General features: G+C 35.7%; 1 long non-coding RNA gene across 1 annotated transcript; it reads left to right on the top strand.

Moving 5' to 3' along the window:
* Nucleotides 1-24,508: 24,508 nt before the first annotated feature.
* LOC148223728 (uncharacterized) lies at nucleotides 24,509-29,631 on the top strand. The gene is made up of 3 exons (XR_015804196.1): nucleotides 24,509-24,645; nucleotides 26,678-26,811; nucleotides 29,000-29,631. It is a non-coding gene; the product is annotated as an uncharacterized LOC148223728 (long non-coding RNA).
* Nucleotides 29,632-72,089: the final 42,458 nt, after the last annotated feature.

Raw genomic sequence — 72,089 nt, 5'->3', positions numbered from 1 at the left:
CCCTGAACTCTCCAGGAAAGCTTACTCTTCCTTTTACTGATGAGGCAAGATTTTGTCAGCATATCAAAATCAAGTGTGACTTTTGTAATGGTGTAAATTTTACATTGGTAAATTGATTTTGCTGCATGCGATTTTGTGATGATTAGAATCTAATGGGTAAAAGAAATAGGATTTAGCAGGCAAAAGAAAATTAGGAAAGGATACAACAAGCTTCTGAGATGTTTTAAATAAATTTGCTCTAGTATACACAGAGAACTTCCCAAGTGCTTCCATGGAGGATTTATGAAATTTCAAAACACTGGGTAAGGACAAATACCTATTTTGAGGTAAAAGAATAAATGGAAAATTATTGACCTTTCAGTTCTATTTCAATTTGTCACGTTCACCAAGCTAATTCTAAGGTTAGGATGTTAGGACATTAAGAAAACATGTAGAAATGTAACGGTCAGCATCAATTTTCTGTGAATATTTATGTCATAGCAGTTTAATTTGTCTTTAGGATAAACAACAGTGAGGAAGAATAATGAAGATGCAGAAATCATACATGTAATTTGACCTAGGAAGAATTCTTTTGCTCTGATAATGTTTTTTTTATTATATTCTCTTAATGTAAACATGGATATCTTCAAATACATCCTGTGGCCAAAAGAAATAATTACTGCATTCTTCATGCCCAACCACTAACCTTAGAATGAAGCAGGGGAGATGGAACAGATACTAAAGGAAGTTTTCTGATGGCAAAAGGAGTTGAACATTGGTAGAGGTTTGTGGCAGCTGCAGAAAATCCACTGCTTGATTTTTAGTATTTTTGTTAGGAAGGATATATATTGGTAAACTAAACAAGGCCACAGATGCATAAGGTCACAAAGTTATGGTCTTGTGAGCTGCACGCTTCTGTCAGTTACAGACAAACAGAATATCCTAATTTTATTTATCTCTATGAACAAATCTATTGTCTGGGATATTATGACCCTGTGAAAATAACAGATAAAAAGCTTGTTACACAAGAGCCTTTATTAGCTATGTCAGGAATGTCTGTCCATCCATTTAATGCCATGAATAATGAATTCACAAATCATGTAAAGGAAAATTAAAATTAAAATTAAAATTATGGAAATGCTCTGCAGAATTTTTAAGGACAGAAAGCTCACACACTGTCCTTCCACCGGAGATATTAGTAGATCTAGTATACACATTTTTCAAAGTGAAAAGGTAACAAACAATAATTTCAGTATGACATAAAGTGATTCTTCAGCAATTCATCAGTCAAACCTCAAATCAATAATAAGTTACTCTATAAGCCTGCTGCAGATCTAGACATTTTTATTTTAGTATAGTAATAAATTAATAATATGTCTAGAAATTTAAGGCTAAGGAAATAAGTATTATCATTAAATATCTATGAATGATCCATCGCTACTTGTTTTTTTCTTCTTCTATTAACAAATGTGGACTTGTGGAATTTAGAAAAGCAGACAAAAACTGCCTCGGACAAGAAAGGCAACAGGTAATAGGAAAGTAATTCAGAGGTATAGGAGATGAATAATTGAAAACAATGGTTTTTCTATATCTACACTAAACAATTTCCGTAGTGGACAAATATACGTATTAATGTAGCAATATGTTTTTTTACCCAATACACAAATGTACTTGATATTTTACCATATTTTTAAAATTATGTGCTTCACAGTGTACTATTGAATTCAGTTTAGCACATCTGCCCACTGGAGCTTTATCTAACTTGCTTATGTCAATGAGAAAACTACCTTTGGCATGAGTGAAGATACCAGCTTTATTGAAAGTTGGTTAGATTCATGATTGACTTTTAAAATTTTTAAGAAGTGATACAACTGTTAGATGTCACAGTCATCCTGTATCTCGTATTACACTGGAATCATAAGAAAGGCATTTCACGTTCCCTTCAAATTAAAAGGGTTTTATTTTAGATAATAACCAAAACTGCCCACCATCATCAGAATGTTCAAGTCCTTCCGTACCATAATTACACTAAAATAAATTACTCTACAGAAAAATATATTTAGTCAATATAGTAAAAGTTTTACATCTACTTGATTCCTAGTGTGCATAAGAAATTTTTCGTATAAGCTTTCTTGGTTTTATGCAAAATCAAAGAGATTTATGCAAATTGCATATACGTTAAGCCCTGAAAAATGATTTTTTTCTGTGAATAGTCTCTGATTTGATACATGAGATTCCTTATTTCCATCTGAATTTGTTTTGCACCTCTATTGTAAAAATAAAAGTTATATTTGCACATCGTCTGTATATCAGCTAAGCAATTCAGCTTTTATTATGAAACATGGTGTATGTTTCCTGGAGTCTTAAACATGAATTACCTGTCTTGCAAATTTCCTAATTAGTTCAACCAATTTTCTTTCTGTCTCCAGGTAATATGAACCAGTGATCTGAATCTGATGTTGTTAACAAAATAGAGTGCTGAACAAATGTTTTAGGTCACAGTCTGTTTATAGCATTAGAAAGAGTGCCTTATTTGTCCCCTAATTTATATATTTTGATTTATTTATTAATTTATCAGAACAAAAAAAAAGGAAAAGGAAAAGAAAATAAAGTAGTCTTAGACCTTCGTAATGATTCACATCTGTTCCAAAGTACCCATTGATGCAGCTGTCAGTTTTCAAGGGATTGTTAATTTTAAATGCAAGATTTCAGCATCAGAAAATAAGGCATTTCTACAGTGTGATTCACAATTCTGTCTAACTTTCTACATGTTTGTATTGCACGACAATTTTTAATTCCACAATTTTAGTTCACCCATGGTAATTTCTATTTATTTAAGTCTGAAATAATCTCATTTTTTAAAAATATCAGATTAATAGAACTTGAATTTGTTAATCCATCCAGTCACATTTTGTAATATAGTGCATGGTTTTGCATCTGTATTGTAGCTCATATTCGGTACTGGAAAATTACTCTAGTAGAATCACTGTAATGCAGAAATAACCTGTGGAAGTTCTTACTGGGAGTATTTTTGTAGTATTGATTAACTAACGCAAAATACTTGTCAGGATGAAATTCATTCCCACATTTAATTTTAGCAGTGAAAAATTAATCACTGACATACCTTCAAAAATCAATGTATTCAAACAGATTATTCAAAATTTACTCCCAGTTGAAAATCCAGACTCCGTCTTAAGTGATGCTTCAAGTAGCAAAATTTTAGGGAAATTCCCCCAGTTGACTCCGTTCCTTGGAGTCATCCGTTCTTGAGAGGGTAAAAGGTCAGACAAGGACATAGCCAGGGCAAGTGACAGAAAACAAAAGAGCTTTTCTGTAGCATAATAGCCGTGCTTGGCGTTAAAATGGGAGAGGGTGTTACAAAGGGAGGGAGGTTCCAAAGCAGTCGTTGCTCAGAGATTGTCTGGGCACTGGTCCGCTTGTGGGAGTGGTGAGTGGTTTTAAGTTTTTTCCCCAAGTATTCAGCTGTCTTTTTCCTGATCCATGAGTCTTTCTCATTTTTTTTTTCTTTCTGATTCTGTTAACCCTCTAGCGAAGTGAGTGAGCAAAGAGGCTGGGGTCAACCCACCCCCGTGGGGGAAAAGTAACTTTGTGTCAAAATGTAAACTCCACGGGAATCATGGTTATGCTATTCAATTCCACTTCTCAATTTTATATTTAAATAATTCATATTAGTTTAAAATTGGTTATTCCCAGTATAACTACTATGTTGGTTATCTTTATATATGCTTAAATAACATGATGTTGTATGCATAAATCATAACGTTTTATATATAAAATGTGTTCAGTCATTGATCCCACAGATGATTATATATCTATGCAGAGAAACTATCTTCAGCTATTATATTCCTGAAGGATTTTATATTGTCATAGCATATGTAAGATCTTCTAATATTAGCCAAGTGAAGATTTAGTTAAGGATTTGAAACTGATTTACACATTTTTAGAGTCTGCCTCAATTTTTTTTCACTTGCTGCAGGGTCCATCTTTGAGTCAATAACCATTTGTATTGTGACAGTATCTTCTATGAAGAAATGTAATGCTATTTGGATTTATTTATAAATGGAAATATAAGGATTTAAAATTGATCTTCATATATGGGCATATGTTTCTGAAATTTCATGGAAAATTATTATAAGCAACTCAAAGAAAAAACCTCGATGCTGCAGCAAGCGTGTTCAGCAGACAGTCTTACCCCATGAAAGTAATTTAAAGTGTAGTCAAGAGGTAGCCATGAATAGTGTATATTAAAGCTTTGCATTTTCACCTCCCTAGGAAGAGAGGATAGTCTCATTGCTGTGAAGCAGATGATTGCTGCTGATAGAGACAGCATTAGGAATCACAGAAAGATCCAGAAATAATGCCTTTTTCAAACATTGCCTGTAAGGAAATTCTACAACTATTCATAGAGCACTATGTGTTCTGAGAATGCAACACGCAAAGCGTTTGCACCTTGGCTTCTCATGAAAAATAGGTCTGCACATCTCAGCCAATTTCAGTGAAATTGTATAGGGGAGTCTCAATTACAGTGCAATGCATGAACAGAGAAGACAAGCCCTGTAAGTACCCTGTATTTTTTTGCTTTAAAAAAGTACAGAATGAGTTGATGACGAAAAATGTTACAGAAACTTGTTTGATAGGAAATAATGTCTCTTTCCTTCTTTGTGAAGCATTGTTAGACATAGGGTAGAAGAAAAGAAAGATATCATCCTCTAATTCCTTCCTTTTCTAGTTCATATGCAGAGAAAAAAATGAGGAGGTACATTCTGAAGGATTTGCATTCCCATATCTCCCTCTTGGCTTTCTCCATGAGAAAAAAAGTAGGATTAGAAGGATATTTATAAAGATAAACAAGCAAACAAAAATTACTTTTCCTTATTAAAAGCATGTTTAATTACCTCAAAGTGAAACATCTATAACATTTAATCTGATAATAGAAATAAGGGATAAAAAAAAACTTAATTAATCACAGTAATTGAACACAAAAATGAAAGCAATATCCATTAACTAGGAAAGAAAAATGACAACATAGGAAAGTGCTATATGCATTATTAATTGTTTTAGCAATTCTATTAGAACAACTGGATTAAAGGGCCTTTGAAGATGTCTTCATAAGCTCCTATTTTCAGTAATCATAAATCAATTATAAAATATTATTATGTAAAAAACTTGACATACTTAATTTCAACTGTAAAAATTATTTTACTTTGTTCATAACCATCCTCCCAAGATTCCATTTAATTGTTTCTAGAATTTCTTTTTTCATACTGATTCTTGAAAAAAAGAATTACCATCTTCAGATAATTGTTTTCCAACACTTATACTTTCAAATATAGAACAGATTGTGCAGAACATTTCATTCTTGCTACAACTGTCACAGAAAAAGTCTTCAGGGTGGTTATTTGATAATTTTAAAAGTTATAGCTATCTAAAACTAACTTTTTTGAAATTGAGTATGGAGTGTACTATGATGTTTGAACACATGCATATGACTGAAAACTTGTATAACACATACTAAACAATAGTATGGGGACATTTGTTCTAACAGAGATAGGTAAAATTGCAAAAAATTGAAATTATTTGGTCGAAGCTAGACAACAGGTACCATAGCACCAGGACTAGAATCTGTCTGTGAAATTTTAAGAATTCTAGCTCTCTGTTCCTTACAGCAGATTGTTTCATTTTTAACTCTGCCCTTTTTTTGTGCCATTGCAATATTTCATCCCACAGTCTTTTATGTGTGAAGCTCCCACGGAAGACATAAAGAGCAGCACTTTAGCTTTAAAGAAAAGAAAACCAATAAAATTTAATAGAGGATTCTTAAAGAAATAACCAAATTCTGAGGATTTTAGAACTTCAAATATAGAACTTCCATTTCAAAACATGCCACCAGCTGGTATTTTCTTCCAAGCTGAAATGAGAAAAATACAAGATTGTTGTTAAATCTTGTTCACTCTACAAACCAGAGATATTATTTCTTTTAGTTGTGAGGGCTTCATAATTTCATCGCTTCTTTTTCTCATTAAGATATTTGGGTATTGAAAACAAAATGCTTTATCCTGTGAGAGCAATTGTCAACATGGCTCTTTGTGTTAGATATTTGTCTGTTTGTAGCCTGGAGTTTCTAGGCCAGGAGATGCAGTTTCCCCAGTGGTTTCCCCCAAGCAGCAACTCATCTGTGATTGCCTGACACACATTTAATGTTCCCCAAAGCACCGAGACAGATTAGATTTGATTTGACAAAATACATGTAAAGCTGAAAACTTCATCAGCAACTGCTAATTCAACCTGTTTGCATTAACTTGCTGAAAGTGTAAAAGCCTATCATGCAGCAGAGCTAAACAGAATGAAAATTCATTTCACTAACACTGAACTTCATTCTAGAGAGGATGTGTTTCCCACTCCGTGTGTGTGGCGGTGACAAACAACAAACAACAAACAACAACAACACTTGACAGTGTGCTGCCTACCAGGATCTAATGGAGAGGCCTCTGGGAAAGCCCAGCAACACATCTATCCATACCTCCTGATTCACTGGTTATGATTTTACTCCACAAATCTGGAAAGCCAGGAGAGCTTTTGGAATCTTGTTACAAAAAATATTACCTATAATTTTTCGTTCTTATTTCAAGTACAAATTATTTGGAAGGACATACTAACAAACATGCATATATAAAGATTAATTGTTTGTACAGGAATTTATGGGTGAATGTATGGGTAACTGGAAGGACAACAGTGATACACTTGGAACTGCTGACATTAGATCACAGCTGAGTAGCAGATATTAGAATAGTATAATAGATTTTAGAATAGCCGTTTCAGTTAGCATATAAGTGCTATGTTGGAGCAAAGAAATATTGATATCAGTGATGTCAATGTAACCATTAGATATAACATGCAGTAACTACAGCATACTTTCTGTATCTGTAATATCTATGGAGAGATATATATCTGAAATGGATCAGTGGGTCATTTTGTTGCAGACCAATCTATTCAGTGTCACTCCAGAAAGGAGGTTTCTCAGATTAGTTTGTGGTAACAAAATATTAGTTGTTCACAGGAAACCACAGCTTGAAGCCTATTGAAGAAAATCAAGAGCTTGAAGCAGAGATGCTGACAGTGTGAGTAAAGATCATGATGTAGGCCTTGAAAACATGATACTGGTCAGCCCAGGGCCACAAAAATGTGTCACAAATGTTCAGTTGCTATTCACTGAAGGCAGGAAGCCTTATTAACTGGGAATTAAAAAAAAACATTTTGAGGAAAACAAAGAAGCAAAGAATGAATATGCAGTATATGTAAAACATCACATATATAATAAAACTCAACAGTATATGAAAATGGGCATCTCTGGATAAAGATGGAGTAAGTAGATGGTCAGCAAACATATAAGCAGAGTTTTGAGTACACTGAAGAGCAATAAGCAAGAAATCCTCCATCAATAAAAGATGTTTATTGCCAAATGAGCCGGGATGTCAACAACTCACCGTACTTGCATATCTTCTTCTGGGGAAGACTCGTGCCTTTGACCTTAGTGTGCTGGGCAGGCTTCAGAGGTGAGCCTAACACCAGGGAAGAGAGTTGATACTAAAGTGTTTGTCTTTACCAGTTTCAATTCTGTCATTATAAGCTGTTATAGTAATTAATTGTGACTGAGTTAATAACAGCTCCTTCACTTTAATTAATTTAACAATAAATCCTTAGTTCTGTATATAAGGTGTATTCTTTAACCCACATAAATTACATGTAGTCTTTCCTCTTGTACCCTGCCCTTGAGCTCATTTGTAATTTAGGTGCAGCACTGCAATGACAAAACAGGAGAACGTCTGAAAGTACACACAATTTCATTCACGTTTTAGCATTTATTCTGAGTATTCTTGCTTTAACTCATTTAAATCAATCCCTTGAAAAATAATTTTCAATTCCCAAACTGAATTAATCTATAGTAGTCTTATTAACTATAAATGTAATTTCCATGCCTACCACATATTTATTTCCCAATATTGAAGGCTTTTCTAAAAGCTTGATGTGGCATTCGTTGGTTCACATTATCATGCAGACATTTTTAACATCCTTCACATATGCTGTCAGGTTTGCAAGCTTAGCTGTGGCTTGTGACCATTTCATCCATACAAATAAAGCATTGGTTTTACAGCGTGTATTTTAGCATTATGAATTTCAGAAACTCAGTCAGGGACTAACTCAGGAGATAACCAGACTCATTTAAGGCTATTAAACATTTATAGGAAGAAATAAAGATTCAGTTTAAAAATCACTCATCACAAAATACCTAATATACTATTTTGATAGTAAAAAAAATTAAAACAGTGAAATTTAGCCAAAAATAGGACTTTTAGACGTTTATAATATTATTTTTGCATTTTCAAATCATCCTACAAGTGAACACTGATGCTTACTAATAGCTTGACATAGTTACTGTAAATCAAAAATCACTGATAATTGTACACCAATTTAATGAAAATCTGGTGAATCAGCACAGCTCTGTAGAGGTCATTTTGCACTGCTGATTTATATGTGTGATGTCAATGGCTATCTCCTGTTCCAAAACTACTGGCTACATTTTGGGTGCAGGAAATGCACTCCATTTCTAAAAATAACTGATGAGGGCAGTCTCGTATGGCTTAATCAAAAACAAAATACAAACAAGTAGATAAATAAAATCACACTATGAAACTGAAAGAAAATAAAACCTGAGAGAAGAGAAGAGAAGAGAAGAGAAGAGAAGAGAAGAGAAGAGAAGAGAAGAGAAGAGAAGAGAAGAGAAGAGAAGAGAAGAGAAGAGAGAGAAGAGAAGAGAAGAGAAGAGAAGAGAAGAGAAGAGAAGAGAAGAGAAGAGAAGAGAAGAGAAGAGAAGAGAAGAGAAGAGAAGAGAAGAGAAGAGAAGAGAAGAGAAGAGAAGAGAAGAGAAGAGAAGAGAAGAGAAGAGAAGAGAAGAGAAGAGAAGAACACCCACCTGACTACAATCTCCTTTCAGGGAGTTGAAGAATGTGATATGGTCTCTCCTGCACCTCTTTTTCTCCACCAGCTGGACATCTCCAGCTGCCCCTCAGCAGACTTGTGCTCCAGTCCCTTCACTGGCTTTATTTCCCTTCTTTGGACACAATATATTTTATTTGGGGATTTTTGCAAGAAAAGAAAGAGGTAGACCCACAGAACCATTTGTCATCTACCTTGAGTTTTGTAATTCTATCTTCTCTAAATCCTTCTAAAAATCCTGGTCATTCACTTTGAATAGATGCCCAAAAATGAGCTGCACCCAGGACTAGGCTTCTAGCTAATATATCTCTCAGCTGAGTGCCTGAATATCAACAGCAGCCTGTAGTTTCGCTAATGTTTAGTTGTCTTCTCATTAACTTGTACAAAATTAAACATGTCCAGAAGAGAGTATTTTGAGCATCTCTGTAGTTTGACTTGAGTCATAATGGATGACAAACATAAGAACAGAACAGTGATCTTTTGTGTCACCGTCCCATCCTGGGCAACAATTCTGCCAATGCAATCATAGATTTTGCATAAACCACGTTAGCTGTTGCCTTTCCTCCACATCCCTATCTTCATGACTTCTAAGCATGATGAAATGTGAGTGTTTAGCACTCAATGTCAAAGAAGGGCTGAGACAGCTGTTTGTTCAAATCAAAATTACATTATATTTGCAGGAAAATGTGCACATACTGGCTGCACAAACAGATACTCATTTGAGATGAATACAAAGGAAGAAATGAGCAGCACACTGTTTATTGTAGCATTCTTTTAAAGACTGAAATGCTAGGATGATGGAAGAGAGGACAACAATGAGAAATTCACAGATTACAGGGCACAGAACGTGCACAGTTCTATAGAAAATCAGAGCTATAATTTACAGCTTAAGCACCTAACTCTTTCTTTTGCCTAAGTCAGCTGAATAGCACACACACAAATGTGTTCTGGTTCATAATTTTTTCATATAAACGTGGGGTTTTTTTAATCTATATGGTGCTCTACATCACTGCAGAGTGGCTCAGGCCTCTCCTGGTTTCATTATGTAAGAAAGGCAGATTGAATCCCTAGTATGCAAATTACTGATTGAAATATTAAACTAATAGTCTGATTTCATTATGCAGACTTCACAGAAATGAGGTCAATGTCATGGATTAAATTAACAAGTAAATAACTTAAAAGGGATAATAGGTGCTTCCATCACCCCCAAAGCACTTGAGATTAAAACAAGCACCAGGTTTTACATTTGTTTTTAACCCTGTTCATAGATAGCCTGATCTGAAGAAACTAATATCTGGGGCTCTTTCTTAATGGTAGAGGACATAGAGACACCCATCAAGCTTCCAGTTTTACAGAGGTAAATCACAGCTGCAGTCCCTGTCTTATAATTCTATACTGGGACTTACTGTGCCTTACTGAACAACTTAAAGAAGGAAATAATTCCCCATTCCTTTGGGACCTACCATCAGATTTGTGTTTGTTCACAAATGGCTTCATGAAATAAACAGAAATTCAGCCATACAGCACTTATGTGCCACAACCCATTGGGACTGGTGGAGGGATAGGAACTGGGACCACAAACCTGCTCTCCCTAAAGAATGTAACACAGAAAACAGTGAGCACTTGGAAAAGCTTCACAAAATTTCACAAATCCTCAGTGTAAGAAACCCATACACATTTTATATTTACTACTGGATAGGCATCCAGACTCTGCACATCTGCCAAACACATTACTAGCTTTTGAGTGAAATGTGGAGAATTGTTAGTTATCCCACTCTGGTTTTAATAATTTTATTTTTTTTTCCAAGTTGAAAAGCTGATTTTTTTAAATGAATGTCTTTGAACAGGAATAAGTCTTCCTACATTAATTTGATTTTAATTCCACAATTCTAATTCAAAATCGAATGTTCAATATGTTAAGGTTAGTATTAAGCCTTGTGTGTCTATCTAAAAAAGAAACAGAAAATGAATACAACATTCCAGAGAGTAAATGCAAAGTCTCTTTTGAAGATTTGAATTAAAATTAATTTCAGCAGTATCATTCTTTCTATATCTTCAGATATTTTAGCTTTTAAAGAGGTTGTCATTGTTTAACAGTCGCTATTTCCTTCTAAAAAATACAAGGATACCGCTAGATTAAACAGAGAAGTATGGTTTAAATGTTCCTGTTTCTGTTTGATTTCCCACCGTGTCACAGGAGTTATGCACAGACCTGTCCCCCTGGCCAGGCTGCCATCTGAAGAGCTCTGCTGCCATCTGAAGGAGCGCGGGCAGGACGCGCTGATGCTCCGGGCCACTGGACCACAAATAACCCCTCGGTCCTTGTGCCGCTGCACACCCCGCGCAGATTGCGATGGCGAGCAGCACATTTAGTACTTTCAGTGCTGCTGGGCTGCCTGGATAATCCTCAAAATGACAAATCACTGTCTGCACGATTAATTTTCTTTCTGTCAAGCCTAGAAAGATGAGAGATTTTGGGGACATCGTGCAACATGTCAGGGAAATGCCAGCTGTCCCCATAATATCTCAGTGCTAACAATGGAGGGAGATTGATGATTCGTACACAGTGCTGTTTTTCATAACTTTAACAAATCTAAATTCCTCAGCAGATAAAGTAATGGAATCTGCCAGTCAGCAGGAAAATACTCAGAGCAGCAACAGATATTTAAATAATCAATATTGTAACACTTGAAGGTGGTTGCAATAAACCAAAGGAACTGAAATTTTCACACAAACAAAGAGATATTCCTTTTTCTCATACCCCATGATGGCTGTACTAAAGACAATCAGAGACAAACTTAAAGGAATAAAGATATGATTTTCTCTCACAAAAGGAAGTACTTCTTGGCAGGTACTATGATTTGATATATATTAAGGTTTGATATATATGGGCTACATATTTAAAGCAATGAAAACGTCTCAGAGAATTGAGCAATTAGGTATGCTGACATTAATGACTGACACTTACATGAATTACAAGGATACTCCTTCAACATTTCTAAAGGCATATATGCATCATATTGCAGACTGAGTCCTGATGGTTTAGGATTGCATGCTAAACCTGGGAAAGGTCTTCCAGGTCGTGAAATAATAACAGCTATATCTCCCATGCTTCACCTAATAAACTTTCCAAAGTGCTGTTTGATTGAAAACTAAAGAGAAATCAATGAGCTCTATCAACAAATATATCTAAAAACGAGCAGTACTGTATCAAAACAAGAAAGTGTGGTGCCTCAGAAAGAGCAGACTACAGTTCTCTTTTCTCTGGGGAACCACTTTTAAAGATTACTGTGGTTTCTGGCTTATAACATAGTAGGACTGGAAGTGCCCTCACAGTACTCTTCTTGAACCTCCTGGGCAAAAGGATCTTGATTTTTTAATATATATATAAATAGTATTTATTTTTCCAGGATTTGCATACTCCTATGAATAGCTTAGATTTCTCTGAAAATCTGTTTGTTTTTACCAAAATTTGCTTAAAGTGAGCACATGTTGTTTTTCTAAGTGATATATTTTCTGTACTTTATTGATTCCCCCATATTGTGAAGACGTTTATGGAGTTTATACAGAAGTTTATACTTCGATGTAATCTTTTTTTGGATTTCAGTAAGGATTTCAATACTGTTTCTCACTGGATCCTTCTGGACAAAGTGCCCAGCCACAGCTGAACGAACAGATCATGGGATGGGTGAGCAACTGGCTCATGGGTGGGGCACAAAGGGTTAGAGTGAATGGGGTGACATCAGATGGTGACCTGTCATTAGAGGAGTTCTGCAGGGTTCTATCCTTGTTCCTGTGCTCTTCAACATCTCCAAAAATTACTTGGATGGAGGACTGGAAGGGATACTAAGCAAATTCACAGCTGATACAAAACTGGCAGGAGCTGTTGACTCCACCAAAGGCAGGGAGACCCTGCAGAGAGACCTTGACAAATTAGAGGACTGGGCAGTCACCTTCAACAAGGGAAAGTGATGGAATCTGCCTGGGATGGGGCAACCCTGGGTGTATGGACAGACTAGAGAATGAAAGGCTGTAGAGCAATGCTACAGAAAGGGAGCTAGGGGTCCTGGTTGATTCAAGGTGAGCATGAATAAGCAGTGCCCTGACAGCCAGAAGTATCAGTCCTGTCAGGGGACATCAAGCACAGCATCTTCAGCCAGGCAAGGAAGGGGATTATCCCTTCCTGCTCTGCCCTGGGCAGCCTTACCTCAAGTCCTGTGCCCAGTTTTGGGCATTGCAATGCAAAAAAAGACATGAAGCTATTACAGAGTGTCCAGAGGACCATAAGAATGGGGAAAGGCCTTGAGGGGAAGCTGTGGGCACTTGGTCTGTTCAACCTGGAGTACAGGAGGCTGAGGGGAGACCTCATTGCTGTTACATCTTCCTCATGAGAGGAAAAGGAGGGGCAGGCACTGATCTCTTCTCTGTGGTGATAGTGACAGGACCCAAGGGAACGGCCCGAAGTTGTGTCAGGGAGGTTAAGGTTGGATATCAGGAAAATGTTCTTCACTCAGAGTTGGTTGGGCACTGAACAGACTCCCCAAGGAAATGGTCACAGCACCAGCCAGCCAGAGTTCAAGGGCTTGGGCAATGCTCTCAGATACATGGTGTGAGTGACTCTTGGGGATGGTGTTGTGATGGGCCAGGAGCTGAACTTGATGATCCTGGTGGGTTCCTTCCAATTTAACATAATCTGTGATTCTTTCTCTCTCTCTTCCCCTTTATTTTTATTATCTGCTCTAATGAATCTGAAAGAATTTTATTCAGAGTCCAGTTAGTAAATGAAACACAAACTGAGCATGTTCTTTTGACTTATATGTATTCTGAAAGTAGTGTATTGTGTTTCATCCTCACACAGATGAATTCTGAACATCTTCCATACAGAAAAGCTCACACAAAATTGCAGACTTCAATATTGAAAAGAACTAGTCCTATCACAAAAGTTGATTCTGTCTCCACACCTTTTCACAGGAAGCACATTGCCTCAGAATTATGGAAATTATTACAGAGAGATGCTGAGGAAACAGACTTTCCTTTCTGAGTTGCACACTGGCGAGTTCAGATGCCCCAGAAAATAAAGTGCCCCAGCTCTCCTCAAGAGAGAATGAGAACAGAAAAAAAACTCAAGTAGTTATCTGGTAATATATTATTTTGGTTTTCAATAAATATTCAATAAATATTCAATAAATATTCAATAAATATTTCTAAATCAAGAGGTTTTGTGCTGGCCTTTAATTATCAGCTTCTGAGTGTTACCAAAGGAAAGGGGTGTGCTACATGTGTCTTTGGTCTAATTACTAGGTGGCTGTTTTATTTTTATGGAAGAAATGGGAGTCATGAGGAAAAATAAAAGAAGGGAAATCTTTGGAAGCAGATAAACTTTGAAGACACCAGTTACATAAAACATATTTGTATTGTTGATGTTTTTAAACTCTTCAGCTGGGATTTGCTTCGAGGTTAAGGTATTTGAGATTATGTGTTAGTTTGTAGGTGGTTACATGTGGGCTATGGGTCTTAACACTATGGTTACATCTAGTACAAGACTGGGTTGCCTTGTTTCATTCTTTTTCAAATATTTTCTTCTTTCTTTTGTCTTTTAATTCACTTTAATTAATCTTTATTTTTCTCCTATCACTTTATTTTCTTGTTTTTCTTTCATTTGTGTATGTGTTGTTTTTTTTCCTTTTCTTTCCTCCTACATCATCAACCAGGTATCATTCTTCCCATTTCAAATCCCAGCCTATCCTCTTATGTTAGGTCCTTCACTGCACATAAAACCATGTATGTAATGAAGCCAGGAATGTACAAATAAGAGCTAACCCTCCTTTTTACGAATTTTAAGCAAGAATTCAGATTAAGAGCATATTGACACATTTCTTCATATATTTTGCTTTTTTACTCCGTCCATGCTTCTCTACATAGAGTTTTCTGTCATCTAGTCTTCTTTTTATTTTCATGTCCGTCATTGCCACCCAAAAGTTCTTTCTAAAGATTAGGAAAAGGTATTTTGCAAAATTATTTCCATGGGAATGGTATGCAGCCATAAAACCATATAAAACTAAAATATTCCCTAGATGTATCAGAAGAGCAGAGTTTGAATCCCATCTTGCTGCCTTTTCACCCACAGAGAAAGCTGGAAGTCAATGTTCTCAAACCCAGGAAAGGCAGGCACAACTTAAACCAGGAAAAAAATCAGCTGGAAAACATGCAGTAAAGATTGAAACCATTTGCTGTAACAGTACCTGGCTGAAACTCGAAAGATAGAAGCATTCCTTAAGTTCATTTTTTCCCTACTGCAGTCACCCCACCTACAGACCAGGACCAACTTGTCTGAGCTGATAAGATCTGACAAGATCACAGTTTATTGTGGAATAGCTTCAGGCTATCATTTTTTGTTGTTGCTGTACTTGCAAAGACTTGGAGAATAGTATAAAAACAATAGGAAACAAAACCCAGTTCCTCTACTTAATGCTGCAGACATGTAGAGCTGGTTTCAATGGGAGAATTAAATTCCATTTATATAATATTCAAAAGTTAAGTACAAATACATTATATTCTAACTGTGAAGCTGTATATTTGGTATTTTCTGATTTTCTGATGGAATACAGAGGTGTATCTTGAGAGAAGCAAAAAGAAAGGACTGATAATCTCAGTGTCTGCCCCTAACTATGAAATCTTCCCTTAATGCCCTCATGAATCATTCCATGATGTATAAAAAGAGTTCACAACCTGTAATTAACTGGCAACTGTTCCTTTGAAGAGAATACACTGCTTACATGCAAATAGTTTTTTTTTTCATTCATGACTGTCTTTTCATATGATCTTCCATCTGGAAATGAGGATTTGGAATAATTTGTTCTAATTTTAGATATGTTTCTGGCACATGATTCCTCTAGTGCCTTAACTCATGTACCTTGTGCACATAATTTTTAATGTAGTGTATGCAATCAGAGCAATGTATTCTCCTGGCTTTATTTTTTAATTTCCATTGCAAGAAAATGAGCAACTAACTGATTATTTCTACACCTTTTTTTTTTTTTTCCACACCATAATGATGGACTCTAGTAGGTCTCATTTATTCACTGCCCTTGACACTGTTTTAAAAATTTAGGCCAGAGCAGATAATCACTTACAGCATGATCTCCTGTGTATCACCAGCAATGAAAACTTATTTGGGAATCTTCTAGCAAAACTGATGACACCTGTTAAATGCAAAAATTTCAGATTTAACCACAAAATGTATCCCAAGCCTAAGGAAAAAATCATCACAGTCATCAAGAAAATTGATTGGAAGGAACTTCGGGGGTTTTAAGTATGACAACCTGCTCAATGGAGGGTTGGTTTCAAAAATTCAGACAAACTAGGAAAATCTGTATTAAGATTTCACAGCGTCTCAGTTCTTGTGTTGAAACAGTCTCATGAAATTCTTTTCTTCATAGAAAATTTCTCTGTTACAAGTTGTGACCATTGTCTTTTTTTTGAATGCACAGTCATACAGGGGACTAATAGTTTCCTTCAACCTGCTTTTGATGCTGTAGCTGGTTAGGATTCACCATCACAAACACACTGTTGATCCATGTTCAATTTGTTGCTCTAACAATACCCAGGTTCTGTCTTTGCAGAGATGTTGTTCAGCCTGGACAATTGCATGGAGTCATTCTCCTCCAAGTGCAGGACTTTTCTGAACTCCCTAAGCAGATCCTAATGAGACAATTCCTCCTTCGTGTTAACTTCCCTCTCTGAGGCAGTAATTTGGTTCCACCCACAGACTTGCAAAGGGTGCCTTCTTTCCCAAGGTCCAGAGCAAAGAAGAAAATATTAAATAATGTTAATGTCAATATTTATTCCTGAGGAGAATAATTTCGGTCAAAACTCATAGCTTTGATCAAAATATGAAGGCACAATTCTGCCCTGCTAATATAGAATCATGCAATATGGTGAGTTGAAAGGGACACACTGCAGATCATCCCAGGAGTTTTTGAGACAGGTTAGGTGTTTTTGCTGTCCCATATCTATAGTCTATGAACAGTACAGTAATGTGGATAATTAAAAACAAGCTGTTGATGCTTATTTTCACCAGACAGGTTAGGAATATAGGAATTCTACTTGCTTAATTATATGAAACATGACGTTAGGAAGAGTAACTTTTGGAAATATTTTATTTTGTGGTAGCCTATCCAAACTATTTTCATCATATTCCCAAGGAGTATGCTGGGAACTGGGTATCACTCAAAGTACTAAAGAATAATTACTTAATAAATGTTAATCTCGAATCCTTTTCCCATAAGTGTCAAGTTACTCACACAGCCCAAAGTAGATATGTTTTGGATTTTATCAGCCTTATTTTTTTTTTCCCCTGGCATGGTGAACAATGCAAAGTTGCACTGGTATTACAGAGGGTAAATTGCAAATATTTCATTATCTAACATGACACGTCTTTATGACTGGGCATGGCTTGCTGAAAAGGGAGCACTAATTGCGAAGTGATTTGATCACACAGTGCCAAAAATACAATTAATAAAGGTAACATTTAGTCAAAACAGACAGAAGAATGCCTCTGTCTTTGACTGAGTTGCATGAAGACCATGACTAGACAGAGCTGCATCAAGACCACGACTCAGCCCTTAAATGTCCTTAAAAAGATCTTCCTTTGTTTTACTTTCTTGACAGAAAGCATGCATACTACACTGAAAAAGGCATGTCTGCGTGTGTGCCTCTTCATGTGTAAATATGCATATGATTGATTTCTGAAGGTCTTACCTTCAAATTTAGTAGAGAATGCTCTAGCAAGGCCTAAAATTTAGCAACTCTATGTTGTTTAATCTTCAAGGATCAACTCTTTTGTTTATAAATTTCTCTAAATATAGATATTACTTTACATCTGTCTTTGTAACAGCTTACCTCTTATCTGAAACTGTTCTGATTTGTATCCTTTGTCCTTGATATTTAGTGCTTCCTTGACTTCTATATTGAAGAATGGAAAGATATATTTCAGGTAAAGGAGGTAGTATCTCCTTGAAACAAAGTATCTTGTGTTTCCAATCAGATAAAATTGAGTACTCTTTTGGATGCTTGCTAAGATTAAACAAATGTACAATACTGGAACAAGTTTCTGCTTGAAGGTCAGTCAGCATATAGCCGGCTCTTGCTGATACATCAGGCACTCCCCTTCCTGGGTTCTGCTCAGAGCCTGATTTGTGCCTTCCCTTCAGAACACCCATACCCAAAACAACAGGGACATGCTGAAGGAAATCATATTGTTGCCCCACAGAGTTCTGGAGCAATTGAATGCAGAAAGTAGTCCCTTGGAAGTGATTGAAGGTGGTAAAATGGAAAAAAGTTGTGAAGGTGCACACTGCTGCTCCTCAGGACAATCCTTCACCATTCTATTTGCAGATTTATTTTTTTTCCAAACACTACGTATTCATTTGTTATTTTAAATTGTCTTACAATACAAGGCTGTGGTTTTCAGGAATTGAATTTCTTGTGTGAGTCTAGATCTATTAATCTTGCTGTTTGTGCTCTGTTAACTGCTGTCAAGATTCTATTTTGTATTGCTACTAACAATTATTGAGGTCCTAACACACACAGACATACAGACATACACACACGCAAAGCATTAATGATACAGGAAAAAAATAGCAAAATCTTTAATTACAAGTAACTCTTAGGTGAATTAATGAGAGAATTAGTCTTTACATTTTTGTTTGTATTTACTATAAATTTCCCTTCCTCATAACAGTTATTATTTTTTAAAAGTTTTCAATCTGGGATTAAGCATCTTGAAACCAACACAATTAAACCAGATGAAGATTTCTATGATAATCTAAGGTTGCCAAACTCATAGTTGTTTATTTCATCTGAAGCACAGTCTATAATAGACCATTCATCTGTATGAAGACCATGTGAAAACAAGATGTATAATAGCCTGCACAATTAGAGGTTAATTTCAACAGGACAACAATTAAATTTCACAGCCATTGTGATACTTAATCAAAATAAAATATCTGGGCTACTACACAATCATGTCATTAATAAACATCTCTTTTCCTGGATGTACCTTCTGGCAGTTTCAACAGGCTAAATTCTATTTTTTAAAGAAGAATTAGAGTTGCAAAAGGAAGTATGTAAACTATACCTTGACACATAATCTGGAATAAGTAGTTAGCAAAGGAAGACACAGAAAAATAATGTATTTCCAGTTTGGTTTCTTCTCTCCATTTCAGAGGCAGTACAATTGTTGTATAAAGATCTATTCTCTCTCATTTAGATTTTTCTTCAACAAATTTTAATATATCTCTACACTGAGTACTCAAACAAGTGGAGAATGCGGAATTTATCTATGTGAAGTAGGTTAAAAATGCTAAACATGTTAATACAGGGAGTTGTTAAATACGGACTGAAATGTGTGAATTCAAAAACAGACTAAATTTCAAGAAAGATAAATATTTGCAGGTTGAGAGACGTTGGAATCTGAAAACAGAGGCCTCTCTGAGTTCCTCAGTGAGAGATCAGCGAGTTCTAGTGAAGGTTGAAAAACATAGTTCTAAATACTAGTGTTTCCGTGGAGGCTCTAGGAACATAGTTTTAGGCATAATAAAACTATAGAAAAAATATTGCTTACATTTTTCAGATAGAACAAGATAGAACACATGCTTAGTTTATATGTAACCTGGTGTGCTAGGAAACTAGAATTATAATAGGTTAAGAAGAAATGGTTTGAGTTCGTGTCTTTAGCTTGTTGGGAAGTTCGTATATAAAATCGATGCACTGGGGAGAGCTTTGCTTTTTGCTTCACTTTGTTTTTTGCTTTTGTTCCTGCTCTCTCGCCGCCGTCACCATCACCCAAAGAAGACGGGAGCTGCCACAGCAGCATCGGCCGGGACCTTCGGGAGCAGCTTCTGCTTCTGTTTGGAACTCCGTACCAAAACTGAGCATGGACTTTAACACCTGTGACTATTTGCCTTTTTGAGACTGATGTGCCTTTGCAATAAACTACTTTATGGCAAGTATTAGTTGCTCAGCTCTTTAAAGAAAGCAGTCACAACCCAACAAATGGTGCCCAGAACACCAGGGTAAAAATCCACATGAATACATAAAAAAGAGGAAAACATATGAACAATTAACTCTTGAAGTACATAAGGAGTTCTGCACATGTAATTGTTAGTTGATTTATACCATTTGCTTCCATTTTGGCAACAGATGACAAGTTTAATCTGGAAATGTAATGAGCTATTTATAACTTTCAAAGCAATATAGGAATCATAAATTTCTTAGGGAAAGATTTACATCCAAGATTTTCTGGAAAAATTGAGCAAGAAAGATTTCAGCCAAGATTATATAAAAATATTATATTAGATGACTATCAGTTCCAACTTAATCAATATTATAAAATATGTAAATTAAAATGAAGTAATCTGTAACCAAAATACTAGCATAACTTTTATTTATGGCCAGAAAAAAATAGACATTTATATTCTTTTTAACTATAAATTGCATTTATTATTTTAGAATCTCTAAATCAGCTACCACTTAAGAAGGTACTTGAGACTCTTTGAATGGTGCTACGGAACATCAGTAGGGTTTAAATAGGTATCCAAAGAAGGTAAACAAGATCATATGAACTATTAAAATAAGGAAGTAGAGAGCAAAATGCAACATGTCAATATGCTCCTGCTTAAATGCATGGTTGTCCTGGTTTTGGGCAAATTTGGGGGAAAACCTCCAGAAGGAGCCCCCAAACAGCAAACCCCACGACTCCTCCCCCCCCCCTCCCCCCCCGGGTTCGGGAAGAATTTCCTCAGAGAAGAGTGGGAGAAAAAACCCCAGCACAGGGGAAAAAAAAAAAAAAAAGAACAACACCAGCTGACAAAAAAACTCTTTCACCGTTCTGAAGGGATGACAAACTCAGTCTCTCCGGCGAGTGGTCGCCCAGTTATCAGTCGCCGGCGCTGGGGAATGACTGCTGCAGGTGACAGAGTGTAGAGTCCCGGTGTTTCTTGGGGTTTCCCAGGTCCCCGTCCAGAACAGGTTCAGATGGTATTCAGGAGAGGGAGGGGACGGGGTGGAAAAGAAAACAGTCCAGGGAAAAAGTTGGACTGCCTAGCTGAACTAACTAATAAGCAAAAAGCAAGGGCAAAGCGAAGGAAAGAAAAAGAGGCAGAAGCGAGCAAGCAGGCAAGCAAGCAGGCAAGCAAGCAAGCAAGCCGAGCTAAAACCTCTCCTAAACATAGACCATGGGGGAGGTGAGCCGGCTGATAACAAGACAAAACAAAGCTTCACTTTCAGAGTCAGTTCTGGAAGCACAGGACATAATACCAAACATAATCAGAACACACGATTGGAGATACAAACACCATAACATCACCCTAGGACAATGGTGAATTGAGATCTTGACTGCTATGTGAAATTCAGAATTCCTTTATTTATCTTCTCAATAAATAGGCATTGAAGAGAAGCAGCTTTCCAAAATTAAACCATTAAAAATGGTACCATAAGACAGTACAGAATCCAAATGTATTTGAGTTCTAAAAATAAAGCAGATAAATTAATAGAAAACTTGCAAAACAGGTTCATCAAGGTTTGTTAAACATAAAAATGTCCTAGTCACAGAATCACAGAATGGGAAAGAGAGTACAGTGACTCATCTGCTCAACTTCACTGTTCATTCAGTCTCCCAAAGCACATAGCACAGTGTTGTGTCCAGACAGTTTTTGAATATCTCCAGGGAGGGAGACTCCACATCCTCTCTGGGCAACCTGTTCCAGCACACAGTTACCCACAATGTAAAATTCTTCTTCCTGTTCAGGTAGAACTTCCTGTACATCAGTTTCTGCCCATTACCTCTTGTGCACCACTGAGCAGAACCTGGCTGGAACCATTTTCCTGACATCATCCCTTCTGATACTTGTATACATTGATGAAGTCTCCTCTCTGTCTTCTCTTCTCAAGGCAGAACAGGCCCAAATGTTTCAGCCTTTCTTTGTGAGATACTCCAGCCCTTTAGTCATCAACCTGTTTCAGGAGCTCCATATCTCTGCTGTCCTGAGGAGCCCAGAGTGGAGGACACAGCACTCCAGATGTGCTTCACCAGGACAGTGTAGGGGGGCAGGATCATCTCTTTCCTTTCCTGCCAGCAATGCTCTTCCTCTCTTCCTCATTGCTCTTCAGTGCAGCCCAGGATATCATTGACTTTCTTGGCCACAAGGACACACTGCAGGCTCATGGACAGCTTGTTGTCCACCAATAGTCCCAGGTCCTTTTCTGCAGAGCTGCTTTACATGAGGTCATCCCCCAGAAAATAAAATAATAATTAAAAAACCCCGATTCATATTGGGAGCATTTTGAAGGTATGTCTGGGAAAGTAACACTATAAAGATCCCCATTTCCCTAAATCTTGGCCGATGTAAGAGACAGGCTACAGACCAGAACAGTAAGTTTAAGTATTTGTGGGCTTTCCAATGCTCTTTAGTAATGAGAATAGTGAATAAATCAAAGTAGATCTGGGATGTAGTCCTCTGCACATCCATATGCAGAAATATATGCAGCCAAATTTGCCTGGGTGTCCACGTTAGGAATCACAATATAAAAAAGTCACTGAATTTTGGTATGAAAAGCATGAAGCTAGGTCAGATTTTAAAAACGTGAAGATGAGTGCTGGGAAGACAACTTCTGTGAAACAATGAAGTGCGTGGCTTACAAGATGTAGCATCGCCATGGGGGGAAATACCTGCACAAATAATCTTCCCACAGATCCATGGGAATTTGCTACTAGGTTGGAGTGAGGGTATAATAAAGAAACCCTTCTGCACTGTTGGGATCTCCCTCACAGAACTCTGGCTGTGGAAATCACTCTTCACTCCAGTTTTAAGATGTCACACTATTCTGCCAGCCATGGTAGAAACATAATAATGTTGGTGATACATTTCCCCCCAGATAATTTGTATCTATTGGAAAAGTAACATATATCTAATCACATATGCAGTGTGGAATGGAAGTAAAACAGACATTAATCTATTCACAGTTCATTGACTCTCTAAATGAAATTCAGACATGTGACCTCATTTGTGAAAGACAGAGAAAAAAGCCTTGAAAATCTTATTTTTAAAATTATTTTACTTGTTTAAGAAGTCTAATTTTGTATTCAAGACACTAGATTTTAGCTTTCTTTGAAACAAAGCAAAAATGACGTTTTGGTTTAATCACATCACTAATAAACGTAGGTTTTTTGCAGCCTACTGAAAAAACATAGAAGAGGTTGCTATATTTTTTACCACACTTGCCTGCTATGAACACAGTGACATATGGACTGGGATGTTTTTCTCTTGAACTACTGCCAATTTAATTAGAAAAAAAAATAAGGAGAAAATGTTGGCAAATTAAAAGAAAAGGGGGGGGGAAGGAAAAAAGAGTGAGAAATATACACTTGCAGAAGCTCAAAGAAATGCTTTGACTCCATTCTTACAAGTCACCCATTTAGAAGCTGACAGAGCATTCATATCTTGTGCAGTTAGCCCATGCTGTCCCCCATTGAAATGGAGAAGCAGGGGGCTGAGCAATTCCCACCGAAATCAACCATAGCTGATTTCAAGCTGTGAAGTCTCCTACTATTAAGACTTGCTTTGCAGATAAGGTGTAGGAAATACCAATAATCTCTGTAACCTAGCCTTTCATGAAAATCCTACAAGACTTGCTGAAACGTGCTGCTTGATTAATGCAGAACAGAATAACCTTTCTGAAAAATTCACATTTAAATAAAAAGAAAAAAGAAACAAAGAGAGGTGATGGTATGCATCAGGACTTCAACCTGGATTTAAAATCTTTGCTAAGGATTTTTTGTGTGACCTTAGGGCTTGCAGTAATTGCCCATATGCCTGCTATTATCCCGTAGGAAAGTGTAGAATCTTCTCTTCCCAAGTATCTCAGACTAGCTCATACTTTCCATGTATCATCTGACTTAGCATGAATCGACAATACATCTTATCCAATATGCCACCCTAGCTTCTCCAAAACCCTGCTGAGCTGCCTATTAACTCTGCAAAAGTCTACACTTCCACCAGCTGATGTGTGAAGAGCTGCAAAAGCTTGTGGCTACCAAGACATGGGAAGTGCTAATTTACACCTACTGACTTCCACCAAGGCTTTCAGGACATGTATTCTTCGCAAAAAAAGTTTTGGTCTGTAAGTGATCTGAGACCATGCTTACATTACTAAATCAAACACTACCAAATCAAATGCTGCATATTAGACAATCACAGACAAACCCTTTTGACACTGACTGGTGTTACTGACCCTTTATTTCTAGCTGCTAGAGGAAGAAAATACATTCTGAAAATACAGTGGGGATTGTTATCGAAACATGGCTCAATCTAATTTGTAGCAAATAAGCAGATTTTTACTAGTCACCAGGATAATCCATATTCTGTGATAAGGCTTGGTATCTTGTTGATACCTTTTCATCTTGCATACAATCTAATTAGATGACAATTATATTTCCTTCTCTATAGGATACAGTCAATGGAAACCCTGAGTCTGCAATGCTGACCTGCTTCACTGTTCCAGGGCTAAAAATATTATTTCATCCCAGAGCACTGCTCCTGCAGTGGATCATATCACACAGCACCAGAGGGAGCACCAGGACCCACTTTCCAGGTGAGGACAAAAGGCAGAATTGAATGAGACTGTGGATCTTAGAGAAACATAGGATAGAACTTAAGGGAAAATTGACTTTGATGGGACATAATCGGGGCTAAAGCTAATGAGCTGGTTTTGGAAGACTCAGTAGGCAAGAGAAAGTGCAAAGCAATATATAGCACTGCACTTGAAACTGCAGATTTGGTGGCCTAGTCACACATTGAAATGTTGCATTCTTAGCTGTAAACTGACAGTAGGAACGTAGTATTTGCTTATATTGAACAAGACATGATGATATAGCTAATTTCTACTCATAACTTGGGGGAGACAGGTGGCTTTCATCCCCCAGGGAGACAAGTATGGGAAACTGGATGCTATAACTTCTGTGTGTTTTTAACCCCGTGCTAATAATTGACCATATCTAAAAACAAAACCCTCAAAGCAAAAAATCTGATTGAGAAAGTTTGTACCTGACTGACTTTGAATACTTTCAGCTTCTTCTTTTTCTCCTGATTTTCTTCTGATTAGTTAATACAGTTCCCTGTTCCACTCACTGAATCTTATTTTTAGTGACAAGAGCTGAGGAAAACAGAGATACTTAATACCTTCTTTGCCTCAGACTTTAATAGCAAGACCACTTGTTCTGTAAGTACCCAGCCCCCTGAACTAAAGACAGGGACTGGGAGGAGAAAGAAGTCCCTGTAGGAAGAATGGTCAGCTATCTGCTACACAGCTTAGACGCACATAAGTCTATGGGGCTGGATGAGATCCACCCAAGGATACTTGAGAGAGCTGCTGAAACTGCTCACCAAGCCCCTTTCCATAATTTATCATTGATGGTAGGAAAAGTTGCTTCACAGAAGGCATAGGCTGCTCAGGTAAATGGTTGAATCACTATCCCTGGAGGTATTTAAAAGAAATGTAAATATCCAAAAATATTGCTCTTCAAAGTGGGCTGTGGTTTAATCCCAGCCAGCAACCAAGAACCATATAGACATTCACTCCCCCCCCCAGTTGAATCAGGGAGAAAATTGGAAGCATAAAAGCTAGGAACCTTGTGTGTTGAGAAAAAGAGAGTTTCTTAGGGAATGCAAAAGCCACACACTCAAACAAAACAAAAGAAAGTTCATTTACTGCTTCCAATGAGCAGACAGGTGTTCAGCCATCATCAGAAAAGCAGTGCCCCATCACACACTACACTTACTCAGGAACATAAGCACCATCATACTGTTTCTTTTTCCTCCTTCCTCCTATTTTATATAATGAGCATGATGTCATGCAGTCCCTTTGGTCAGTTTGGATAACCTGTCTCAGCTGTGTGTCCTCCCAGCCTCTCTTGCACCTCCAGGCTTCTCACCAATGCAGGAATGTGAAAAGCAGAAAAGACCTTGGTTCTGTGTAAGTCCTGCTCAACAATAACACAGACATCTCTATATTATCAACACCATGTCCAGCATTAATCCAAAACACTGTCCCATACTAGCCAGTGCACACATAAAGAAAATTAACTCTACCCCAGCCAAAACGAGCACAAAGTGTTAATGGTAGTCTAAACGGGGTGAAGTCTTTTACAAATTATCGGTGCTGACTATGTATTTCAGTATATATCTTTGTGAATGTTTCCAAATTCAAGTGCATTTAGATTCTCACTTATATTTCAACTCCTAAATTCCAATGTATTTCAATAATAAATGAGTAACATAAAGATCCTTAGGACATTTATATGACAAGACAGGTCCTTCTAGGATGCTTTAGAAGGAGGTAATACTGCTAACAAGAAGTAACACCATTACTCATCTGATGCAGTTGAAATGAATCAAAGTAATTTAAATACATTAAATAAACAAGAAATAATCAGTAAGTAACTCTCTCATGGAATTCCTGGAGTCACTATGATGAAGCATGACTTCTAGTGAGGTATATGCTCCACAGACTAAGTGCTTAATAGTGATAATTCTTCAAGCAAGAAAAGAATTAATTCTCCTGCATGCCAGGCAAGTGTTTTACAGTAACTTAAAAGCTATTTTCATTTTGCCTCTTTTCTTGACAGTGCTATATAAATCCTTTATCACATTGGAGATTAGTCTGTACCTTGATGTTAAGACACAGAAGATAGAAGAGTGGCTGTGATGGTCACTGAATCCAGTTTTTCCACATTCTGTAAGAATTCTGACTTGCTAGCTGGTAAGCTGAGGGAAGAATGCAGCATTCGTTTTTTCCTATCTGTGTTTTTACTGGAAGCAGTTGTGTTTGCTTTGTTTCATAAAGACCATGCCATCTGGTTGGTATGATCAGATGCATGGGGTCCCTCAGGGGAAGCATATGAAGGAATGCATAGTTTGTGAATCTTGATAGAACTTATATATAATACAACTCTGAAGCCTCTCAGCTTTGATGAGATGAGACAAGTTTCAGGTCCTACTCAGACTTAGAAATTGAACCAAATAGGGAATGGTGATAATGAAAAATTTGTTGAGTACTTAATGACTTTAGATATTATTGAATGCTTAGTCTGTGGGGTCTTTATAAAATGTAATAGAAGAAGGGTAGAGGAACCAGATATCAACTCATCAAAGGCACATGAACAGTAAACTTTAAACACGAATACAACAGTAAAAAAAATTCAAGATGAGATAGAGGTTTGAATAAGATTAATGTAAATTTTTTAATGGCTTCTATCACTGGATCAATAATATAAAAAAAATTGGAAACATACATATCTGTAAAGATAAGTATGTATACATTTTAAGGTACTGATATTAGTGGTAGCATTTAGAGGAACAAAGGTGGTTTTAATTGCTATTGCACTAAAATATGATAGAATTAAGTTCATAAAATGTATCTTGGGCTATTCATTTAATTAAAGCCAAGTTTTCTTATTATTCATGCTTTTAAAAAGTAATTGATTTGAATAAACCCAAAATACAGGTAATAGTAATTTAAAAAAAAATATTATCCTTCTGTTCCTGAATATTTAATGCATTTTGCAAAAATGAGAACAATTTTTACTTTCATTGGCTTTGGGGTTTTTTTTTTCTTGTTGTCTCTGTATATAAGAAATTTTTGTGAATTTAGATTTACAAGTCTGAATAAAATTACAGGTTTAGCATTAAGAATGTACAGGGTATTGCATCAATAGTGCTGCCCGAAAGTATCTAGACAGATCATGCTAAAATCTAGATTTCCAAAACTAAAGAAAGGCTTTAAATATTAAAAAAGTATCGGTAGTCGATGATACATAGTATTTGCCATTATATTTAGAATACTTTTAGTGATTTTTCTTTCTTTGGATTTTCCTATTTTAATTTTTTTTTATCTCTACATAGATATAAAATACATATTTAGTACAGGGAATTAATTTTGATAGCCAAAAGTGTTTTTGCTATTGTAAGCACATTTCTTGTGCATAAGGAGTGGGTTTATACTAGATTCTAGGCAGTTGCCGTTCTGGTCACAGTTGCATGCCTGATTTATTAGGGAAAATCTCCTATCCCATTGTTTAATTGTTGTTATGGGCCTTCTTACCCAATGGGAGCCTGTTTAGGTTGAGTCTTCATGTTGTGTTGCCCCTGAGATAAAAGCTCCTAGTTCCAGGCTGTGTTTGTCTTTCTAAGCAGGTCCTAGTGCAATCAGAACCCTGCCTTTCTCTGCTATAACTCAACAGTTATATCAATTGAATATCAAGGTTAGTGCTCATTGCCTAGGGCTGCTGCCTGTAGTACCAGGCCTCTCTGCTTCTATACCACATCTTCCTTCTCTTTAGAATTATTATCTATTGACTAGCATGATACATTGCACTGTACAACTGTGCAAAGATAAACACGAACTAAAAATAATTTAGGTGTCAGTGATATGACTGTTAGACAATAGTTATCATAGCCAAAACAAGCTAAAATCAGATTCAACCAAAACAAGCTGAGGCAAGATGTTGGATCTTGCATTGCAAGGTCAAGGAAAAGGCCTTTTCTTAGTAATGTCAGGGCCAGACAACGTGGGCTAAAGAAGTAATGGCTTGATTTGCATTCTTTGAGTGAGTTCTTCCTGTAACAGCAAATAAGTAAGAAGAAACTCACTTATTGCTGCTGGTTTACCTACCACCCACTGGAGGAAAAGATCAGGTTCAAGAACATCTGAAGAACCTGGAGGTACACAAGTCCATGGTGAGATGCATGGTAGGATAGAGTGCACATTTTGCAAGTTTTGCCAACACCACCAAGCTGCGTGGTGCAGTTGACATGCTGGGTGGAAGTGATGCCATCCAGAGAGACCCTGGCAGGCTTGAGAGGTGGGCCTATGTGAACCTTATGAAATTTGATAAGGACTGTATTGGTGCTTAGGATTACCCTAACCCAGGGCACTTGCACTTTTCCAGGGCTGCAAGTGCACATTGTAGAGAACGGATTGAGACCAGCCCTGAGGAAAAAGGCTTGGGGATGCTGGTTGGCCAGAAGGTCTGCATGACCCAACACTTGCAAGCCACAAAGCCAAACGTACCCTGAACTGCATCAAAGGAAGTGTAACCAGCAGGTCAAGGGAGGTGATTCTTCCTCCTCCTCTCTGCTCTCATGAGACCTCACCTGGAGCGATGCATCCAGCTTTGCAGCCCCCAACATGAAAAGGACATAGACCTGCTGAAAAACATTCAGAGGAGGTTCATAAAGATGATCAGAGGACTGGAGCACCTTTCCTAGGAAGGTGGACTAAGAGAGCTAGGACTGTTTTCCTGGAAAAGAGAATGCTCTAGGGAGACTATATCAGCCTTCTGGTACCTACAGGAGAGCTACAAGCAGTCTGGAGAGTGACGTTTTATGAAGGCATGTAGTGAAAGGACAAGAGGGAAAGGCTTTTAAATGAAAGAGGCTAGGTTTAGATCAAAAATAAAGAAGTTCTTTACTGTAAGAGTGACAAGGTGTTGTGTTGCATTGTTTAATGTTAATTTTCCTTCTGTGTTGATGGTTTATCCCAGTTTCGTTCCCCTAAGTTAAGTACATAATGTTTTTTCCCTTTCCCGCCTTTGCCCTAGTCAGTCATCCTAAACCCCTCGCCTTTATCTGGAACCTTCCCTGTCCCTCACCCTAAACCCTGCCCCACTGGATGTCAATCCTTTGTAGCCCCTCCCTTTGTTCTAGACGTTTCTGTGTCAAGCATTCCCTGTTGTATCCATGACTGGTTATATTGTATGTATCCCCACCCTCGGTTTGCCTTATTGGCTCAATGTTCCCCTTTCCCCGCCTTCTGTACCTCCCCCCGTTACCCGTTATTGGCCAGAGTTTTGTGCCCTCCCCTTGCTCCTCCCCCGTACTTAAGCCTGTGTAGAACCCCTCAAACTGCCTTTTGCGGTTCCCTCTCCCAACCTCCTGACCTGTTACCTCTTCCTCCAATAAATCCCTTCCCCCAGAACCGTAAAAGGTCTCTCCTGCGCCTCTTTGTCCCTCCCTGACGACTCGCCCAGGCGTAGCTGTTGCTACACCTCTTCTGCGGCTCCCGGAGTGGTGCCGGGGAGGGGCCACTCACCGACGCAGGCTTCCCGGAGCCAGCCGGTAGCCCAGGTGAGGTGGGCAGTGGGTGGAAGAAACGTCAGTTTGGCACTGCAACAGGTTGCCCAAAGTTGTGGATTCTCCCTGGAAGTGTTCAAGGCCCGGCTGGATGGTCTGTAAACAACTGGTGTAGTGGAAGGTGTCCCTGCCCATTGCATGGTAGCTGGAACTAAATGACTTTTAAAATCCTTTTTAACCCATACCATTCTATGGTTTTATGATTCTGAGTATTGTTTAAACCTATACATGCTAAATTCCCTTAAGAATGACTAATAACATTAGACCAACATTTCTAAATTTGCAATTAAATACACGTATGAACAAATAGATACATCTATTACATCTATTTCACATGGAGATCTTTCACATAGCTCTAGAAGTAAAAAATACTAATTTTCAAGCCTTACATATTTCTGCCTATATTTAGTGACATATATGAGCAAATGAATAGCCTCATTGTATGCTCAAGTGATCTTTTGACACTTCACACAAATTTGAAAATCAAGTGTAAACTTCTGAACTAAAACTTACTCTAAAAATTATATTTTATATGTAAATATTACTATGCATGATAGCAGAAGTACTACCTCTTTACATATTTATTTATTATTATTTATTATTATCCATTTATTTATTATTATTTATTACTTATTTTATATTTATGGATTCTTTATCTAATCTACTCACATCTCTTTAATTCCAGAAAAGTTTACTATTTTGCTTATCACTCTCTGACTATAATATTTCCTTGAAATACAAACCATTCTTTGATAAAAAAATATGAAAGAGGAGTAATAATTTGATGACTTAACTTGAAATACATAAGAAAAAACTTACAGTGTTGAGTTAGCACTATGCTCAGCAGAGATTAAAAGGTAAGGGATGTTTCACAGCAAGAAATATTCTGCTGTGTATCTGAAAGGTTACAAACGTGATTAACTGTGGCAGGTCTCATGTGCTCTACTCATTAATCTCACACCTGGTAATGCATTAAGGATGGCAGGAGTAAACATGATGAAAAAGTACCATTTCATAATGCCATACAATATTAAGACAAGAAAATTAAACTGGGGTTTGGGAACTTTGAAAAGGGATTATTAGTATTAGTATTAGTTGTTGTTGTTGATACTGCTGTTGTTATTAGTATTGTTATTGTGAGGATGGTGATGATGATGATTACGAAATGCTGAAGCTAAGTTTAGATTCAAAGTTATCAATATTTATGAATATTTAGGATTAAATTCTCAAAAGTATTTCTGATGACATCTTGCTGGTTACTGGTATCCATATGCACCCAACATATGTGCTCTGGAAAAAGATCATGCACTAAACATTATGGCATATGTCACCTTGGCAAGGAGGGCACTGCTTACTTTAAATACAATCTCTCTCATTTGTGCACTAAACATGATTTAGGTGAAATGTTATAAAATAAAGCAAAAAAAGAGGTTCATTTACCACATCCTAAATAAGATTTTACCAAGTATGCACTTAAAATGCAACATAATTTTAACAGAATTCTACTTCATTTAGACCTGAGTAGGAACTTGCTGGCTCTAGGTATGTTTCCAGGGTCCCAATAAACACAGTGATTCTTCACTGTCTAGGAGGCAAAGGGGTTATTCTGATGTCAAACACCACACATACACACACTCTACCCGTCCCCATCAGATAGCTTTTTTATGGAATACTGCTGCACCATCTGGGATGTTTGAAATAAACCAAGCATTGTTGTAAAAGTTAAGAGATAATTGCACTGTAGAATTTTCTAAAAAGATGTTCTACTTCTCTGTTCTAAAAGGATTACCACTTTGGCTTTTATTGTTTCAAATTTACATCACGTCCTTGCTCTACACTTTCTTCTTTTCTCCTAGGGCATGTTCTTCTCCTCTTCTTAGCTCTTTAATCTCAGTTCACTATGGTTTTACCTTTAAGCAATTCCTTCTACACACTCTAGTGTCTTGTCTTTCTGGTCATTAGCCATCTTTCTCTCTCTTTAGTAATAAATGGACAGTACCAGTATAGCATTAATATCTTAAGCATTGCTCAAATATTTAAGAGAAGTGTTATTAACACATCAATTTCTTCTTGGATAAAAGATTTAATGATAAGAAAGAAAGAAAGACTCTCTTATTTCTAAAGAAATATTTCACTAGACCACTTGGTCTCCCACAGTTTTGTTTTTCACCTAAAGCCATGGTTTGCCTTGGCTGCCACACCTAGACAGTAGCTCAATTGCCGGTGGGCTGTTAGTGGACTTACACCATCAGTGTTGGCATCCTGTCAAACAAGTTTGGTTTCATTGTATCTACAAAGACACAATAAACTGCATTCATAGATTTCAAGTATTATAAAAGCCTTCACAGTAATTCTGCTTATCAAAGATAATTAGAAAACTGGGCTTTGGTGATAGGGGTGCTTGTCTTTTTCAGGTATATCTAAACCATTATGTAACAGCTTGCAAAAAATGCATCTAACTTTCCATTTATGATTCCTTCTTTCTTCATGTAGACTGGTCTCATCTGTTGGGCAGTAAAAGTAATTTCATTAGTAGTCCTAACAAATGTATTGATCATTTGTATTATCTCAAACTTTGCTCTACTGTCATCACATCTCCTATACCTGAGGAATACCTGTAGTGTCTACGGATGACATAACATTAATCAGAAGACAAGATTATGATTAGCAATAGAAATAAGCCAATTTATACACTAATAATCAGATCACCACTATCTATGTAAAAAAAAAAAAAAGTATTATTTTCAGTTTCTGTCACTGCTGTTTAAAAGATAAACATGAAGAAGGCAAGATAAGACCAATCATTATTACTGGAATAAGTCATGACTTTTGAACACAGACAATTATTATGTATTTACATGTTCAAGATGATTACAGAAAAGGTTAAGACATAACTTGGAGTTGTCTAATCCAAAAGCAATCCTTGAAAAATAATGGTGCTGTATATGCCTGGTTAAACTGCTTGGAAAAAAGAAATTAAAAACCCAACTGTTTTATCTTTTACAATCTTTTGTAAATTAATGTCTTCAAAACTGCTAAAACTGCATGTTTCCCTAGCATTCTCTTACAGAGAAAAGCTTTAGAAAATTCAGTCATAAAAAATGTTTAGCACCTCTAACACACCTATTACTAGCTACAGGGGAAAAAAGAAAATCCTACAAGTTTAATAATGGAAAAGATGCAATCCAACAGACAGTGGATGATACATTACTTAAATTCTGCAATTACAAGGTATTAAAACAACCATCGTTTCATTCTAAAGACCGAAATTTACATGAATCCTTTTAAATTAATTTTTTACATTTCCAGTAACCTGTATTCAGATCTGAATTTTTAAAAAATAAATTAAAATCCTGTAGAAAAATAAGATATATGCCTAGAAAAATAGTTCTAAACTATTGTGGATATAGAAAATTACCAAGAAAAGGAATCTTCAGCCATGTTTTCACTTTTAGGAAAAGGTTTACTGGTAGAAAGTTCATCCACATTATTTTTCCATCTAGAAAGACTTACATTTCAGACAAAATTTTTCTTGCTTTTTTTTATTTCTGTACTTAAATCCTAATATATATGAAAGATAATGTAATAACTCATAAGATTATTCAGAAACTATTTCAAGAAGTAGATTTTAATTTCTTTTCCTTCAATTACAAAAAACCTTTTCAAGGCACTTAATATATCAAGGTAAATCCTGATGATCTTTTGTTGTTAATGTCTTATCACACTAAAGTATCAAAAAAAGTACATTAATTGCCTATTTGAACTTAAATAAGTTAAATATTCTCAAAAATGCAACATAATCCCACAGAGAGCAGTGCTTTCTGCAGAATGACAAAAGGTTTACAGATAAAGGTCAGTGAGTAAGTACTGTGTAGGCTTCATGCTCATTCACTCTCTGCCTCATTAAAGAATGCAAAACCTATCAGTTTCTCTCTTGTTGAAAGAATGGAGAATATAATCCACAATCCAAAAAAGTACTGACTACTTCCAGCCTCTGGCTATGCAGTAGGACCATCATGAGGAAAAGAACAACAGCTCACCTTAGCTAGTTTCTATGTAAAGGTGCAAAAATGCAGCCAAAAAGTACAAGCATGAATGGAACTGCATGAACGGAAGTACATGAAAGTACTGAGCTGCATTATGATTGGGTAATTCTGGTGCTGATTTTCCCCATCTGTATTTACCTCTTCAACAATTGATTTTGGGAAGATTTCAGTGTTCAGAAAGGCTTGAGAAATTAATTTATTTCTTCTTCCTACTGGTACAATTGAGTGATAGCACCTTTTTCCAGTACTTGGTGCATGTCCTTAGAAGTTAAGGGCAAACAAGTAATTAGAAAATAACTGTAAAGTTTAAGCTCTAGATGCTTGCTTTCTTCTTTTTCTTGTAATTTTTTCCTTCTCATCACCTCTTCCCCCACAAAGGTTGTATTATTTATCATTACAGTTTGTTTTTTTTCTGAAAACTACTTAGCACTGGAGAAGCAAAATGGAGGATTTATTGGGTTTTAATATATGCTTGTGTATTTACTGTGCTCCCAGTGTTTTAGTTATAGGAAAATAAGAATGCTAAATAACCAATATATAATGTTCTACTAAGCAGGTTTATTATATTCTTTGCTTGCCCTGCTCCTAAAATGTAGATTATATTTAGAGGCTTCTAATAGTAAGTTCACATCTGTTTTGAGTTCAGGTTTATTTATCTTTTTTGCCTTGTAATTTTCTCTGTATATTTGGGATTGAGTTTTTTGTTGGTGTCTTTCCCATTTAAATTTCTGTAATGTTGTTAAGCCATTATATTTTCCTTTTGATCATTACAAATTATGAGTCTCTATTACACGTGGAAGAAATGGAAGAGTTTCACAATCTAATTTCCCACTGCAAAAAATTTCCCCTTATGAATTGTTTATTTTCTTCCTGACAATCTTGGTGATATGTTCTTTGTGTAAACCTATTAGTGGAGTTATTAATAATTTACAAGACTTTCTTCACCGGAATAGGCATTCCTAGTGTCACTGCTACAAGTGACAAAAGTTTCGCCTGCTAAAAAAGAAAAAAAAAAGGGTTTTTAGGTGGCACCTATTTTATTGTTGGTGATACATCCTGTATCTCTCTTGTACACTTTTCCAGTGCTGTTTTCTGCAAACTGTGATGGGATAGCACTGAATCACACCTTGTGCATTTTACACATGCCATCATCGGGATGAACAAAGCAGAGAAAACACCAACTCTTTTGGGAGGTGTCTGGTTACACTGTGTTTTGCTGTTTTCCATGGTTTTCTTGCTTATAGATTTTTATACGATTTTGAACTATTATGCTTTACGAAAGAGGCAAAAATACTGAAACTCTTGTCATACCAACCTTACCCAGTAAATCCTAACAAATAATTTATTCAGATATTTTCCCTGAAACAAAAAAAATCCACCTGGTTGTCAATCACTCAGTACACAAATAGTTACAAACATTGAATAATGTAGGATTTGAGATACAAACAGAATAACAACTTAGTCCAAAAAGTCTAAAGTAAAAAAATGTGAATTTAAATCATCAGCTGTGCTTCAATAAAATAATTCTTCACTCAAATAGTGTAGAAATGTATGGAAGTAAAATGCTGAATCTCACTGAAGGGAAATTATGTATTAAGAAGCATGAATGAAAGGTAAGGACTTCCCTGTAATTTCATGCAGTGCTGCTACAGGTCTAACAGTTACTTGATCAAAAGTGGAATTTGGATGTCCCATCAAGGTTTAGGATTTCACTGATCTAGTCTGCATACCCAAAAGATCGCAGGAATAAGTCTCCTGATAAAGAGACCTTATAATTAAAGAGAATTTAATTTACTTGCCTAAACAAGGGCATGCATTTATACTTGTGAACCTGTAGGGTATCTAAAATACCAGCAAAAGAGTGGCAGACCCAAGAGTTTCTGAAGATACATGGCCTCCTGGTAGAGGCCAGTCTAAAACATCAGTCAATACATTTTTGTAGGAAAGTAAATGAAAATTTAAGCAATGTCCTATGGATAGTGCACACAATACAAGACAACAGTGAGAAAATTGCAGTCAAAATCAGAAGAACACAGGCACAGCATCACAGTTGTCAAGTGCTTATATTCACTATGACATGCTTGAGTTTTAATGGGATGGCTATCACAGAACATCACAAGAGAATGGAAAGTAGTAGAAATAATTAGGTGTACTGTAGTTCATGCAGTTGCCACTTTCACTTTGCAGCTTTTATGCCAAAACTGCAGAGAAGAGTTGTTAAAGTATATGGTTTCTTAGAATAGGCTACATTCTACACATCCAAAATTTTGCTTTATTTCGAAGTTGTCCCTTCAGTTAGAAAAAGAATAGAATCCCATAATTCAGGAAGTCTATTGGAACATCAACAAAATGTGTGAGGAGTGGGGAGAGCTCTGTATGCAGTCTTGAAGAACCTTCTAGACCTAATAAATTGTTGTTTGCAGACAAAAAACTCAGTGTGAAGATGCAGATATCAGTATTCCACATTTCAATTCACAATCTGGATATAGAAACATAGAGCTGGAAGAAGCTCAGAACTGATACCTTTGGTCTGATCATGTCTAATTAGCACTGATAGTACAATGCTTTATTATATAATCAATGGCTGATGTAATCTCCATCCTCTGTGGAACCACGGGACAAGAACGCTTACCCTGAAAGTCAGAATTTTGAGGTGCTTGAACTCCCAAAGCAACCTTATAACCAGCCCTTGTAACAGAACAGCTGGAGATGATATTAACTCAGTGTAGAGATGATGGACCACTTTAAAATGTAAATTAGCTGGAAAATGTGTTCTGGAATACAGGTGCTCCTCTTCCTAATGCCCTAAAAGCACTAAACATCATTCCTAAGAAATTTGCTCACTGAATCATTTTGAAGCTGCTTCTAGTGGGGACAAAATATAAATCTGTGCTCTGCTGCCTTATTATAATTACAAAGGAAATTATTCGTGTGTCCTCTGAAAATTAAAGGTGAAATCTTCAGTGGTTAGTGTTGGGTTGTGGTTGTTTTCTTTAAAAGAACCAAGCAGCTATTAGTTGCTATAAAGTTGTTTGTTGTAAAGGCACATTGGTCTCGAAAGGCAAAGAGTCACAAGCGTTAAAGTCCATGCTAAAAGTTTTCAGCATAGAGTCCTAAATAGAAATAAAGTTCCAATTAGAAGTAGAAGCTGCTCCTGTCGAGGCCCCGGGAGGGCCAATGTTGCTGCTGCAGCTCTTGTCTTCTTTGGGCAATGATGATGGCAGTGAGGACAGAGAAGAAAAGCAGAGAGAGCGCCTCTCTCCAGTGCGTAGATTCTTATACAGAAACTTCCCAACAAGATAAAAACACGAACCTGAACAATTTCTTCTTAACCTATTAGAATTCTTGTTTCTTAGCAGACCAGGTTACGTATAAACTACACATGTGGTCTATCTTGCTCTATCTAAAAAATGTAAGCAATGTTCTTACTATAGTTTTATTATGTCTAACACTATGTTCCTGGAGCCTACACGGAAATTTGTTTTCAACACATCTAGGACTATGTTTTCCAGCCTTCACTGGAACTTGCTCTTCTACACTAGTATCCAAGACCTTCACTCTTTAAAACACTTAAAACTTATTCTTACTTATTTAAACTTACTTACTTACTGGCTTATTCTAAAACTTAAACTTACACCTCTACTTTATGTGTGTGTGGCTTAATATACTTCAATCCATCCAAAGGTTTTAATTCAATCCCTGCACTCTGATTTCTCTCTGAAAAATTCAGAGAGGCCTCTGGTTTACAGACTCCAACAGAAAGAACAGAATATTCCTAACGGTTGTAAACAAAGTCCACTGTGTCTCTGCTTCCCTTCTCTCCCCAGTTCCAGCCCTTTTTCTGCCCTTTCACCTTTAGGAAAAATGACGTCTGAATTACAAAGCACAGCCTCTGTCAACAGTCTAGATATGTAGAAGCTGGACATCAGATCAGTGTGCATAACAGAAACAGCCTGAAGGCATTCAATGGTAACAGAGAGGCCATGTGCCAATGTTCCCTTCTGTTGAATGTCTCCGTGACCATTTTAACAGCTTAGCTGCTGTTGATCTTTCAGCATCAGAACAATAATAATCTTTCCAGTACAAAGGACCCTGATGATAATTTCACTTGGTGGGTTACATGCAATTACATATAGACAGCTTTTCATCAAGGTGGTCATCATGATGTGTCTACTGCTCCTCTGCTATACTCTCCTCTTGTTTGTCCTCCCACCTGTTCCCAGATCGAAATGGGAACAAAAGTTTTGGTTGCTCCTCAGGGCATGCACTTATTTACCCCCAGGGATTTATAAGAAATACATAGAAACACACTTTGAAAAAGTAAAGATCGAAGTTGAATTCTTGAATTCTCAGCTGGTGTGAAGCCAAAGTCACACAAACAACTTTTGCATATGGAACGTGAAACACTCAACAGATCTCCTAGATGCATTATCATGCATACAAAGCCCTTCATAGTCAAATCCTTCTAAGCTCCACTGCACAGGCATATCACGATATTAAATGTGCAAGCACGATACAAATGCTTGTAATCTTCATGTTCCCATAGTACTTAGGGAATTTTAATGAATACATGTATAATTCATTTAGAAGGAGATAACTGGCATGTGGCATACCAGGAACTGTGACCTGTTCCATTGATGTTAATGGTAACAGCCTCAGCCAACTGCAGTGATGAACCTCCTTGAACCTTACGGTAGCTCATATATTTTCCTCTTGCTATAAATGTTTTATTTTACCTGATACAGTAATGAAATTGTCAAGATAATGAACAGAGTAATAATTTCACACAAATGGCTAACTTTAATTAAAAATCACAGTGTTGACTGTTAAAATATGGGGGTAACAGGCCATTGATCAGATTACAGATCATTGATAATTGAGATGTGGCTATAGATGCAAAGACCTGTGAACTCCACCGAAGGACATAATGTGTGCTGTCAGTAAGCAGGAGTCTCAACACATCATTAGCCCATATATATGTCATTCTTTACTCAGCTGTTAAATCTGCAAGGACAAATCTTACCTGTTAGACTACCTCCACAGTTACAGTTTGAGCTAATGACACAACTGCCAAGGTAAGGGATGTCAATGTCCTGAGAATGTGGTTTCCAGGAGCAATGGGAGACTACTTGTTCTGGAAGCATTCCTGAGAAGCAGAAACTCTCTTGTCTTATGGCAGGCCATTCCACAGCTGCCTAAGCAGATAGCACTCACAGAGGAAAACTGAAATTAGCTTTTTGAAGAATGTCTCAAACCTCTACTCTTCTGAATGTAGTGACCAGTTTCACATCGTGCTGTATTCTGTAATTTTCATCATAGTCACAAGGTTATAAACTCATCCCATGTCATCACAAGAAATCTTGATATTAAAGGGTTTTTCTGTTTTTTTAAAGTTTGGGTGTTTTCAATTAGAATAACCACTTTCTCATTCTCTACTTCTTTTTTTGAAGGCGTATAGAAAAAAAAAGAAACAATAAAATTCAGGTCACAAATCAAAATTATGAAGGTGATGTTGAAAGATCTGACAGGGTCCAGAACAATTTTCAGCTGTGGATGTATGTCTGGTCATTGTGGACTTGATGTGAAATGGTCTTATGAGACTCGCCCCAATGCTGTCTTAAAACTTTCTTCTTTTGTTTACTACTGGCAAAGAAATCACACCCTTTCTTCCTAAGTGTCTTTGCTACCTTTTTGCTAGATTATAAGACTGGTTTGTGTGTAATACTACCTTTGAAAGGCATATAGCTTTCACAGGAAGACATAGTGTAGCTGAGCTTTCTTCTTTCTACCACTTGCTAGTTTACTGTCTGATAAAAATTATTTGAAATTTCCATGTAAAACTCTATATTATGTTTTAGAGAAATTTATCTGAAGGATAGATGTCTGAATCAGCATAAAATATTTTTGGAACTCATCTCAAGCCATGTGGAAAACCATACCTCTGTCTACCGTGATCCCATAGATACCTTGGTTTGCTGTTAATAAAGATTTAAGAACTATGACAGGTATCCCCTCTAATGGTATGTACAGAAGTACCCACTTAAGTTCTAAATAAAGCATCTGTTAATCAAACATTTGTTTCTCAGCAGTGGCATTACAGTGAAAAAGAGGATGAGTCTTTTGTCTTTTTTATGTTGAAGAAGGTTGATTCTTTATAATCTAAGTTTATCACAAAGAAAATTCAATATCCAGCAGTACAAATAGAAAGTTGGAGGAAGAATTCTTATTGGATGCTTCCAGTCAGACCTATTTTAACAGTGGCAGCTTTCAATTGGTTTTGAGCCATAAATTATTCCGAGATTACAATTTAAAGGCTGTATGACAATTCTACCATAGAGTCATTAGAACTTAGCTCTTCTAGAGGGGTTTGGTATTTGGGAAGAAAAAGGAGGATGTAGTATAAGACCAAGTTTTAACATATTACATTATTGCACAAAGCAATAATTAAAGTTTTTGCACAGTCATATTACAAAACACTGCTGCAGATGTCTACTCTAGAATAATCAATGTTGACTACATAGGATCATTCCAGATACTGGCAGGGTATAGTCAGACCTAACAAGTATATTTTCACATCATTTCTCTTGACCAGTCTGTGTATCTGTATGGCAGTGTCTACTGTTTTCCTAAGATACAGCCCTCCTAACATTTAAATCTGCCCTTCTATCGGACTTGCTATTCTTTTCAGAAATCATGCCAAGAGTTCAAGAGACAATATACTATTTATTCATATAATCATAGATAATAGGCAAATATGGAAACTGGACAGTACTGAACAAGTTGTACTAGGACTCACCAATGCCCTTCAGATAGAGATAGCCAGTAGCACCTTTGCACTGCTCGTGCTCCTACAGAAGCAGCAGCAAACAGTGACAACAGTAAAAATTAAGTTTTGATAAGTAAAACTTAATAATTTATCTCCTTCAAAGCTGCATCTCATATTCTCACAAAGTGAAAAAAAATCCTAAAAGGCTAAGGATATATAAAAGTGACTTTATATGCTTACAAGGTGTTTAGCTACAAGAACATTCTGTTTATATGGCCACAAACAAGAATTTTTGTAATATGAACATATCCTTGACAGCTGCAATGACACAAATTCACTTAGCTACCCTGACACTGTAACAACATTCAGTCATTATCAGTCAAGAGCTGTCTGAACAAATGACCAAAGGATAAAAAATTTCATATCTATTACTTACTAAAAATCTTCTGGCTGCTTTTCTGTTTGGTTGGGGTTTTTTTAAATGAAAAAATGCAAGTAGTTTTAGCTAAGCAAATAAAGGCTTAAACATATTTCAGTAGGTAAATACATAAATATTGAGTCAAGACATGCACAATTTCAGGAGGACTATCTCTGAGAGAAAATCAACATTTTCTTACCTATGAGTTTAAATAAACTGGACTATGAGAGCTGAATTTCAACTAACACCATGTTTAATCTATATGGTATATAAAATGCAGTAGAAGCACAGCATGAGACAAAAAAGCTAAAAAGACAGTACCTTGTGAGGTCTCTAATAATAGAATTTGTGCTAGTTTCAGTATGCTTGAGAGTATTCAGCAATTAGAAGGTATACCTTATTGTATATATGTGACTGTCAATAAGAACAGTGATTGTATATATAGCCATTTATATCCTCAAAAACCAGGTATTTGCAGGTTGAGTTTGTTTTCTAAAAAAAATACCACCCTCCTTGAAATGAACTATGGTATTAATGTTATGCATGATCACATGATATTAATTCATTTTTTTAAATTTTATGAGTACTTAATAAATGTTATTAATTCAATTTTAAAAACTCAGGCCCTAGTAACTCATAAAAGCAAATCAATTCACTTTACGTGATAAAACTGAAATATGCTTTCAGAGGAAAACTGGATAGGAGCAAAGACAAAACACTAAATTATGCCTGTAAGAGACTTTCAGAGATGTCTGATGTCTGTCACATATCAACTTGCTCATGTTTACACTTTCTCCCTTGAGCAGTGTGACCAAATAAGCTTCCTTCTTCTACGTACATTAACATCATCAGCTTTGTTAACACAAAGAAATTTTGCTGAGTCTCACTCTGTGAGAATGCCAGTTTGTCTCTTCTGAGCCTAAATGTATAGTTTGAAGGGAAGAACTTATTCTCAGAAGAGCTAAATATTATTTTTTCTAATGTTTTTTCATGGTACTGGTATGTTCATGACATAACATTTTTCCATAATTTTTCAAAATAAAAAGCAGTTAGCCCTTTCCCTTTAGCTTCTTTATTTCCCCAGGAAATTTTCAAGTGGCAAAAATGCCCATCATATTTTTTCTTTTAATGTGATTTTTCCATTAGTATAGTGCAACAGTAAATACTTTTGAATATGGGGAAAATAAACTATGACAGCATTTATTAAATGTTCAAGAACAACTTGTGTATAAAACTGACCTGTCGCCTCTCATATGATGCAAAGAAAGAAAATGAAACCTAAAGCACAGGTTAATATTAGCCATCTATATTTTACAAGGCCACTGATTAAATCAGTGGAATTCTTTATGCTCTGTTCCTGTTCTTGATAACACAGGTCTTTTTCCATGCTTTTTTATACTCTTCATGTCACATTTTTAAGTAACACTAGCCTGCCAATAAAGATTATATGATTTTCAGTTCTCATGGATCTTCATTTACCAAACAATCAAACTGTATAATCTTCATTGACTTCTGCTCTGTTTCCATCTCACAGTAAGCTAGCGTCAGTTGTTCAACACTGTTAGTTTCCAAGCACTGTAAAGTCTAACAGGCTGTCAAAATCATGCTGTCATCGTATTGGGAAAGGGATTGCAAGTAAGCATGGGAAGGGGGTAATTTTAAATTTTTCCTGTCAACTGATTGTAACAAAAGAAAATCATACATTTGGAGTCTACCCCACTCAGGCACCAGTGTTTTTTCCATGTTAGTGGAGCCATAATATCCATTGCTAATGGATTTTCGTGCACAGAACTTGGAGCTGACAGGAGCATGAAAGTGGCTCTTTGGTTTAGAAGATACCTAATCATTTAATGAAAAAGACTTAATTACTATGGTTGTGATTCCAAACTCTGCAGTTCCTATGATAGAGAGTGAACTAAACTGTGGTCTGGGGTTTCAGCTAGAACACTGAATTGGGAATACCATTCTTAAATCAAGACTCTGTTCCACTCTGGACATTCCTGGCATAAAGGGAAGAACCCAACTCATCAAGGTCTTCACCATGGGCTGCAGGGGAACCTCTGCTCTAGAGCCTGGACCAGCTCCTCCCTGGCCTTCTTCACAGACGTGGGTGTCTGCAGGGCTGGTTGTCTCATATTCTCACTCCTCTCTTGTCTGGCTGCAATTACTTCTGCAAAATAATTTTCTCTTTCCTTCTTAATTATGTTATCCCAGAGGCACAGCCACCATTCCTGATGGGCTTGACCCTGGCCAGCACCAAGTCCCTCTTGGAGCCAGATGGCATTGGACAAAGGGAAGCTTCTGGCAGCATCTCAGAGAAGCCACCATTGTATCTCCCTCATACCACAACATCGACATGGACACCAAATGCAATTTAAAATATTTTTTCATCAAGCACTACTTAATTATACTTATGATTAAAAAGAGTAATAATTTTCCTGAATAAGTTAGAGTTCACCACCTATATATGGCACATGATGGAAATACTATATCCAAATTTTAAACAACTAAAAAAATATAACTCATATTTCAAAGTAATTTAACATATTATATGCTGAAAAAAAGCAATAACTTTTGACATAAAATATCCATATTATACTATAATACATATGCAACTTGTCTGTTACTACCTATTAAAAATATGTACAAAAAATATGTTTTTCACTAGAAATAAACCTCTTGGAAGAAAGTGAGATTGCTTTTTCAATATGTGCAACACACTGCCGCTGTTAATGAAGCATCTGAATAAAAACTAGTCACATTTTTTTGTGTTAAGTGCAACCTCCGGTCACTTACACTGCTGGGAAATGCAAGATGGTGCTCATTTTATTGGCTATTTAACAGAGTTCAGTTCATCATATTTTTCTTGACACAATTTTCCTCTGATCTCATAAGAAGAAGGGAAAGACATGCTCAGGCAGCTGGCTCAGTGTTTCTAGTTTTGCTTTGCTTCAGGAATTTACAAAAATGGAAGCATAGGAAAAGGTAGTTTTTTAAAATTTAATGCCATTCCACAAATGTAGTTATTATATCAATTACACTGAACAGTAGACAACATCTAAATCAGTCCTCAGGACAATTCAATTCCCTTTGTTAACTATTCTGTCAGCAAATGTAGGAATACCTTTCTGAGACTGACAGAAACTGCTAACACTCTTGAAGAACATTGAGACCACCTCTCTCTAAAAGAATGCAAATTTTCAACCAGAGTTTAACCTCATATATTGGAAAACAAACAAAACAAAACAAACAAACAAAAAAAACAAACAAAACCAAACCAAAAACCTCCAAACTAAAAACCAAACAAAACTAAAACAAATACAAGACCTTAGTTCTGTCTTTTCTTATCTCACACTCAGAAGCTGACCCCCTACATTTGTGTTTCTGACAGATCCATCACTGAAGGAGATCAGTGTTACTCATTCAGCCCTGGACCTTCTGATGGGGCAGACTGATCCCTTGGATTTCTGTAAATGTTTCTTTCATTTAATTGTTTTTAAATTATTTATCATAAGAGATAAAGCTACTTAAAATTAATGATGTTGGGATTTTTTTTATTAGGAGGCCATATTTGGATCTGCTACAAGTGCATCTGCTTTGGGTCAGATACATAACCACAGAATGCAATTAAAAGATTAACATTTTTTCCTACTAATGATCTGATCTACCACATACAAAGCTATTCTTTATCTATAGTCTAGATTAATTTCATTATAGCTGTTGTATTGTAGAAAGGCTAAAAGATTGAAAAAAGAGATGTGTCCCTTTTGTGTATCAGTGTAATTAATATTGGTAAGCTTCATGCATTTCTAGATTCTCTTTGTTCTATAATATGAAATTATTATAAACAATTTTTTTCAAAGATTTGTGGTTTGTGATGCATTTATTTTAGCTTTTCTAGCTGGTTCTATTGAAAACAAGCTATTTGAAAACTGGGGTTTCCATCTGAAATCAACATATTATGCACAGGGTTTTTTTCTTACAAGTAACATGGCATGAGAATTGGTTTGAGATGCCTGAGAAGATATTTTCAATAAATGTCAGTCATTTATTTTTTATGTACATGTAGCCATATTAGGAATTTTAACATTAATGTCATTTTGGCTTTCCAGAACTGTTTATAGCTTTGACAAGTAATCCATGTCATTAGGAAAAGTGGAAATGAATTCTCAGCCCCCACTGTCATTTGCTTTTTCTAGCGGTCTAAATATTTTGCAGTTTTATTGCATTTTCTGTATTATGCATGTGCCATATGTGACCTTTGGTGCAAGCAGCATCTTCGTGCTGTTTGCAAACCGACATTACTTGACAAAAATATTGTTCTCTAAATTTACATATATTGCTACACATATATAGCTGCATATAGATGAACATTTGTAACTTTTCACTTGGAAACCAAACAATTATATATCACCATATATCATGAGATATATAAATGCTAGTGTGTTTATCCAGTACCTGCAGACAACTGGCTTTAAATATAGCACAAACTTTGACAAGACTATTCATCTAATGCCATCATTGACAGGAATATATGAAACAGCCTCAACTTAAATAACCTTTTCAAAAAACCCGCAGATGAATCATGAGACCAAAAACAAAAAATACAGTTAAAAGAATGAATCACTTTAATTTTTCATTTTCCCTGTTAAAAATGAATTCTCAGTTTTGTTAGCACTGCAATAGAAAGGTTTAGACTTCTATCACTATTGACTGGGTTTTTCACTGGAACCCTTTTAGATCACTTTTTTGGCATTCTCTGTCTGCTTTGAAGATAATAGGTACCAACTATATTTGACCCATGATAGCTGCCTGTCAAGTCCCTTGGAAGATACCCACCCATCTTATTCAAGTAAATGTTTTTCCACATACTGAGAATTACCATTTCTAAACCTGTAGATGTGAATAACTGAAAACTGAAAACTAGGAATGCAATAACAAATGGGAAACATTGCACAAGGGGCAAATAGAAATATTGTTATTTTTTTCTTGAATTTCACCCAAAGAGGGTGTAGAGTTTACAGACTCAACAATGCAAAAGCCTAAACGCTTCAAGTCTAATACTCATAATGAATTATAGAGATGTGCTAGGATGAGAGGTAAACTTACTTTTAAAAGACTTTATGAAAGCACCATAAATTGTTAAACACACTTGCAAATTGTTCCAATATTCATGATTGTGGTTATCTATGTTTTATTTCTTCAGAATTAGGCATCAAGAACAGTTTCAGTTGGAAAGCTGGAAGCTTTATACTGGAAATTAGTAGATATTAAGGAAACACCATTCATTTGATCAAAATAGCTTCTACCAGATCATCCCAGAAAAGCTCACCTGCACCAGAGAAAATAAAAAATAGAAAAAGATTTTGAAGGTTTTGGGCACAATGAAATCCCGTGGAAGTTATGCAATTCCAAGCTATACAATGACTCTGACTTCCTAGATGTCATCTCTGCATGGAATTTAAAATACCAAGTTATATCTCCTGTAGAGAGCTACAGTCGTTCCACTCCATGAGCCACTGTGATGCACTGTAAAAATCTCTAGCTAATGCATACTTTGGGCATGTCTGGCTGAAAATCCTTCAATGTGTGTGTAACTGCTGAAAAATACCTCAAAATCTATACATACATTAAATCATCCAATTGACAATTGTTTTTCTGCCACAAACTTCCAATTTGATGGTATTTTTGACAAAAACTGCATATCCCCCCCCAAAGAACGACCATTGGAAAGAAAATTTTAAAAAGAAATAATGTTAATAATTTTCATCTGCATTTTGTGTCAGAAAAGCATAAGGAAGAACAGAGGATAAAGATGGTAAAAAGGATTTTAGGGGGTTTTTCCTGAGACCCCTGGTAATTGTGTTCTTAAGAATGTTTGTCCAAGCATTTCAACTCACCATGTCATCAAAAGCAGAATATGTCATAAAGCTAAGGAATATTGAATGGAAAAGTTGATTCAACACAACCTTTAAAACAAGTAGAAAGGAATATATCAAGGCAGCTCAAATTTGTCCCAAACAAAGGAACCTGAATTTGTTTACAGTAACTAAAAATCACCAGCTGCTCATTGATCCTGGATATTTCTAATGAATGAAAGATAAACACTTTTGTAAAAGTGCATTATCAACACAGATTACTAAAGCCTCACCTCTAAGACTTATTCAATTTTGTAAATTATTAATATACAGCTATAGCACTACTGTGGAAGAAAGAAAATATTTCAGATGTGGCAGTAGAGAAAGAAGCTTCTAACCACAGAATAAAAACATTACCAGCAATGCCTTAAGGCAAGGCTTTTCCTGAGAATATGATGTCAGAAGATTCTTGTCATTATCACTCCTCTACTAAAGTGCCTTTTTCAGAGACTTTGTGATTGCAGTTGCCCTTGCCAGATATTGAACAGCCAGCTGAGCAGACTTTGAAGATCATCATTGGGTTAGGAAAATGTTATATTCATCATTAAAGTTCAGCCATAATTCTAATTTCATAATACCACAATAGCAAAGAACATTGTACTTGAATGGGCTGTTACAGAGATTCTAAGAAAAGAAAATTGATAATTCTTATAAAATCCAGTTGTTTGAAAGATAGATTAGACATGGGAAAATGGTTTAAAAAAAACATCCAATGTATTAGAAGTCTCCAGATTTTGTAATCTTTTCTCTGCAATAAGGAGAAAGAGTCAAATAGGCCAAAGAAGCAGTAAATAAATTTAGATGTAGAAGCTGCTATGGCCAGACAACACAAAAAAATCCTCACTAAGGAATTATATATCACAACACAATGTCTAAAGATTACTATGGTGCCTATAAGAAGAAAAGATGAATTGCATTAAAGTAATGAGATAACATTTTCAAGAGTGTCTCGGGGGAATATTCATAATGTCTTGCTTATCTTGGAGACTTTAACTTCCCTGAACTCCCTCTGTAGGCAGCACTTGAGGGTGATCTCTCCAGAAGGAAATTCAGACTGGCTAAGTAGGCTTTTCCTTTGAAACACATCTATTTGGGAGTCCATAGCAATGCAGAAACAGTGATAGTCACAAAGATTTTTTCAGCCAAACATGCTTTTCCACAAAAAACATTCCTTTATTTAATGAAAGAAAATATTTTTCTGAGCTGATCTCTTTCCAAGTCTATTTTTGATTTGATTAAAAAAAAGAAATAATGAATCTCTTTTGGCATGTACAGAGGGTTCTTTCTTTGGGAGGGTTAAAGAAATAGTGAAGTTTTAAGGTAATTTTAATTCTTAAATTGATACTACATTTTAGAGAATGAGCACACCAACACACTCATATTTTGTCTTACTGGCTAAGTACCACAGTGTGGATAAATGTTGGATGGGATTTTTGCCTCTATTCTATCAGAAGCCACCAAAAGTCTATTAAATATCAGCTAAGGAGTATGAAAAAATAATTTGGATTCCTTTATGATTAAACTGCTTTGCTTCTTTGATACTTTCCTGTACACTACCAGCTGTGATGTAATTTGAATTACGAGAAACTTTTATTGCCAGTTTTAATGGTGAAGAAGTTAACATGTCAACACATTTTAAGTTTGCAAGTTGTATGCTATGTTGGTACAAAAGTGAGAGTGAGGAGAAAGTTTTATCTGGATAAGTAAAGAGGATGACAGTAATATCTTCCTCTCTAAAACAGTGAGGTAGTTAAAGTGGATTTGAGAGATACAGAGTACTTCAATATTCATGGGTCTCCAGCTGGTCAGAAAGTTCTCAAAAATTCACTCTGTTCATCCTTTTTTCATTGTTCATGCTCCGACTTTGACAGATGTGTATGTATTATATGGATATACTCATCAAGCACATAAAATCATAAAATGGATATTCCAAATAGATAGCAGTAAAATAGATAAAATAAATAAAAATACATAGTGGTAAAATGCTCAGAACTGCTTGTTGGTGAATCAGTTCCCTTCTTTTTTCAAAAAATATTTATTTACTTTAGATACTACTGATATCCATGCTGACCAACAAATATCAGAATCAAAATTATTATATACATCAAAATTGTACCAAAATATAATTGGAATATTCCATAATTTACTGCAGTTATTATTAACCCAGGAGACTGGGGTCTATAGGATGCAGTAAAAATCTGAATCAGACTCAAGACTTTGTGCTAAAACACTTCTATTACAGCACTCTGATATGGTTTCCATGGAATACCTAAGGGTTAAACATACCAGTCTTGTTCTTATGGAAGTCATTATCCACAGAAAGCTGAACTGTGCACACAATGTCAATTTAGAAGTCATTTGCCCACAATGTCAATTTAAAATTCATTTGCTTCCAGTAGAATCACTCATTATATGAAGGTAAAGGCAGAGCTATTAGTATCCCCTTATTAGGTCAAATACTCTGGGCAAAGAAGAATGTAGTCTGAGATCAAATACTTAGAAAGTCTCCACATTTTTATGTGGTTGCCTTATGTAAATAGGTTAAAAACACTGCTGTGATATGCACTTAAGTATGTGAAATATTATGTGGAAAAAATGTGGAGGAATTTCTGTTACTATTGTTTTGCTTGTATATTTATATTCCAACAATGTAATGCCTTAGAAAAAGCCTGTATTGCCAGAGTTATCATAAAGAAACTTTTATTTTATTTACCTTATTTCTATAATTTTATATAGTGTTTCTAAATTATCTTGACAGTATAACTTTTAAAATAAAATTCAGAATTATTCAAAGTAAAATAGCAAAATTATTTTGAATGTTATTTTCTAAAGGTGTTATGACATTTCCAAGGTTGCAGTAATGACAACATCTGCGATATTGGAATCACAAGGTAAAATCGTAAATACTAATCACAGCTGAGAGACAACTGCGTTACAGAATGTGAAGATTAAAAAAATGTCAAACTCCTGGAAACAGAAAAAGATGCAGAAGGGAAATATTTATGTATTCATGTATGATATTCCTGTGACAGGAAAAAGGAAGTAAAGGTTACCAAGTAATTTACTTAGTCTTATTAAGTATGAGAAATACAAAAAAAAAGGAAGTCCATCTGAACTATGTAAATGGAGAGAGTAAAGGAAGAGAACTCATTGATCCAGCATATAACCTGCTTTAAAAGAAAACAACCAACAACCACAAATCCATAACAATTTTGTATCTAACAAAAGAAGTTTAGTAGAGAATATTGAAAAATTATTGGCTGGGTTGATAAAAAATAATATCAATTAAATTTATGATAAAAATGTTAAAATTTTGTGACATGGGTCCTGATTTTAATCTCAGCTGGAATAGAATAAACTTAAGGCAAATATATTTATTTGGTAAATAATACATCTAGATAAAGTAACATTTGTCTTGTTCTAAATATATTTTTTTTAAAATCCATTTTTAATATTCTAGATAAATAGTTTTATGTCAATATTGCAAAAATTACACCTGTGAAGGAGTTTATATTCAAGTGTTGTCTACAGTATTTTAGTTATTCACTAAAACTATGAGATTACTTAATTCAGTTCCTTTTTTGGCATAGGTTTTAATTTATCCTTTCAAGCATAATGACCTCTGGAGGCATAAAGACTACAAGGTCTAAGCAAAACATCCAGGAAAATTGAAATTATATCAGCAGGCCATGCAAGGGTTTACACTCTTTGTTAAAATCTGTTCCTCAGCTTGGTATCCGAAATAAACCAATAACTGAAAGTGTACTAATGGCATTCTGTCCCACTGATTTTTAATGCTTTTTAGGTCCTATTAGAGCCATTTCATATTGTTTAAGATTGAGCCAATGATGATGAAAATGTTAATGCATAAAAATAAATGCAACAAGATTTCCAATGAGAATGATAATTCCTGAGATATGCAAAAGCACCTGTTGCTTTCCCATCTATTAACAAATTGGTGAAACTACATTTAATTTCCTTTCCTTTTACAGAGACTCAGCAGAACTCTTTTCCTTCCAAGTCAAAAGGAACATTTCAAATCAAACACTAGCTCCAGATTTTAAGTTTGGAGAGGCATCTTCTTCCCCCAGACAAATACGAACTTTAGCTGACATAATTTTTTGAAGCTCATAATGAACTGCAAAGACTCAGTTATTTGTACAGTTTTCCATTAGGGTCAGTTGATTTCCATTCATTTTATGTTAATGCAGTTTAAATTACTTACTCTGAGCCACTCTCAATTTATGATCCTCAGAGGAAGAGGTAAAAAGCCCATTGCTCATCATTTTAAACATGAACATCCGTCCCTGTGTGGTTTTAAAATGCTGGCTGCTTTATAGTGCTATCCATTGTATATTCCTGCATCATTAGTAGGAAAGGTCAAGCAATATTTATTTATATTAGACAGGAATCTCATGAAACTATCACCGTGAAACTATTCCTGAGACTACTAAACTGATACATGTGCAACACTGGTTAATTCACTGTTCAATGAAAACACAAACACCACTATAGAGTTCCAGCTCAACTCCTGTCCTCACACACAGATACTTCATAAAGCAAAGTTAGGTTCTTCAAACAAGAAAGGCCTTCATGGAGACAATATTATAAATTTAAGAATGAATGTGTTCTAGAGATATGAAATGCAGCAACTTTGTCCTTAATATTAGTGGCTTATATATAATTAGCTCTTTGCTTTCTATGGAGAGAAATGATAATTTTCAGTTCTTTGTTTTATTTGATAATCATGAACTCAGAGCAGAAATTCAATTGTCATGAGATATTTGATCTTTCAGAGGTGAAATCTCTTTATGCAAAAAAAAATGTTTTAACAATACCATATTGTTATAAAATATCATAATAATAGCATAATAGCATTAAAATAACTATTAAAAAACAGTAGAAGAAGAGATTCGAGTAATTTCCATCACCTGCATACCAAATATTCAAAAGAAAATGCCTTGGTCAACCTGCTCTAGATGATCTTGCTTGAGCAGGGAAGTTGGACCAGATGACCTCCAGACATCCTTTCCAACCTCAAGCGTTCTGTGAAAGCATCATCCTGGAAAGATAATTCTCATTTGAAAATGCAAAACTAAAGTATCTTTTTTTGGATAATATTTTAAAGTAGATAAAATATGGACTAAAAATATAGTAGCCATCTCTAGGAATACACCTGCAATTAAAGGCAAAAATACTTGGCCATATAACATCTTTTAATGTCCATGTCTCTGGGGGAGAGCCCAAGTGGGCCTGATAATTGCCATTCAGTAGAATCACCCATATTTTTCCTGTGAGTATCCAGAAAATCAAATGATGGAAGACAATGACTTTGAAGTTTCCTGAGTTCCTCAAAGACATTAATACCTGAGAGTGGAATGAACACATACCACAGCAAAAATATACATCAGCAGTTCAAATAGCTTCATATATGCCTGCTTGCAGAATAGCTTAAACTGTTATACATGGGGACACCCCTTGACTACATCCTTGATGAGGCTGACTCAGTGTTTGCTCACTTTGGTGAGTCTCCTAGGAAATGTGAAACTGCTTCACCATGAGCTTTGTCCACTGCAGCTCCAAAAACTAGACAGCACATAACAGACTTTTTTTAGAGCACACTGCAGAAGTTGATGTCCAAAACCCCGGAGCGGGATATTCGGCTGTCCTTAATGTATGCTTTAATGAATCTAGCTAAATGATCCTCTCCTCAAGCAGGAAAAAAAATTTTTATTGTATAAAAAAATTGAAATATTAAATAATAAGAGGCAAAGTAGATGTCACAGTAACATGCTAGCTACCGTGTTTGTCCTACTGATAATAAATGCTTACAATGTCAAGTATTTCTGGCTCTCGGGAAGACAAAGGTGTCCACATTTATAGCGAGATATAATTACCCTGATGAAATGTCTTGCTTTGCATCAAAAATACTGAAAGTACACCTAAAGACATGAAAGACAAAACAAGCAGATTTCCCTTTGCTCCAACATGTACTATCAGTACATATTTTCAAACTCACTGCCATTAATACAGCATAGGCAGATGAAAAGTTCTGCCAAAGCAAAAGAAATATATGATCAAATGTTGAAAAATTTGTAACTGTATAAGTTACTGATACCCTCCAGCTCTAGTAAATAACTGGGGGGGGGGGGGGGGGGGGGGGGTTGGGGGGGGGATTGTTTAGTTTATTTAAAGATTATTTTCATGATAGAGGTCAGAAATAAAAATATTCCTTCTTCAAAACCTCATCCCTCTTTTGAATTTTTTCACTCTCTGAGAGCATAATTAAGAAACATGCTCTGCATTGTTCAAAAAGTCTTTTTGAAGCTACAGGAATATTGGACTTTAGATTTTAGATGTACGGTTTCAGTTAAGCTGTATGACGATAGCATGGAGCCAAGCAAAATAAATTGGTCGTGTCCTTTCTCTTCCTTGCTGGTACTATAAAAACAAGCATGTCTGGAAAGAAAAAAAGTATTAGCTCTGTCTTCAGCAGCTGAGAGTAGGCACTGCCACCAAGATAGAAAGCTGAGTGTAAGAACATATTACTTCACATTTTGTAATTAATTCTTTGGATTTCAATACTTCTGATGAAAAATGAGATATTCTCACTTACTTTCCTTATTGTAAACCATAAAACTGGGGTTTTAAAAAATGTTAAAGGTAAAACTAAATCAAACAAAACTACAGCTGACACTCATCATAAACTCCAAGAATTATTTTCAGTTCTGGATCCCTCTGCCCTCCTTCATTGTTCTCAGAAACACACCTCCATTCATTTTTAAAATGGAAGTTAAAAGAGATTGCTCTGTTTAAAGACGTTTAGCAGAAACGCATGTGTGTATATATAATATCTAGCCTATAAAAATTCTTAAACCTATCATAATTATTGATAAATTTAAAAGTCAAATCAGGGATTTGAAAAATTCCAAAAAATACTATACTATGAACCAATGCAGTATCCCTCTACAAAAGGAGAGAGAATAAAATGGTCAAGATCACAATTTTGCTTGCAGGTCTGGTTCCATATATCTCAAAAGCTTAAAAGGATTTCAGAGGATTATCTTTGCCTGGATTGCTGTCACTCCTATTAATCAGTCTTTATTGATTGCTTAGTCTTTTGGTCTCCTCAAGTTCAACAAAAAGTCTATAATATACTGCCCTTGAACACATAAATAAATCTATTTGAATCACACAGGGACTGCAAGTATATGAATATATGATTGTTATGACTCACAAAACCATGAGCTCCGGAGGATTTGCAAGTATTTTTTATCATATTATCTCAATATATGCAACAAATCACAGCTATTCATTATGTACCAACAAGTAGAAGAATTTGCAAGTGTTCTACACCAGGTGTATGTAATATGAATCATGTTTAAATTATTAAAATGAAAGTCAAAACCTAAAACAAGACATGTGGTATTTCAGAAAATAAAGTATTTTTCATAACTGCTCTGTGTACTGATGCAGAGTTTCTCTGACATTTGGATCTTACCAGCAGAAGTCACTTAAGATAGGAAAAAAAATAGAAAATAATATGCAAAAAGTTAGAATATGGACTTCACATTGTAGTTGTTTGGTTTTCTGTATAAACATTGCTTTATATTTTATTGGTTCAATATGCACAAAAATGTCTTCTGAAATTTATTTCATCCAAAACCGAATGTGTTTGAGGGGACTTCTATGAATGTACAAAAATAGTGTCACTTTTGATTGGTTAGTTGACTATAAAATATTGTGGAACTTCAATAACCTGCTACAAAATTCAGATATATTTTATAATTAAATACTTGGATTTGTAATTTATCCTCAACTCTGTCTTTTTAATAAAATAAGTTTTGGAACATTTTTGATCAGGAAGAAAATTCATATGTTTTTACCTGCTTGTAAAAAACTCCACATCTTAACCAGTTCCTCAAAAGAATTTGAGTTTCCTTTTCCACCACCTAAGCTTAAAGGTTGATTAAAAAAATTAATTACGTAGTGTTACATTATGACCCTAAATAAGTCATCCAAAGTACACCACGTTAATGAGAATTTTCCTTTCTCAATAGAGAAAAGTAAGTATCCTCAAAAATTAATTACCTGATTTCATCTTTTCCCTATTTTAGAAAATTACGATTCACCCTCAGAAGGTGCTTATTCCTCTACAGGAATCTCCAGGTTGATCTCTCTAAGCTTATGTTTAAATGGAGTCTTAGGAAAGACGAATTCTGGTTGTGGCATGACTTATTTTGTTCAAGGAACTTCTGTGTTTTTTCCTCTTTTTCAATCTCTTAGAAACACAGAAACACTTTGCAGCAGCTCTCAGTCATAAGGATGGGATGCAGTCAGCTGAAACTGCTATCTTGTTTCTTTATAATTGGGCTCCTGTAAATTTATCCAGCAAAGTTCTCACAAAATTAGAAAGGTTTTGTAAAAGAAAGAATGAGTCTTGATGAATAAACTCAATTACAAAAAAAAAAAAAAAAAAAAAGAAAAACACCACTGAAGTTATCTTCCAAAAATTAAAGCTCCATTTGATGGATAAGAAGCTTCAGAAAACCAGGCTCATAAGGGCAGCTGAGGATGATTAAAAATTCCAGATTGGACATTTTAAATTTATGGTAGATTAGCAATGATAAAAATTAAACAAAACTCTCAAAGTTATGAAGCCAAAGACAAAGTTTAAGTGCAGAAGGTTATGATGAAACAAGTTACGATCCATATGCTCCTAGTAGTAGATGGCATTTTAATGTTATTGCTTAATGATACGTTTAATTTCGTTTTATGTTGTTTCCCATAAAAGGGAGGAAATGGCAGTAGAAAAAATGGCTGATTTCAACTTTTATATACTTCATGTATGCACGTCCTGAAAGCAAAACAGTACTATACCAAAAGAAATTGTCTTCAAAAGTAATAAAATATATGCTCCACAGGAGCCTTGCTAATCTTTAACAATTCTTTAAGGGAGCCCAGTGGCTCATAACATTTTTAAAATAACATGTTTGCATAAAAATTACAGTCTAAAATAAGGGCACGGATGACTAAGAACTTTCCTGTATACATTCTTATTTAAAAGTTTAAATATTTCAAGACTGATAGTACATATTTTTAGAACAGGAACAAGGAGATCTTCCAGATATAATAGCTGCTTATGTTACTTACAGTTAAAAATATATCATGACCAGATCATTGCAACATATTTCAGCACACAAGCAATATATATTCCTTTAAAGAATTGGTCCTCTGCACTTATCACACATACTCAAACAGAAAATATGGTTTGTAAGTCAGCCATCAGAAATGTTCTCTTCACTTTTTAGAACCTTGTACAAATTCTTTTAATGAATGGGGGGGAGGGATACAGAGAACTTCGCAATTAAAATGCAATTTTAAAATGAATTTAAGAACCGATTCTAAAGTTTCAGAAAATAACATTTATTGTCAAGCTGAAGCAAAGAAAAAAACTTACTTTGGTAAGTCGGAAATGGTCAAAATGTGAGGGAAGGTAAACATAAATATAAAAATATAGATATACTCAACAAAAACAGGATTTTGGTTTTTTGCATGAAGATACAAGAATGAAAAGAGGTATGGAAATTCCCTCTCCCCCGCTGGTTATCACAAATCAAATTTCCAAGTGAAGGGTTTGATAGTGTATTTCTGGTACTACTTCTTTAACAAGGTTCGTTCCACTACAGAGCTCTTTCATAAAGGGCAAAACTGGAATACTTCAGCAATTACTTTCCTGTCAAATTACCCTCTGGTAGGGAGGTGGCCTTGGGAAGAAAATATCACTCATGCTGTTGATGTGGAAAGCCTAGGAAAGTCACAGACTGAAGGCTCTGAAGACAAATCACAGAAAGTATAAGAAAGAACAAATTATTTCCTAATTTATTTTGTAATATTTTATGGGAAGAGAAAAAATATTTTAATTTCTAATGGCATGAAATTTTAAGACTGCATCATCATGTATCCCATCTTTTGTTTACATTTTATCTTTTCATTACTTTGAAGTACAGCATAGAAAACTATGACAACTGAAACTTCACAAATATGAGCAATATGCTATAAATAAATAGTTAAACACAAGCAAAAATCTGTACTGTGAATGTTGACACAACCTTCCTAATACTGCAGCTAGAAAACTACCTAAGAAATTGCAGATGTGATGGCTTTTTTCAGCCTTTTCTAGCAATTTATTTTTTATTTTGGTTTTATCTGCCTCAGCCCACCTGACTCCTTTTGTGTGATCCCATTTGTTGAAATAAATGTCATAGATTTTTATAGAGACTGTTTACTGGCACAGGAAATAAGTTTTATTTCAAGGGAGAAAACTTATTCATTGTGAAGAAAAACAAAGCTATTGTTTTTCTGTGCAATACAGTGCATGTTTATTGGAATAAGTATAATAACAAACATACACACGTATGTATGCAAGTGCTTTCCTATAAGAAACATTGAAAAGATAATTGAATTACTATCCCTAAATTGGTCATAATGAATATGCTCTGAAAATAAAGTTATCCTTTTACAGGAGTTTTTTAATTTGAAGTTATGGATGACATACAGAGTCAGTCAAGGACAGATGGCCACAGAACTAAACACCATTGTGCCTGCCTTGTCAGGCTAGTTTTAAATTCACAGGATGACTCAGTAAACTTGAAATGTCATGCCAGATTCTAGTAAGAAAACTATGCAAGGTTTTACAATTTATCACTGGCATCTTAAATTATTCCTGAAACTAATTAGAAACCTTGCACATAACCCAGAATCCAAGTGCTATCTGTTCCTATTGACTTTTTGAAATAGATAGTGAGGGTTCAGAACTAAGAATGTGTCATACCACAATCTTTTGTTCTTGTCATTGTCAACTAAAAGCAGAAGACAGTTATGTGGGAGAGAACAAACATTTTATAATTTTCACTATGGTAGAATATGAAGGCGGGCGTCGTTTGGGCTTTACATTTCAATATTAATCTTATTAAAGTAAAATGGAAACAGGGAACAAAAGTAGTAATGAATAATTAAAGGATTTTTATCAAAAATTTTGACAAAATTAGAGTGAAATGAAGTAGAAACAGTCACAATCTAATTTGAGTTGTAACAAAACCATCTCCATGCTCAAATCAATTTTGCAATCATTAATAACTAATTAGCTGAAGAAAACATATTGGCTTCTGATTGTATTTGATTGTATGTTATGATCCTTACATTTGTGATTGTGAGAGATTATTGTTTCCTAATAATGAGGTAAAAGTTTAAAATCCTGTGAAGCAAACTAACTTGCAAGTTCTCTTTGTCAGAAGTTATGAGCTTTACTCATATTGGTGGAGAAAAATATCTTTTAGTAAAAAAGTCCAAAAGCCAATATTGATATCACTAGCACCTATTTGCTTACCTGTCAGCTATTAGTTGGGTTTTTGAATGTAGATAAGCTTTTCAAACAGAGATGCTTAAATCCTACACTTTCTGGGTTGTTTTTGCTGTTGATCAGCAATCTGCTCTTCAGAAGTGCCCTGCATCCAGGAGTTTCATCTGCTGATGGAAACTCATGAACACAACTCCATGTATACAAACGTAGAAATCTAACTTTAAATTCATAATTTATAAAATTCTAAACTTTTCATAGTTGAATAAGTGTCTGATGTTTTTTGATGTAGACAGTGTTGACATGTTTGACAGCCACATTCCCTTGTGGGTACCGATCACTACATTGAGCAGGGTTGTGTCTAAGTAAAATCTTGCAGCTGTGCTGTACTAAGCTGAGATGGAAAAGCAAGACAATGAAACAGGACTATTTGGAGAAATCCATTGAAGTGCTTTCAACTGACATCAAATGGAGCCATTAACATTCTGGATTATGTACTTGCAATTGATTTTTTTGTCCTAAAAGGTCCTTTTCAGTGTTTTTGTGAGAGCAATGCTATGATATGTTCAGGTATTCATTTTTAGGCTTTCAAGTTATTAAACTACAAATAGTCCATCCTCCTTATCTAAGAAAAATGACAAGAAACACAAGCAGTAAATGCACCAACTGTACCTGTGTTTAAGTAACCATGGTGGAAAAAAAAGGCTTTGTGTGTCTCTGTCAAATCACTTGAAAATTTCAAGCTGAAATTGTTGTTCCATACACAAGGAAACAAGAAGGACAATTACTGGAAAAAAACCCCAGGCACTGATATTATTGCTCATGGAAAGTACTGTTCAAAAGAAAATTTTTTTTTCCTTTTCTCTTTTATTCCTCTTGGCTGGACTACAGTTCTAATATAGACTGAAATAACCATCAGGGTAGCTTAAGGAAACTGGAAAAAAGTTTTAAAACTTTATTAGGTAATTGTGCTCACTCCTTAGATTTCAGTCTTACAAATGTAGTGTGCAGTCTTTCTCCTCCCACATCTTTCATTTACAGGGAAGATTGATTTTCTTTTGTAGTAATAATACTAGGATAACCACAAAGAATTTAATAAAACAGTTCATCATTTTGTGTAAGATTAACAACTTTGAAAATGTGTTGGTCACAGATAATGAGAATGGCTTTTTTTTCTTTTTTTTTTTTTTTTCAGATGACACTTTGGCTAAAGACACCTCCTCAGACTAGTATTTCAGACACCTGGCCTGGTTGGCAAAGAAATTAAGGAGCAGAGGAGATGCAGCCATTTAATACCTAAAAAAATCCAGTTAGTTCCAAGGCCCAGCTGCAAAATCAGGTCTTGTTCTTGCTAAATATAGTTTAACAGACAGACTACTATCACACATAAGATATTACTTTTCTCTTTGAAACTAGATAGATGTGAAAAATAACTCTAAATTTAATGAGAGTAGAATTGTGTCCAGTATCAGAGGTTCCTTCTATAGAACATTTTTGGCAACACTAAAGATAGCTTAAAACCATCCTGCATCTGGGACCACTAAAGCTCTGTTCTCAGAGTACTGAAAAGTGTAGACACTTGGTTAATGCTGATATATTTCAGGCACCCTGGCTCCAAGCCATGCTCAAAGACATGAACTAAAAAACATCTTTTATTTCAGAAGCTACAGATCGCTGCTCTGTTTTCCACATCCTTGAAGTCCTCAGCAAGAGCCCACAGGACAGACAAATAGATCCAGATAGATCAGATATTTATCTCTAGTATACAATGGTGAGCTAGATGCCAAGGCCCAGTCATTTATGAGCTCCAGAAACAGTAGTTCAAGGGCAAGCAAGTGATCCTAAGAAATGTGAGTGTGAAAAGTATACCTGGTAAATCCCTGCCACAAACTGAGCATGGAACTGTGAATCTTGAAGCTTGATTCTCAAAACCTGGTACTTTTCAGTGTTTGAATGTGCTGACATGTAGAGCCAAAGTAGAGAGCTATGAGACCTCTGGTGTCAATATATTTTTTCTGTTAAGTAATACCACAACTGATGGTGACTTCAGTGTTGTGGGAAGGGATTTGCAAGCTCTACATTTAACATAGTTCTAGTAAAATGAGTTATTAGTAAAATTAGATATTGGGAGGTTTGGCTGTGGGGATGGCTTTGACACTTAGCGGAATGACTTTTAAGAATTACTGCTCTGTTTGGAGTGTGTTTTCCCAGCAAATCTCCCCATTAGCCCCCTTAGCTCATTTTGATTTGCTTTGCAGACAGCCTTGGAGTGTGAAGAACTTCAAGAATGCGTCTAGAACATTAACAGGAGTTAAGGCCACTGGCCTGAAATAAGATCAGAAACAAACACAACCACATAAGCATAATGTGTTTATCAGTTGCTCAGAATTGACCAGTTTGCTCTGTGGACCTGCTGGTGCTGCAGAGCACTGCTTGCAAATGTAGATATCTGTTGTGTCCTGGCAAGAAAGGACCCAAAACAAAGGAGAGAACCTTCAGTTTTGAAATTCCATACATCCTCAGCAGATCACAAAACCTTTCTACTTCTTCATTCATTAAACAACATTAAAGCATCAGTTATGGGAAACATAGAAAAATGAAGTGCCACCTAACTTCAGAACTGCAATTTTATTTTTTCATTTTGTCTCCATATTGCTTTTTTGTAAAATTGTAGACACCTTTTATGTGAAAACATTTAACTCTCTAGTTGTGCTCTTGTTCATCCTTCAGAATCATTTCTGTAAAAGACTCTTGTGTTAAGGAGACAGAAACTGGGGAGTGGAACAAATGAATTGAACTGGTTGAGGCATTAGAGAGGTTTCCTCTCCTTTCATGTTTAATAGCTAGACCTGACCAGGTTATTGGTCCTCTTGCTTGTTATTGTGAACTAAAAAGATAAGGAAGCGTACTCCTCTGAGATAAATGGGAGCAATTCCTGCTGTTAGAGAGTGAATACTCACAAAGCACCCACTGACTGAGTACTGATCCTGTGCTGTTGTAGAATCATGCAGAGATGCAATCACGTGGAAAATTTTTCTGTCTGCTTATCTGAAGTTCATACTATTAATAAGTTGTTGGTTTTGGTTTTTTCACATGCAAATAAACATTCTATCTATGCAACTTTAGCTAACAGATACTTATTCTGTTAATCATTGTTTGATAATTGAAGTTTTCCTTATCAACTATTCATGCAATAGATTTTTAGGAAAACCTGTAATACCAGTATTAATATTAATTACAATCATTAATAACTTTTTTATTGCCATTGTATCAAGAAGACAATACCTCAAGTAAACTAAATAAGACAATAGGGTTGCAAATCCAAAACATGTATTGTGTGACTTGAAATTTGAATATATTGTAAGATCAAAAATATGTCTGAGTTATGAAGTACAAATCTAAATCTAAATATTCTTGCTCTTAGGAACATTTTAAAGTCATTCTGCACAGTGAAACATGTTCATAAGAGTTTTTTGCCAAGACTGAAGCAGCTCATTTTTCTGGGGACAATATTTTTAAGGCTCTAGAGGTTGCTAGCAGATTTGCTAGCATATATATCCCTTTGTAGACTAAAGTGAAATAGTTAAAGAATCCTGATCTTTTATCAGAGGAATAATAGTGGACATGGACACAAATTAGACCTTTCCGAGAACAATATTTCAGTCCTAAGAATAAGATTAGTAGTTCAGAAGACAGTTTGACTGTTGACATAACAAATGTTGATTCTGTGTTGCCTGTTCAGGATGGTAGTTAGCTTTCTTGTATTCTCCAAATTTGTGATTTATTTGCCTATGTTGATATGATGTCTCTGGTCTAATGGCAAGAAAATAATGGCTATATAAGTGAGGAAGTTGTATGTTGTCCCATTGTATTTATTTGTGTTGAAGGCAAAGGGTAAAGTTTAAAAAATTAGAACTGAATATTTTGACCGAGACTCATACACCTGTACTTAGAGATGTACAAGCAAAGCAGAAACTTTTTCATAAGTGATTATAAAAGCTTAGTAAATAATTCAAGAAGAAACAACAGGGATTGGTACAACTGTTTTTTTCCCACCCTGTAGTTGGGTGAAAATAAAAAAACCTCAGAACTATGGATAACCTTGTATTATAAATACTGTACTGCTGAGGTATCAGATGCTTTTCATGTAACTGTTCAACTGCATCAAATTCTAACCTACGTTGTATGAAGCACACAGAGAAAGGCTAATCCTTCCCCTTTGGATGTTCAGTCCTTGGGCTACTGAAATGTAGAGGTTCAGAAGAATGAGCAGCAGTAAGATTCTTCAGAAATGCTTTAGGTCTTGCAAGAAGCCACTAATAAATATGGCCTTCCAATGCTGGTTCTTCACATTGGTAACATTCTTATCCATTTCCTTTTCAGGATCCTTACAGCCCAACATAGGAAGATTATGGTAAGATAGATACTTTTTAATATGAAACTTTTGTAATTTGTTTGGTTTTCTGCAGCAGTTACATTGGTAAATGTATTCTTTTTATATTCAATGATACTTAAGAAGCTAGTGGCTATTAGTAGAATGTTTTCATAAATATCTGTGGTAGGTCCTTCATAAACAGCCTAGCCCCTCTCTTCTCTGAGTCTTTTTCAGTTTCTTTGCAATCTTTCAGGGATTGCAAAAATAATAAAAATGAACTTTTTGTATCATAATCAACTCTGGTTCAGCACATAGTCATATCCACCCCACAACCACACAGCAAGTTGTGACATGAAAAAGCAGCAACAAAAAATGAGAAATTCAGACTCAGGAAGCAGTATCTAATAAGTTGGCATTGCTTCCAAAAGCAGTAACATGACCTAAGGGTAGTTATCTATATCCCTCAAGCACTGCATTCTTGAGATTCATTCAAATGGAAGCAACCACAGAGTGGCTGCAGCTGGAGGAAGAGATACCCAGACTGTCATCAAGATCCCAGCAAGCAGTGAAAAATGACAGCAGAAAAGACAGAAACCAAAGAGACATTTGCTTACTGAGTTGCAAATATGAACTTTATTTGCCAAACCTGTAAAAGAGGTTTCAGATGAGTTTGCTTGTTGAGACAGAAGGAACTCTAGAGCCAGAACACAAGGGAGAGCTACTAAGGCTTCCACAGGATCATACAGGGATATCCAAACACAATCTGTTTGAAGAGATGAGGGTCACCACTGCTCTAGATGTGTTAACTTCACAGATGTCCTTGTTTAAAGAGTGTGCCTAAATTTTCTATCCAACCCCTAGAGAAATGTGGCATTGTGAAAGATAAAAAGCAATTTAAAGTTTTCTGTGGATTTAGATAGAGCACACCTACATTCTCATCCACCAGGCCGGCCAAATGGGAGATCAGTAAGAAGAGTGAAAGATCTTGGCCTGAAGCATGGAGCAAGGCAGTGGGTGGATTTTCTCCCCCATTTTCCCCAGAGATTTATGGTCACCCTTTAAGGTTTGCATAGAGCATCAAATTCCTACAAAAGTTTAGGGTCTACCATCATGCCCTAGACACTCTTTGCCATTTCCCACAGAACCCAAACTCACTTCCCTGGATAGAGGCAGAAGTAGAGCCAGTGAAGCCAGTCAGTAGTGCACAAGCACATAGCTAATAATTGTGGGAGAAGGACACTTAACATTTATGTCCATGCATGCTCAAATATGATTATATAAAAATTTAGGAGGAAAGAGCTGAAGTGAAACTTTCTTTCTCTTTCTTTCTTTCTTTCTTTCTTTCTTTCTTTCTTTCTTTCTTTCTTTCTTTCTTTCTTTCTTTCTTTCTTTCTTTCTTTCTTTCTTTCTTTTTCTCTCTCTCTCTCTCTCTCTTTTTCTCTCTTCCTATATCCATTGGATGCATTATACAGTACTCAGAAATCTGCAGGAGATGGAAACTCATACAACACAAGAAATTTCTGCGTAACTTCTGTGACAGATGATTCTTCTCTAACTAGTTGAGTCATAAACTTTTGGAAACACCCTATAGAACATTCCTCAGAATATTCAGGCTGTGATGCAAAGGTTGCTACGTTAATATGTTGTGGATTTTAGTAGGAAATTTAAAAAATGTGCAAATGCAACATTCATTTTTTTGTATGTTGTGCCTCTTTCAGTAAAATTTTCACAAGTTTGAAACAGAAAGTATCATCAGTGAAGGTGGCCATCTACCTCCTATTACATCACGGTACTTCATACTGTAAGTTATCAGTCAAAATTTTTTAATATCAAAATGTCCTAGTTTACAGTATGATATCAAAGGTGTTGGGTTGCAAAACCTTTGGGTCATTATTGATATATACACAACAGATAAAACTTGAATTTAGGTTGACTAGTTAGTAGACAGTAAAATTATTTGCAAGACTTCACCATTTCAAAATGCAATATTCATAATCAAAATCAATTTCTAAATTATTTTCTCCATAACTGACAGACTTGATTGTGATGTGATTTTATTCATCTTCATATGGAATGGCTTAGAGAGTTTACCTGTGACTATCAAAATAAAAATTAGTGTAGGTGCTTTTCTCTCACAGAATAATTTTCTTCTGGTTATCCAGTAAGCAAGAGGATGTTAATTTCACCAATGTGCCTTTAAGAAAATCTAAACATAATGACTTACACTAAAATGTTCAGTCTTTAATCACCTATACCACTGAATATTTCCCAAACATTCAGAATTTCCTTATACCTAACAAAAGAAATCTAATGTAACTGATTACCCTGTGGTGTAGCTTTTGAAGAAAAAACAATTTTCCCACTGTCAGAAGTGTCAGCTCTGATGACACCTGAGAGAATTATTTTTGCAACACAGGCCAAATGGTATAGAGTCTATTTGGGTCTCTAATAAATTAAAACCAGCAGACCACCACATACTAACGCAGACATACAAAGCCAATGTCAGTGTTTGTATAGCTCTTTCTGGTATCTCTTTTTAGCATTCCTTGGCTTTATAAAAGCTATGGAGGAATTTTTTAGCATGATAGCTCTAAAATACGGTACATTAGAGAACTCACAGGTTTTAATACTTCATAAAGACATAGAAATGTATGTTAAAAGAGCAATTAAATCTGCCACGTTTAGGAGATTTGTATTTATTTTATTTAGAAATTGTTCATACACACCCAATACAAGTAATAAAACATTATCTTGGCAGATTTGACGAGCTTTTGTAACACTTGGAAATTGCTTGTATGCATTAAAAATTTGGCATGCCCTAGGAGCATAATTTATCTTTCCAGATAAGTAGGAGTAAAATGACCATATCTGCCTTCAGATTTCAACTGACTTTAACACTGATACAATCTAAATCTGTAGTTTTACTTAAACTTATTTAGCTGATGGTTATGTGTGACAGATAAATCATCAGTGGAAGGTATTTTCTACAGTATACAACAAAAAGGGATAATCTCTATTTTTAATTTGCACGTTCAAGGAAATGAGTTTTACATTTGTCAAGAACATTATTGCTGCAGAGAATGCACTTAGTAATTTGACAAAAAAATATGTATAGGTGGTAAAATAAGAAAACTTGCTCTCTATCTTTTTTGAGAAACACGGTAATATACAGGAAATAAAATCATTACTCTTCAGCCTTTTTACTAGTTAAAATTGTTATACATGCAAACATAAAACCTTAGAAGGAGGATCCCCTGCAAAGTTAAAATTCATATGATAATAATTAAGATATAGATTCAATTCTTCTCTGTGGACCTCATTTTTTTTCCCAACTTTTATGTCGATGCTGTTCAACCAATCTCTCCTACAAGGAATTATTCCCAGTCTTCTTATAATAATAAGCCACCTGAAAAGCAAGTCTGCAAAATCCAAGTTGATTAATTCAGTTTCCAATCTGATTAACTGTCCCATCTCCCCTGACTGATTACAAAGGGAGCCTATAGCAGCAGAAAAGTTATTGTTCCCCAGCCAGATGAGTCTTACAAACTATTCTATGACAACTGTCATAGAAGAACAATCACTTACAAGGTGACAAACAAAGGAAATTCAAAGCCTTGAATTATGTACTTAGTAATTAAATGCCAGCTGCAAATTCCAGATATGGAGCAGTGACTGTACACTACCTTGTATCCATCCAGAATCCCTTGGAGAAATACACCTCTACCTGCACTGTATACATGAGAGGTCCAGTACCTCTGGCCTGTGTAGCATTTTGTGTGTGTGTGTGTGAACTAATTGTACAATGTGTGAAGAGTAAAACTGACAGTGCTCAGAGTTCTCACAGACAAAGGAAAGTCATCTAGTGACTCCCAGAAGCACCCCCTAGGCTGTCTGATGCCCTGAAATATGGATAAATTAAAATAATTCACTCATAATTCGCCTGTATAAGCTAATTTAAAAAAAAATAGAAGCTGAGAAATCCATTTGCATGTTCATAATTTGTTTGCGACCATGACAAACTTGAGCTTGTACATCACGTTGTATACAAAAAAAAAAAAAAATAGCAGAAGTTTTGCCAGAAAAAAGGAGGATTAAAATCCTTAGAGTTTTTTTACAAAAAAAACCATTCCCAGTCACCACAATGGGGGTCAAAAATGCCAAGACTATTCCATAGAATGTATTTAAATCAGCAATAAATACCAGACAACAGCATTGGAGTATGCTTCCAGAGTTAATGCAAGCTGCAGCTCAATGGTCAGAGCTGTCAAGTGAAGGGGTGGGGAATGGGGATGTTTTTTCTGTAGTTCATGACAGTGACCAGGGCATTCTGTATTCCTTTATCCTTTACACTGCCCCAAAAATGAAATAATCGGAACTTTTCAACATTTTCCATTAAACTACAGCTACACTCCTATAAGTTACATTATTTGTGCTGATTTAAAAAAATACTCAAACTGTCTTATGCCAGATCAAGTCAGATTAATGGTAATCTCTGTACTTGACTGTAGAGTCATTTCTGGTGGGAATTTTATGTGAATTCCTACTCAAATGGGATAGATTTTATCTAAAATTTTCATTATAACTGTATATAGCCACTACCTTTCTATTATTGTTAATAGTATTGCTGTTTCTATTACTACATTTTAATAAAAGAACCGGTAACCTATCCTTCTGTGTTAGTTACATGGTAGAAATAAAATTTAGCTACTTTTTCATAAGTGCAAGAACTGAAGTCATTCATTTATACTGCTTTTGCAATAAGTAACAGTTAAAAGGGTCTTTGAGTTAATAAGGCTGGATTCTACTGCTGTTTCAAGTGTGGCCTCAGGCAAATCATTTCACCTCTCCAAGCCTTTCAATTTCCACCCAGAAAGAGGGGCTGTTAATACTTATCTACCTCAGAGGTGGTATTAGGCTTAATTCCTTACTGTTTATAAAAGAGCTGAAAAACATCTAGTTCCCCAGATACACTCTCCATTACCACTAATGGATTAGATCCCATTCAAGACACTATATGAGTTCAAGTTCTATATGACATTCTCGTTTAACTGGAGCTAAACAACTGTGACTCTTAACTGCAAAATGTCAGCTACAACTTTCCTTTTTTTATTTTTAGCTGGCAATAAAAATTACGAACTTTGAATGGATATCTCTCAAGAAAATATTGTTCCTAAGAAATAACTCATGATTTTTTTCTAAATGCTGATCCTTACAAACAAATAGCTCTTTTATGAAGTTTAGCATTATTCATACTATGAACTATTTACTCAAACAGAGTAAATGAAATATATATTTTTGTGTCTACAATACAGGCTGGCATCTTGATAAGAAGAGATAATACAAAAAGAATTTATTGAGGTGAAACTGTAGCACACAAATTAATCTCCTATTTCCCCAAAACACACAAATATAATACCAGTGCTTAGCATTCTCAGAGACAATGCCCAGCATCAATTAATTTCTAGTTGCCATGTGATATCGTGATACCAAAATGAAGGAGTGGGATTCAACCACCTCATAAAGAACTAGAGAGATGTGACTTACCCACATTCACAGGATTCAAAATTAGAAGGAAATGCATGTGGGTGGTTTCAAGCACAATAGGAAAGAGCATAGTAGTGGACTTAGAAGCTAGCAAAAGTATCAGATTTCTTTTAAAGGAGAGAAAGCATGCCCTGCAGACTGAATTCAAGGGAATTTAAGCCTTTGAGAGGAATACTTGATTACAGCAAGGAGCCAATAGTCAAAAGAAACTGAGAATTTAACAGAGGATGCTGACGTCTAATCAGCTCAGAAACGTGTAGACAACCAGTCTGTGCTCTCTGGCGTCTGACTGTGGCTCCTAGCAAACGAGTCCTCCAGCACCAGTGCACCACAGCAGCTCTAGGGAGGCTCTGACTTCAGCAGGTCAGCAAAATTGCAAGATCAGTAAGATTAATCTTTCTTCTTTGAGGAGCAAACTTTTTGGTCTTTGCTAAGCCCAAAATTTTGTAGGATCTATGATACAATAATCTCTGTCAGTATGGATAAAGTCTTCTTGCCTGAGAAACAGACAATAAGACAAAAGTTTCCCTCTTGCTACAAGTAGATGCAATAGTTTGGGAGGCACCTTTCCCTGCTGCACTTGCAGGTCCTCAGAGTGGCTGACAGTGAGTTCCTACAAACATTGCAAGTGGAAATATCTATCTCAGAATTTAAATATAAAGATATAACCATTGGCTTTAGGTAGAAGTCCTCTTCCCCCTTTGCAAAGAAGATAGCTGTGGAGCCAAGAGATAAAGTGAATAGTTTTTTGTTGGTATGAGAACTCACTGCAGACAAATCTTAGCCTACTGAATAACTTCATGCACAGATTATGAGAGAAAGGAGGCAAATGTATTTTAAAGGCATTTTTGGGGCACTTCCAAATGGTCATTTACTAAAAAATGTGCATTTACTGAAAAATGGAACAATTATGAACACTCAGACAGCCCTGTTCAAACTTGTTCAAACATCATCAGCCACAGAGCAAAGGCCTTCAAATGTCTAGATAAAGTTATAGATATTTATCAAGGGTGCACCCAGACTTTCCTCAAGAGAACTCCAAATAATTTTCTATTTTATGAGCTTACAAGAATGTACTGAGCTATGGCCAGAACACATTAGCATCCCTGTGCCCACTGTATTTGGTTAAATGACAGACACACACACAAATTGCCTCCAGATATTCAACAAGAGAATGATGGGGTTAGAAAATCAGCAGGATCTAGACATATTCTGTATGTGGCCCTTGCTAGAGGGACTGTTTCACTAAGGTATAATTACATATTTTATATGCATTGTTCAGTTCATTCTTGTTTAAAGTCCTCAAGTTTTTTAAACTGAAAAAACTCTATTCTTTTATACTTTTTCCTTCCTTCATTGTAGGAGAATATATCTGTCTTCCTCTTCTTGATCTACTACCAGAAATCATGGCAGGACTATATACACTTGAGTAATTCAATCTGGGACCTTGCTGTAGTCTGGGTAGCAAGGGGTAATTGGACTGTGGTTTCCAGCTGACTGAAACACCATCTGGTCTCTAATCCAGTCCCAGACCTGTCAGGTACATTTGGATCACCATGACCTCTTGTAAACAGGACAGCAGCAAAGAGTAATTGCTAAAGAATAATGCGGCTTAACTCTAACTCTGAAATAAGGGCCTACTTAAAAGACAGCTTTAGTGAATTTAATTTTCTTTCTTTCTGTACATGTTTTCACTGAGACTAATCTGCCTACTATGAAGGATACGTATCTCAGAGAAGGAAAAAATTAGTCAGAATCCCTTGTTTCTTTCTTTTTTTCCTAAAATCTCCTATACTCAAATTCTTGTTATGACAAAAAGGGAACATCTAGTAGGTACAAAGTCAAATGAAAAATCTGTGGCCTTACACTAGGAACTGCAAAATTACCATCATCATTAGAAAGTGGTGTTTCTGAAATATATAGATGTGGAACTCCTTTCCCCAAACTTCTGATTATAAGATTTAGCATTGCACTATGTGTTCATACCAAAGAGGAATAACTTAATGTTTGCTTAACCCTGAAAAGAAGTTGTAAAGGATCAACTGTTTTCTTGCTCTCCTCTTTATCCCATACAAGGCTGATATCAACATGCTGTCACAGCTGAACTTGTGTGTAAATCAAAGGAAAGAGCCCACATATAAAATCCTCCACTCTTTATTTTTTTTATTTTTTTTATTATGATTAATTTCTTGTATCCTGCTCAGGGAATGTTGTCAGATTATTCAGGAATGCAATAAGGAAGATTAAGATTCACTTGGAATTGAATGTGGATATCTAGGAACAGCAAGAAAAGCTTCTTTGAGTACATCAGTAGCAAAAAGAAGGCTAGGGAAAAGGCAGGCTACTGCTGAGTGAGGGAGCTATGTTTCATGACTGAGGAACAAGTTCATTCATATGGTACGGAATAAGGAATTATTTTTTGAAATGGATTATGCCAGCACGGAAGATGTGTGTGTCTTTTTAAATCCTGTCTGATTTTAATGTTTTCCAACATGGACTGAGTTATAACAAATATTACCTTCAGGGTTCAAAGCAATCTCATGGAAAAAAAAGCTGCAGTGTCAGTTCAGACAAAGACCCCTGACCATGCCTAGCACAAAGGCAGTCCTTCCAACTATGGACTCCAGAGATTGTTTGGGATCATTTCTCATCCAAACATCATGTAGGTATATACAATACCTACAGCAGCTAGCTCCTGCTCTGAGATTTAATTTTCCTCATTAAGTAGTTTAACTTCTGGATGAACCAACTATGCCAAGTACTAGAGTACTGCAACTCAGACAAGTGGCACAAAGTTGCTTTTAAGCTATTCTCTGGTCTTTGCATTCTGTTTGGTTTTCTCTACTGTACTTGCTCTCAGAGTCAAGCAAAATGAGGGCACATTGAATCTAGTCTGGTTCATTTATACCTGAAAAGATGCAGGTAGCTTTGGAAAAATGTAAATTTAAAATTTTCAGCATGGAAGACTGAATCCATCACTTCTAATTTAAATACTCATTACTCCTTAATTTTTTTTTCAAATGGCTTCTGTATTAGAGTTTGTTTTGGGGGCATTTTTCATATCAGTAGGGTGAGATTAGCATTCACATTTGTCATGAACTACTGAAGAGAGAGCAGGAATGCAGTTTTGATAGCAGCTTTTGGTTTCCATCATACCAGCCTCAGAGCTCCTGCTGACATTATAACACTAACTCAAATATTAACATAAAATATTGAAAATACTGTATGGATGCTGGTTGTGAATACTTGCTGAGAAGGCTGAAGAGATGTTTTGCTCACAATAAATATTTTGAACATTTTATGAAATGTCATGAACATTAACTGCAAAAAAGAGCTTTTGACAGACCATCGAAGTTGTGGTAAAGCCCTCCACTTAGAGAAAACAGATTAAAAGGCAGCAAGAGTTTTCACCTAAGTGGTCTGATTTTTCACTGCAGTGAACTTGGTATAGTAATTCATACCTTGCCAGTAAGGCTGGCAT

The sequence above is a fragment of the Sturnus vulgaris genome, chromosome 5 (genome assembly GCF_052056855.1).
Source record: "Sturnus vulgaris isolate bStuVul1 chromosome 5, bStuVul1.hap1, whole genome shotgun sequence".
NCBI classification, from domain to species: Eukaryota; Metazoa; Chordata; class Aves; order Passeriformes; family Sturnidae; genus Sturnus; species Sturnus vulgaris.
The sequence above is the reverse complement of the archived record's forward strand: the minus strand, read 5'-3'. Positions and strand labels throughout refer to the sequence as shown.